The 54,631-nt window shown below is 33.1% G+C and overlaps 5 protein-coding genes across 7 annotated transcripts; 1 reads left to right on the forward strand and 4 right to left on the reverse strand.

Moving 5' to 3' along the window:
• Positions 1-4,949: 4,949 nt before the first annotated feature.
• Positions 4,950-10,326, forward strand: LOC125186899 (protein trichome birefringence-like 39). Its single transcript, XM_048083386.2, has 5 exons — positions 4,950-5,232; positions 5,318-5,489; positions 8,759-8,934; positions 9,206-9,364; positions 9,809-10,326. Exons 1-5 carry the CDS (start codon positions 4,961-4,963, stop codon positions 10,095-10,097), a joined length of 1,068 nt encoding a protein of 355 aa, XP_047939343.1. The 5' UTR covers positions 4,950-4,960; the 3' UTR covers positions 10,098-10,326.
• Positions 10,327-10,478: 152 nt separating this feature from the next.
• Positions 10,479-14,420, reverse strand: LOC125186898 (transcription factor GTE4). Its single transcript, XM_089058033.1, has 5 exons — positions 12,668-14,420; positions 12,453-12,498; positions 12,244-12,366; positions 12,040-12,110; positions 10,479-10,833 (listed from the first exon to the last, which is right to left on the reverse strand). Exons 1-4 carry the CDS (start codon positions 14,123-14,125, stop codon positions 12,049-12,051), a joined length of 1,689 nt encoding a protein of 562 aa, XP_088914159.1. The 5' UTR covers positions 14,126-14,420; the 3' UTR covers positions 10,479-10,833; positions 12,040-12,048.
• Positions 14,421-18,307: 3,887 nt separating this feature from the next.
• On the reverse strand, positions 18,308-24,890 carry LOC125188226 (protein DETOXIFICATION 40-like). The gene is made up of 6 exons (XM_048084988.2): positions 24,250-24,890; positions 22,748-22,804; positions 22,366-22,604; positions 20,605-20,723; positions 19,728-19,814; positions 18,308-18,406 (listed from the first exon to the last, which is right to left on the reverse strand). The coding sequence occupies exons 1-6, from the start codon at positions 24,873-24,875 to the stop codon at positions 18,341-18,343; spliced, it is 1,194 nt and encodes a 397-aa protein (XP_047940945.2). The 5' UTR covers positions 24,876-24,890; the 3' UTR covers positions 18,308-18,340.
• Positions 24,891-26,466: 1,576 nt separating this feature from the next.
• LOC125190284 (protein DETOXIFICATION 40-like) lies at positions 26,467-32,027 on the reverse strand. Of its 2 annotated transcripts, XR_007170883.2 has the most exons (8): positions 31,658-32,027; positions 30,807-31,438; positions 30,307-30,363; positions 29,904-30,142; positions 28,779-28,897; positions 28,256-28,342; positions 26,708-26,902; positions 26,467-26,606 (listed from the first exon to the last, which is right to left on the reverse strand). XR_007170883.2 is itself a non-coding variant. In XM_048087550.2 (7 exons), exons 1-7 carry the CDS (start codon positions 31,979-31,981, stop codon positions 26,837-26,839), a joined length of 1,524 nt encoding a protein of 507 aa, XP_047943507.1. In that variant the 5' UTR covers positions 31,982-32,027; the 3' UTR covers positions 26,467-26,836. The 2 variants fall into 2 exon arrangements, 1 of the variants encoding a protein (XP_047943507.1); XM_048087550.2 differs by having other exon boundaries at positions 26,467-26,902.
• A 10,315-nt stretch (positions 32,028-42,342) lies between these two features.
• On the reverse strand, positions 42,343-49,105 carry LOC125188345 (protein DETOXIFICATION 40-like). Of its 2 annotated transcripts, none has more exons than XM_048085131.2 (7): positions 48,783-49,105; positions 46,813-47,444; positions 46,295-46,351; positions 45,634-45,872; positions 44,339-44,457; positions 43,761-43,847; positions 42,343-42,559 (listed from the first exon to the last, which is right to left on the reverse strand). In XM_048085131.2, exons 1-7 carry the CDS (start codon positions 49,101-49,103, stop codon positions 42,494-42,496), a joined length of 1,521 nt encoding a protein of 506 aa, XP_047941088.1. In that variant the 5' UTR covers positions 49,104-49,105; the 3' UTR covers positions 42,343-42,493. The 2 variants fall into 2 exon arrangements, with proteins under 2 accessions (XP_047941088.1, XP_047941087.1); XM_048085130.2 differs by lacking the exon at positions 48,783-49,105 and adding an exon at positions 47,622-48,591.
• Between the last annotated feature and the right edge of the window lie 5,526 nt (positions 49,106-54,631).

The raw sequence follows: 54,631 nt of genomic DNA on the forward strand, positions 1-54,631 counted from the left end.
TATTATTAGATTCTCACCTAACTGATTCATCAAATAATAGAGTGGAAAGAAAATATTCCTAGAACTTATGGAGTCGAGTATAACAAAGAAGGTCGCCGATGGTATTAAAAGAGAGATGCAGTACGTGTGACAGGCCGTGGGCGTTACCAGCAAGTAGCAATGAATGAATGACGAAGAATAGAAAATGCAAATCACGAAATATCAATAGAGTACAATTAACTATAAAGAAGTCGTTTTCTGCATGAAGCATAAAGTGCTAATCAAGAATATCAATTAGGGTTCCGTAATTCAGAAAAAGAAAAAGAAAATATTATTAGGATTCTGTCAAAAAAGTGAAATAATGATAAATGTATACAATAATTATGGCTTCTAGTGTTCATAGATGAATGAAATAAATCTATATAGTCGCATTATGTTGACTATAAACTTATTTATAGTAAATATATATCAATCATTAAAATTTAATCAATGTACAAATTAATACTGCTATTCAATTATTCTAGTCTATAATAATTAAAACTCTTAAATTTTAAAAAATACTAATCTATATTTTGAAATATAACTATATTTAACTTCACTCTTGATATAAATCATGCTACAAAATCTCTATATATGCCCCGTTTGGCAAGTGGGCATTACTTGTGAAATCAATTCATTCGAATGTTTATTCCATCGACAAATATAAAATTAGGGTATTAATACTTAAATTTTACTAGTATTTAATAGAGGGTGGACCATTTTAGTTTTCTCAAAAGAAAAGTCCAAACAAGTCGCTTTAATTTATGGGGGAGAAAGCAATAATGGTTACGCAATGCAAGTTTGGGTGAAGATTTTTTGTATTTTAAGAATTTTCTTCAATTAATATATAGTCAATATTGCATATTCTTCCTTTCTAAAGGGGTTTTAGCTAATTTTGTGATGGTATTTGCCTTGGTTTTGTCCAACTTTGTTCGCCTAACTTTTTTTTTTTTTTTTATATAGTACGTAGTACTATAAATTATATACTCTCTCCGCGAATAGGAGTCCCATTTTTCCATTTTCATGAATAGAAGTCCCGGTTCACTTTTACCATAAATGGTAATAGAGTCTCACATTCCACTAACTCATTCCACTCACATTTCATTTAAAATTAATATATACAAGTGGACCCCTATTCCACTAACTTTTTTCCACTCCATTTTCTTAACATTTCTTAAAACTCATGCCATCAAGAAATGAGACTCCTAATGGCGAACAGAGGGAGTAATAACTAAGGGTACTAAGAATAAGAATGAAAAATAAAAAGAACTTATAAAATTCTTTTGACGTATATATAGTACTCAAACCAAATAAGACGAGCAAACAATTTTCTATAGTAAACGAATCAATTTAAAAGTCAAGAGCAAACAACAACACGGTAATTTACCAATAGTGCATAGTATTGAATGATAATCATGTGATAACTTTTGCCAGACGTTAGGTACATAGTTCCATATTTTATTTTATTGTTATTTAAAAAAAAAAAAGAATAAAGTATAATTTTTTTGGTAATAAAAAAATCTCAAATCATCCGGAAGTGGTGAGGTAGAGTACAAATATGCATACCTTTTATTATGTTAAAGTTTTCATGCATACTTATATAAGTAATAGTGAAATTCGAACCTAAACCTATTACGAATGTCTAATTAAGAACAAATTATTTACACTTATATAACTAATAGTGAATTTCGAACCCTAACCTATTATGAATGTCTACCCCCCACTAGTCACCACTAAACTTTATTGACATTGATATTACCTGCACTACATAATAAATGACATCACATACATAATTTATTAATTAATTGGTGGTAAACTGGTAGTTTAATTGCAATAGTTTGATAATCTGCAGTTAACAAATCAAGCTTGATTATAATTAAAATTAATCCATGCATGCATGTTAATAGCACATGGAAACATGGCTACATCCATCACATGATGTCGGCCATTTCCAATGCTTCGAATTCAAGGCTGCACTCATATTGTTTCTCTATCATCTTTCCATTCACATATTTCAGGTTTTTGATAAATTTCCACATAAATTAATTTCTTGTGATAGTTAATGTTAATTTCTTGTAGAAATTCTAGCTTAGGAGCATTTTATTTTCTTATTGAGTCTTAGGTCTATTAATATACTACATAATAGTATGTGAAATATTAATGAAATGCTACCTAATTAGATTTTATATTGATTTTTAAAATAAAAGAACTAATTTTAGAGAGTGCTTCTTGCTATTTTACCTTTATATATAAAAAATACAAGTAATTTGACAATCATTTCTGACGATGACAGTTTGAAAATTTAGAAATATTGATGGAGACGTAGGAATATAAAATTTGGAGAATTAATATGTAGAAGATTAAGACCTTCATGATGATTAATCAATAAATTATATATTTAAAAGTCGTTTGTCTGGGATATTTAACAAATAAAAGTCTGTAGTATAACATTTTATTTGAGAATTAATGGGTCCCTGAAATCTTGGGGCCAAAAATATCAGATTCACAAATGGAGTGGTTGAATTCTTGCAGTGTTATCTAAGCCCCAGTCAACAAAAGCGACAAAATAAGAAAAATCAAAAGAACAATAGTAATTTTAATTTCCTCAAAAAAAAAATATAGTAGTAAATTGAAGATTTTTGTTTCAATTCATGACTTATTAATTCTCCCCCTATCCCTTTTGTTATCAATGTGACTTCATTTGACTGAAATAAAATTCAAGGTTAATTGTTGAAGATTCAATTTTTATTTTAGATATATTGGTTGAATATTGTTGTACCCTATTTTTGGAATGATGAGTTGCAAAACTAGTATTCCCTATCTGTATAATAAGCCAAAGGAAAAAGTACTTTTTCTAAAGACTAAAGTTATAAATATGAGACATGAAAAAAATCCTGATCTCATGAAGATAAATTGCACAGCTATAAATTTTATCTCATGCCTTTTTAATCACAAAATTTTGACAAATTTATTTAATTGTGACAAAATGGCCTAAATTTTCGATATCAGAAAAAAATGTCCTAAGTCATATTTACAATTATTTTTAAAGATAGGAGATTTGGGAGGAGTATTTTAAAAGCCTAGACATTTCACAATTCGGCCAAAATAAGACTATATAATATAATTAATGAGACGAAAATAGTTCCATAAATACAAGCAGACAATCTGCAATAATACAAATAATTAACAATTTTAAGCAAAGAATTATGTTTTAATTTACTATTTTACGCTATATATTATAATATCATTATCATCATGTGACATTCATTAACTTTTATGTGATTTTTTTGTCTGTCATTATTCAATTTAATCTTCTGACAATGTGCCGATCCATTAAATATATAGTTTTTAATGGTACCAACAATTTCAAATATTTCATAAGATACACAGAATGATTTAACATATTGCATTAATTTGATCTGCTCATTCTTAAAAGCATAATGTCAGAAAAATATTTAAATTAATAAATGCAAGAAAAAGATTGAGTATGCGATTGACAAATCACATGAAATGCCATCTTAATGGCTTCATTTAGTTCAATTTTCTACTTTTTAATACTCGATAATTCATACATAATTATAAACTAGCTGGTGATTAGGAGATAGTAGCTATAGGCATACTCTAAAAAATTACTAGTATAGTAGTGATTAATAATAAATTAGCTGGTGAGCACTGTTGATATAAAAGTATACAAATTGATTAATATATATAAAAACCCAATTTATTATAAAAATTAAAAAGACTAAAAATACTAAGAACTTATAGAGTCAATTCCTTTTAATTTAATTTTGATTTGATACCTTTTACGTATAGCATATATTATTTACTACCAATCTACCATTAATTAACCAAGAAATAAATTGATTAAACGTATACATGACGTTGATAACATCACTTTTTTCTGTTAAAAAGTGATCTTTCATTAAATAAAACAAAGTTTGGAATCCTTTAATTGCTTGCACCTTTCCTAATTGTAGAAAAATGAAAGTGGCTATCTACCAAAAAATCTCAACTTTACATGAATCTGATTCTTACATTGTACTTCAACACACACTATATATTTTTAATTGACTATGATTATCATCTAAATAATAACATTTTATATTAATATTTTAAGCCAAGCTCAACATTTTTAAAGTAAGGCCAAAATTGTAAATTGAGTGAAAAATAATATAGGAATTATGCATGTCACTTTAATTCTATAAACAAGTGAGACCACACCAAAATTTTGATTAGGACAATCGACCTACTCTAAACAATAGGGATTATATTCTTATAGTTTGGTCCATCGCCATCAACTTGCAAACTTACAATTTTTTCTTTTTCGGCCTAAAACAACTTTAGAGATAATGTATTAATTAAAGTGATAAGTCTTAAAGAGAGGATAAATTATTTTAACATAATGTATGGTTAAATCGGAATCCTCTCATCAATCCGGAACAAGATCTGTTGTTTTCGTTTTTGATCCATAACTTCCTATAACATCCAGAACCAGAACCATCTCTCACGAAATTAACCGGATTTTTCTTTCTAGACGAGGATCGATAATTGTTCTTTATAAATATCCACGTGATGACGAATCTCAAACTATTAGATAAAAGTGAAAACGTCTTACCAACTAAATTACGATTCCTCATCAGCTAAGTTGGAGTAAATAGTAATCATACCAACTATCCACATGATGACTGGATCTTAAACTATTGGATAAAAGTGAAAACGTCTTACCAACTAAATTACGATTCCTCATCAGCTAAATTGGAGTAAATAGTAATCATACCAACTCTACCAGTTCGGTTCCGATTCAGAAATTTTGGAACTGTGATCGGCGGTTAACTAACGATTTTGACCCCACCCCCACCCACCCCCTATCCCCCCTACCCCCCTACCCCCGGTATAAGTAGCCTCCATTTCTCATTCAAATTTCCAAACTCCAATTGAAGAAATGGAGATGCTATTACTAGCACTCCTTTTCTTCTTCTCCTCTCTCTCCCAAAATCCCGCCGCCGCGGAGCTCAACACCACCCGCCGCGCCCTCGCCGGCGCCGCCGGCTGCAACATCTTCCGCGGCAAGTGGCTCTACGACCCCTCCTACCCGCTCTACGACTTCTCCAAATGCCCCTTCATCGACGACCAATTCAACTGCCTCAAATACAACCGCCCCGATCGGAGCTACCTCAAGTACCGGTGGCAGCCATCGTCATGCAACTTAGCCAGGTGAAATTCCGTGATTTTTGGCCGGCATTGTTGAGAGATCGGCGGCGATTTTGATTTTGGTTTGAAATTGGAACAAATTTTGCAGCTTTAATGGATTGAATTTTTTGGAGAGGATGAAGGGGAAGAAGATCATGTTTGTTGGCGACTCACTGAGTCTGAACATGTGGGAATCGCTGAGTTGTATGATTCACGCGTGGGTTCCCAACGCGAGGACTTCACTCGTTGAGCGCCAAGGACTGAGTCAACTCACTTTCCTGGTCAGTTTTTTCGGTTTATTTATCCAACCTTTTTTTTTTTTTTTTTTTTTTTTACTTTTTATCCGTGAAAAATAAAGTAAAAGTAACCGAAGCGAACAGTCAACACAAAGTAATAGTAATAAATAAATAAATTATTAATCTCGTCGCAATATTTTGGCGAACTTGTATAAGACCATGCGTCCATGCCCAATGGTGTGGTCGGGCATGCGCTTACACGTATGCACGTATTTGAGCACGGGTTTTTGAAAACTCAAAATTGTGGATATGTGAGTATTCAAAATGACATTTTTTTACATGATCTTATGACCATCAATCACTATGAGTAAATTGAATAGACATAGGTGGACTTGTTTTTCATTTTACCAAAAATAAACCAACATGGATTAGATACCTATGAATGACTTACAATTTCCTAAATAGAGTATCATCATTTTCATATTCCAATAGAGACTACACCAAATAATATCCAAATATTCATGTGGTTTTATCCTATAAGACAAATATATAATAAAGTACTTACAAAGTATTGTTGTAGCCAACTTTAGATTTAGAATAGAAAAAGGAAAAAGAAAAAAGATTCCAAACTTTAGAATATTATATATATAACTTGATGTTTGAAAAAATAACACAATATTCCAGCTTCCCCTTTTATGATCAAATAGAGGCAAATTACATTTGAAGTCATTTTACACTAAAGCAAATGTAATTTGTTTCTATTTGTCATATACACTCTACTATATTGAGACGATGAGTATTACTTAGTTCAAACAGTATATAAAGATATTACAAAAGGGTAGATTAAAAATCCATCATAAAAGCATTAAAATATGATTGGTTATATATGTTTGACTTTTCATGTCAAAATCAACAAATATACCAAATTGTGTCATCATGAAATTTTTGCATAATTGCGCGTATATGTATCAATCAAGATAACGTAATTTGAATAACAACTGAAAATCAAAATGAAGACTTTATGTGATGAGCTGATGATTATTTTTGAAAAAATTGACAGCCAATAATTGATTTTACCGAACTCCACTTTGTCCAAATCTTTTTAGTTTTTTATAAATAAAGTTCAATATGATTATTAGTAAGAGAGAACCAAATGAATCCTTACACGAGACTTTTTACAAAATTTAATGAATCCAATTAATGCTCAAAATACTATTTAATTGATCTATTAGAATAATTTATTAAAATCTAAAATCTTATTTTTATCGTAAAACTAAAAGTCATCCCCCTCATTAATATTTTGTAACAATTTCAATACAATAAATAGTGGAGTACAATTATTGCGACTGAGTAAGTACATTTAATTAAATTCAATTTTTTAACTTCTGCTTCGATGTTTTTGAGTCGACATTAATGCTGATGTTACTTCTGTTTATTCGAATACAACCCTTCATTTATGACTAAAAAATATAAGAGATTCTGAATATGGTTAGTTTAAAATTCAAATATATTCCCTTTTGAAAATAAAATTTGATAAGAGTTCTATAGTATTGGTGGAGGGGGTCTTTATTTTATTCATTAACATGTAATTTCACTTTGATTAGCAATTTGTAGAGGTTGTGCAATATTTTTGTAGGGATATAATGTTACTATTGAAATAATATACTAGTAGTATTGTATTACACACTATAGTCGTTTTCTAAAATCGAAGCTTTATGTTTGAGTTAGACCCGATATTTTTTTCACTATTATTTATAGAAATAATATTTTTAAGATTATAGCTAATTGAGGTCCAAGCCTAACTATCAACTATCAATCATTAATTCGGAAGCTTGAAATAGAAATTTTGACGACATAAGTTGAAATTACATACTACTCCCTCCGTCCACAAAAAATAGACCACTTTCATTTTTTGCACTCGTTTTGAAAAAATGATAATAAATACTTAAAGTGGAGAGAAAGTAAAGTACGATAGAAAATAATGTAGACAAGCTCAAAACGAGTGCAGAAAATGAAAGTAGTCTATTTTTCTATCGTACTTTACTTTCTCTCCACTTTAAGTATTTATTATCATTTTTCCAAAACGAGTGCAGAAAATGAAAGTAGTCTATTTTTCGTGGACGGAGGGAGTAGTTCTTAATTAAATCTTTTATTATTGTCAAGTGTCAACATAGTTCCACCACACATGGGGGCAACTTGACAATATTGGAATCACCAATGTTCCTAGACATAAGTAAAAGGACTCATATTGAACAAAACAAAAACTAGGATGGGCTATGGCGGATTTAGGTGTGGTAATAAGAGAGGTCACTCTAGCTAATTCGAGCTTCAGAGTTGATGCCGATTCTACGATACATCAATAGTGCCTTTGAAGGGTTGTCAAAGCCTCTAAGTAACTAAGTTCCGAAGTCTAGTAACGACCTTTTCACTGTATTCGATCCCACGAGTTCTATTTTCTGGATCCGCCATCCATTAGCTGATGCAAGTTTAGTAATCCCTTATCCTTCCCACGTAAGTGCTTAGGAGTTTATTAGAGTGTTATTTTTTTAACTCATCAATTAATAATTAGACTCTATTAAGCTATAGATATACTAACACTAACTATTCATTAATCATCTTATTAGTTCATATCTAAAATTCAATTAAGCCCAAAATTAGTGGTCCAGCTCCAGCGTATAGCGTGGTCCATGTGTAGACTTTTTTATTCAAATTTCTTTTCGTTTCTACTTAATTTTATCTTATGTGCAATTAAATAGTACTTGTACGATAAAGGTTAGTTTAATGAATATAATTTGAACCACATATTTTGTCCTATCAAATTGTCCTTTAGAAGAGTTGGATATCAATTGCCCAAATTATTTTTCTTAACGACTTTTAGTAAAATCAACTTTAAGCAAATAATAGTGATAAATGTACATAAATTATGTGTCATATATTTGAATTTTTAAGTACTTTATAAACAAATCGGTTCATTGAATATGTGCATAATTATTTACAAATTAACTGAAAATCATGTATGAAATTATTACAATCAAATATTTTTATTGTTATTTAAAAAAAGTACAATAAAGACAATTTAATAAAAAATAATAAGTTAAATAAATAAATAATATAATTGATTAAAATAAAATAAATTAGGTTCCATTTAAAATCTATACGCATTATATACGAACAATTTATGTACTTTTATCGTTATTCTTTATTCTTGCCAATTATGATGAATTTTCAAATTGCCACATCAATTATTTATTTATTTATTTTGGAAATATAGAAAAATGGTTTTTAAAATAATATTGCATGGGAAACATATTCAGGATTATGGGGTAAAATTGCTATTGTACCGCACCCAATACCTAGTTGACATGGAGACCCAAAACGTGGGTCGGGTCTTGAAGCTTGACTCGATCCGCAGCGGCGACGCATGGCTAGGAATGGACGTTCTGATCTTCAACACGTGGCATTGGTGGACCCACACCGGAAGTTCTCAGCCGTACGTTCTCTCTTTATTGCTTGTGAATTTTTTTTGATTCGATTTAAAGATAGTACTAATAATTACTTAATTTATGAAATTTAATCAAATTCTGATTCGCTTCGTAAGGTTTAAACAAAATTTTGTTTTTTCATAATTGCACCATCATATAAAAAACTATGTTTCAATTAATTTAATTTAAATTTTTTTCATAATTGTACCATCATATAAAAAACTATGTTTCAATTAATTTAATTTAATTTGATTTGATTTGATTTGTATGATTATATAGATGGGATTACATAGAGGAAGGAGGGAAATTATACAAGGATACGAATCGGCTGATAGCATACTACAAAGGGTTGACTACTTGGGCAAGATGGATCAATCGAAACATAGATCCTTCCAAAACCAAAGTCTTTTTTCAAGGAATTTCTCCCACACATTATGAGTAAGAACTTTCTTATTTTTTCACTCTAATTTATTATTCACTCGGTCTCACTTATGAATTAATAAGTACATGTATAAAAATTGGTAGTGGAATATAAGTCACAGTATTACAATGAAATGACATATTTTAGAAATAGAGACATACTGACAGGTTTGACTATAAATCGATATATTTTCCGGTTCAATTCATACAAGAAAATCCAATGAAAAAATTGATTAATCTTGAACCGGAAAACCAACTAGTTTGAACCAGCCACTTGATTGGTTTTTGTCCTCTAAGTATCGTATTTTGACCCGACTAGTGGTTAAACTGATCCGATAGATTGAACCACAAGCCCGTTTAAAACATCAGTCGGGATAAAATGAGCATATTTTAGAATTGTGTAACATCTTTTAATGTATTCACGACTGATCGAAATCTAATCTTTGACCAAAAATATCACAGGGGAAAAGATTGGAATGAGCCAACAAAATCATGTAAAAGTGAGACACAACCATACTTTCAATTGAAGTATCCAGCAAATACACCACCAGCTGCAGTTGTAGTGAACAAAGTATTGAGCAGAATCAAGAAACCTGTTTATTTGCTTGATATCACACTTCTCTCTCAATATAGAAAAGATGCACACCCCAATGTGTATAGCCTCCACAATGGCTTGGACTGCAGCCATTGGTGTCTCCCCGGCCTCCCCGACACATGGAACCAGCTCCTCTACACGGCCCTCATTGGCTGAGGGCTGTGGCCGATGTTTTCGTATCGTGTTTTAGTGTCGTGAGAGTAATTTTATTTCATTGGTTTTGTATTTTGTTGATAGAGGAGAGGAAATTCATTTTCTTTCTTTCTAATTTTATAGCATAGATTTGATGTGAAAGTAATTTAATAAGAATGGTGGTGGTAGTTTGAATGTAAACTAGTTCATTGTTTTGCCTCAACTGGTGAAATGAAAGGTTACAAATTTATCACTCTGTTTTTATGACTAGTTCCTGAATAGAGGACGACGAACCACAACTCAGCTGATAAACAAAACATAGGTTTGCGTCTCTTGGCAAAAACACAAGAAATAGAGGATCCAAAAACTACTAGACATGACATAGATACGAAGAAGATTCGGGCAAGAGAAACTAACCGGCACCATTGGAACTTATCACAGACATCTGCAAATAACGTACACGAACAACGTCTGGTTCGTACACAACTTACACTAGAGGACGGTGGTGCTTTCATGTAATTACAGATCAAGAGTTCATATCATACAAACAGCTACCTGTCAGCAACGTACCTCTACGAGACGAAGATGATTACCACACACATCTACTTAGACAAATCTACAGTTATCACCCACTACAGGTATTTACAAATTGAGCAAATGACCAAGAATTCCTTGTGGATCCACAAATGAACAGTCAACGGGTGCATCTATCATTCAAGTACACTACTAGCCTTAATGTCAGCACGAGATTCACCAATATCTGCAAATAGACGTGGCAAAATCCATCAAACACCTTGTGACCAGTAAGCAAATCTAGGTTGAGAATAAACTAATTCAGAAAACCAAGATACTTCTAGTCTTGCCTCCCGAGTAAGAAAAAGAAAATGTTAATGAGCCAAATGAATCTGTCAAGGAGACATTTGAAATGCATTTACTGATATTTCTCTATTCTTAATTGTTCGACTAAAGACTATTTTAGCTGGCACCACAATATGCATCTATATAATCAGGGATTGCTACTTCATGTCGCATTCGTAACTAATTCTATGAGGGTACTTTTTATTCTACACAGAAAAGGTAAAGACAATAACAATCATGATTACCAATTCTAACCAATATAGCTTGATGGCACATCCATTTAAACCTTCTTATCTCTACTGCCCTAATCTTTTGTTGAAATTCATTTAAACATTATAAACAATTTATTTCAATTTTAGAGGTCATTTATGATTTTGTATTCATATGCATTCCGCCATACATCCAGCCAGCTCAATTCTCTTAGAAACTTCTAGAATCGGCCAACGTGTTACTTTATCATCTACAGCCATCTAATCTTCAAAAGATAAAGAAACTGTAATGCTGATTTTGTAAATATATAGAACTACTTAGGAAATGCAAATTTTTGGATCTCCAAACAAGGTGTGAACCAGTTTAATATGCGAATAAAAGTCAAGATGACATGTGGAGGGAATGCTAACACTTCCATTAAGACATACTATTATTCTATACTAGGTATTCATATTTGCTTCTAGATTCCTATAAAATACAGTAAATAACAGGCTACGGACTACAGAAAATGCGTGTAAATCGTGCTTGAAATGGCATATCATTTAATGTGCAAGATCAGCAAAAATTTTATACATCTGTTAAAAAGAACTTTGCCGAAGAGGGGTGTGTGATAATAAAGCCTGCAAGATTTTCTACCTATGCTCACATGTAAAAGATATTTGTTTGTTTTAGGAATGTTTTACAAGCATATAAATACTTTCCACCCAAGAGCCCTTCATTTTGAATCATACAAAGATCCCAATCTTCTAAAAATTATATTTATTCATGTTTTATCTGAATAAATAGATGTGAGTACACAGATAAGAAGGCATCAAAGAAAAGGGTTGCTATCTTATAGGGCAAACCACAATCCGCAAAGGCAAGAATGTTGAACGCTTATAATGGAACATTGTAGTACCTCAAGGACTCAATTCTTAGGTGAGTTTTCGCCATCAGAGCCATCTGCTGAAGAACTTTCTCCGTCTGAATCTATAAAAATATAATCTTAATAAGAGAACGTGTTTGAGGAATCTATCCAAGAAATATGCATTAAATGCATAATGCATTACAACAGGGAAATGAGCTGTATACGAAACAACAAAAGATAACTGTCAATTACTACCACTTGAAGAAGATCCCGAGTCAGAGCTAGAGCTTTTTTGGCTGGCTCCTTGATTCTTATCACTACGCTCCACCTCTGGCTCTTCTACTTCAACTGGAGGTGAGGCGTTTTTCTCTTCATCCGCTGAAGATTAGGAGTAGACAATTGAATTCAGGTATAAATAATTTTGAAGCGTTCAAAACTTCTATTTTACTCAATGAAACCTTTACCTGTTTTACTTGCTTGTGGGATTTCCGTTACAACAGAGGTAGCAACCTGCCAAGAAAAACACCAAGTCGCAATGCATTAATCAAAATCTGAGGTTCTAAGGCCTAAGCTAAAAATAACCTAAGGCCTAAGGCCTAAGGTTCTAAGGTTCTAAGGCCTAAGCTAAAAATAACCGAGATATTAAATTAAGCTAAAAATAACCGAGATATTAAATTACCTTCTCATTGGGGTTCTGCTCTTGACTAGCAATTAAATTGCTGACAATTTCTGCCTTTCTTTTGTTCTTGCTCAAATTCTTCTTATAATTTGTTATGAACCTATCAAGCTCCCAAAGGGTTTCCGTATCAACACTGTCGATGTCAACCTCAATCTCATCATCTTCCTGAGAAACAGACGGATTCCTCTTCTTAATGATCTGAACAACATTTTCAAGCTTCTCAGAAGGCAACTCCTGCAAGTTTACGCTAAGTTTTTGTTTTTCATCATATGTCATCTCCCTTTTATTCGCATCCTTTGCCTTTGGCTTCTTTGGTGCATGAACCTTTCCCGACTGTGCACTACTTGGTTTCTTTCTTTTTGGATCACTTGAGCCCATTGCAGGTCTATCTAAAGGTCTTTTCGTATCAGGCCGTTCCCTAGACTTCTGAGAAGCCTTCCGAGATGTAGGCGTTGGTGGCCCCACATCATAATCGGCAGCTAGCTTCATCCCACGTTTATACTCAGCCTCTATGAGAGCCCATTTATCCTCAAATATTTTGCACAGCTGTTCGGCCATCACATAAACATCTTGCCCCTTTGGGTTATATGTCATAGCATTTTGAAACGTACGCACGACATCCTCAGCAAACTCCATCGGGGACTTGTACCAGTTCTGATTTAACCTGCCTTTCACAGTACCGAGGTCCATAGGGTTTCGAATAATTTCAAAATAGTCATGCAAACCAAGAGCAACTGCATCAACTGGCTTGTTAAACACCCAACCATGCTTGTGCTTCATCAACCTTTCTAAGAGCGCATTACAGCTCTTCAAAATATGACTGGGGAAATTCTCCATCCCCACCCCACTTCCTCCACCTCCTCCACCCTTCTTCCCGTTCGACTTCAACTTCTTGTTACTTTCACCTAGCGGAATCTTGTCCTTTGCAAGCAAAAAATCCGCATTTCTATACAATTTATTCGCCTTTGGAGTCCTTTTCTCCTTCTCCACAACATCATTCCCCGGCTTGCTATTCTCATTCACCAACACACTCAACGGATTCAACGGCTTCACCATCCGAGGCGTCCCCACCTTATCCCCATCTCTACCATCAAACCCTTTCCCTCCATTCTCCATCCCCTCATTCGACTCAATCCTCCCTATCAAGCTCCGCACCATATCCCTCTCGCTCTCCAGCTTCCTCCTCAGCTCCAAAGCATCACGTTTCGACTTCTTCGACAGACTTATCCTTACCTTATCCTGCCTCAGAGGCCCTCCCACATCACCACCAGAATTATGCATCCTTTTCACAGAATTCAACCCATCCGAAACCATATCCTGAGATTTCAGCTGCTGATCCATCAACAAATTAGTACAGCTGTGACTGTTTTCAAGCCCCTTGAACGACGGCCTCCTACTGTAAACCTTACGCTCCCTCAACTTATCCTCCTCAGATCCCTCATTCCCACCCCCCAACATTGCACCAAAGCTCAACCAATTGATCGCAGAGACACACACAGATCACACACCAGCTCAATTTCTCGAAATTTCAACGCGAAATCAAACCCTAGCCAATCCACATAATCATGGAGAAACTGAGAAACACACTAAATCAGCTCGGATTGTTCAATTAACACACAATTTCTTCCGATTCTGCTACAATTAGCCACCGCCGTATACAAACGTAAGTTAATTAGGGTTTCGAACATACCTTTTCGAAGATTTTTTTCCCCTCTTTGCAGGTCTGCCTTTACTCTACATAGATTTTCCCTTATCTCTGCAGAAAGAAGGGAGGTGAGCGAGTGATCGGAAGCCCACGCGGATGGATAGAGCGTGGAGATCACGGGCCTTTCAACGGCTCCGATTGCATTGTTTTAGTTGGGAATTGAAGATGGACGGCTGGGATTGATACTGGGTTGTTTATTGAATAGAGCCTTGACCACCCGGGATAAGATGGTCCCACGCTCGGTGGTGGCGCGTGGGGATTCCGCAGATTCGGGGTCAGGAATTAGAGTTGTGTCATTGCGTTGACTAGAAGAATATTTGCCTTTTGGTGAATTAGATTCCATTTTTGGATTTTAAGATTTTATTGATCAAATAATTTAATTTAATCTAGTTTGAATGATTTCACTTATTATAGAAAACTTTGCTCACATTCTGATTATCTAATTCTGTCATTGTTTATCATTTGAAATTAGGTTAGTTACTAAGAGTACTGATAAATGTAAATAAATTAATTTCTTATAAAATACAATAAGAGCCACTTAATAAGGAACGTTATTATTGTTAATAAAAGTTGTTTAAAATTGCGGTACAATACGATTTATCAGATTTGTTTAAAGTACGTTGTGATCAAATCAATAAATGAAATTCTGTCAAAATCAAAGCAAATCTCAGTTATTGGATCTTGTGATGTAACTGTAAGATTAATGTCACATGTCATATAATAATGTAGATTGTGTAGTCTAATAATGTAACGTGTTTTAGTCTAATGTGTAGATTGTGTAGTCTAATAATGTAGTTCGGCTAATAATATACGCTTGTAGTGTAATAATGTAGCTCGGATATTATTATTATCACAATTATCCAATCTAAAGATTCAAGTGCTGATATTTGCTTTGATTTTTGACGGGATTTCACTTATTGACCATAGTGGACCCCTGTGTTTACCTTTATCAATTAGTTAACCATCCTCTAATCACATGATTCACATCAATCTAATCTATTGCATTTACCAAATCAAAGTATCATGCTGTGCTTTTATTTCTGTATATATATATGTCATAGATGGTATTCCATTTTCATCCACCACAACAAATTAAAAAGCTCATACACAAGTGAATTTATCAAGCAATTATAGAATCTATAAATATAAACTTCACGAAAGCGTGGCTTTCATTCGAACATTTTCCTAAAATTATTCATGAAAAATACCATAAAACACAATACCCTCTACCATATCTATTTAAACAACTTAACAACTAAAGGCACACATTAACCAAGTCCAATTTTTGTACAAGTGTATCACATGATAGTCAATATCGACTCATAAAACAAACACTATTCATAATAAAGGATCCGGTGTATAACTCATAGGCGATAAAGAGTAGTGATGATGAGGATCGGGGCCGCCAGGGACGGCTCTATCTTCATGAACCGTGCCAAGTGATCTCTTTCGGTAGTAATGCTTGAACTCAGCAGCGGTGAACCCCATTTTCCGCCCAAAATGTTCGCTATTGAGCTTGGCTCGAGTCACAACCGCCCCGTATGAAGTAAAAAAGAGGAATAAGAAGAAGAAGTAAAAGATTATAAATCTTGAACAACCCATTGACTAATTTGGAAATGGAGGAAGATGAAGCTAAGAGAAATGAATTTAAATGAAGATGCATGGATGATGGCTCTATTTGTTGCATGGTATTTATAGGATAGAATAGTAGGAAAATAGGGACATTGCAAAGTGGATAGAACGTGATTTTGTTCTATAATATCCTTTTGTTTTAGTTTGTTTCTATACGTTTGAATTTATTATTTTGATAATAGAATATTTTTTCTTCGGATAATTGTCTATACTTACATCAATTTGACCCGACCAATTGTTTGTTAGTTCTATGTTTCTTGTATAAGATCGTCATGAAAGGATAAGTTCCACCGCATAAAATGGAGATTTACACAAAATCAAAAGCATGATTAGCCTAACACTAACATAATGGTGTGATAACAAAGTGATATATACAGCGAAATACTCTCTCCGTCCGTTAAATATTGTCCAATTTTATCATTTTAGTCCATCCGTAAAATGTTGTCCACTTTGTTTCTTTTTTCTTTTTTTTTTTTTCCTAATTTTGGTAAATGGACCACTCTTTCGACTAACTTATTTACACTCACATTCTATTATAAAACTAATACATAATTGTAGGTCCTACATTCCACCAACTATTTTCACTCATTTTTTCTTCATATTTCTTAAAACTCGTGTCGAGTCAAACATGGACAATATTTTGCGAACGGAGGGAGTAGCAGATTCAAATATGATAGGAGGATGGATAGGCCCATGAAAGTCGGAAATTAAGTTTATTAAATTCGGCATTTTGAACTGCTGCCACCCACAACACCACAATTAGCTTCACCCTTTAATTCATAACACTATATATAAATGTCCTATTGTTCATAGTTTTGTGGATTGATTATATTTAATTCCAAGATACAAGTATGTATTTGGAATCAGGAGCGGATCTAGCTTATAGTGACATGAGGCAAATATGTTAGGGAGATTTTGAATATTGAACAAAAATGGATAATTCGAAAGTCGTGATAAACCACTTTCAGATCAAATCAATTTCGGTGGTTCTACCAAAATATTTGATCGGATATAATTCAGAGAAATCAGAACTTCTATATGTTGATGTTCGAGAAGTATATAGAACCAAAAGAATCGATCAGATTTTGAAGAAGATGAACTGATGCATCTGTTGGAGGAAAAACCGAAAATAACTAATTTTCAAAAGGTTTCCGAAATTGCAAATTAGTCCTTTGACTTTCAGAAATTACATTTTCGGATGAATTAATCACACAGCAACTTCGTTGGAAATAAAAAATTTCCAAGCTGACTCGACCCCAGCCAGGGGCTCTGCCCCTTGGACCCCGCTACCCGGGGCCGCTGCCCCCGGACCCCGTCCATCATAATGAATTCCAATAAGCGTGCACTCCACACTTCCATACTTATATGATGTATCATTATGATAATACTGATCAATCAAGTTTACCCAATTGCACTAAAATATCCAACAAAATGCTCCTCCTCATACATTCATTTCCTTATATATACATAGATTTCTGATTATATACTTCAACCACACTAAATGCCTCTTCTCAAATACATAAATTTTTCCTATATATTACTACTTCTGTCCCTAAAAATTTGATACATATTACCATTTCGGTCCGTCCCTGAAAATTTGATACACTTCACTTTTACCATTTTTGGTAGTGGACCCCATATTCCACTAACTCATTCCTACTCACATTTTATTATAAAACTAATACTTTAAAAGTAGGACCCACATTCCACCAACTTTTTCAACTCACTTTCCATTACATTTCTTAAAACTCGTGTCGGGTCAAAGTGTAGCAAATTTTGGGGGACGGAGGTAGTATATTTTTACCCCACCTTCGATAAAATTGTGGCTACACCCCTGTTTGGAATTCAACTAGTACATCATTACTTTACATCCTCCTCAAAGTGGAAACATGGATCAACTTATTGTTCCCACTATGTAGTTGAAATTGAGAATGGTTGTTACTCATCATGTCGGTTTTTTGTGCTTGATTTCCTTTGCTTACGAGATGTTGTTTTTCAACAAGGTTGCGGCTTAGGGAGGCCCCCTTTTTATGTTGTTGTGCTGTCGTAGTAGCTTTATTTTGTGTTGTGTTTGGTATTTGTCTATGTGCTATATATCTAATTCTTTCTAATGCATTATATTATTGGTCAAGCTTTTACTTTTTTATTTTTATAAACGTAGAAGCTTATGGTTCAAACCTCAAAAATAAAAGTAAACAAAACTTGATGTTTAGAAATTAATACTCTATAAACAAATGGTAGATAACATAAATAATAAATTCCTAAAAGGCAAATTGACATGCCAATTTAAATACTCCTACAAAATAAATATCCCATATACTATCTCATATATCTAATCATTCAATTGAAAATCTCTCCTGCTTATTATTCCATTTATCTATTCGATCTCTCGCGTTTTCCACCTGAGAATTTCCAGAAATTCAACACAAAATTGACAATTAGTTTAACCAACCTAACTAAGATCCATGAACAATCAATCAAACTATGCACCACATTATAGCATAAAGTTACAAGTACATAGTCATATAAATAATACATATATAAATAGTCTAAATACTATTCAAATGCATTTACATGTAGTATTTATCGTCACCCACTAATTCTGATTAAATATTATGATTATTGATTTATTTCTGTCCATTATTCTCATCGAAAATTATTTAGAGACAAAAATGAACAACAATTTTACTGTTCTATTTAATATTTATCAATTGTTTAAATCTGTAGTAAGATTTTTTTTTGCATATTTTTTTGAGGCAATCAGGCAATTATAATGTACTACTCCATTTTTTAAACTCAAAAGTTTCGCCTCAACTATGAGGAAACAGATTGAGCACCGGTCTAGCATCGCTCGTAACTCGCTATAGCAATAAGTTGGAAACCAGAGAAGAGCTTCAAATTATTTCGCTAAATAAAGCTACACCACTCATTTATGGACGACCAATAAAGTTCCTTGGTGCATGGTAACATATGATTATATTTATTTCATATTTCTCATACAAAACTTTCTAGTAATTTATACCCTAAGTAAACAAACCTAATTAAAAGGTACTCCTAATGCACTAGTATATTGTTTGTCACATATACATTCACAATTTAGAAATAGAAAATGACTCTCACATTCTATTATTATTCCGATATATATCCATTTATTACAAGTCTATTAGTAATATAGTAGTAGTAGTAGTAGCTTTTTATTAAAAGTCTAGCTCAAATTATTACCCCCCACCCCCCCTAAAATAGTGATATCCAATCAAAGGCAATTCCATGTTATATGTAAAGGTGTCATTCATTTAAGAAAACCAGAAATTAAATTTGTTAAATAAAAATATTAAATTTGTTAAACATACTCCTTTTTCAATAGTAGAAGCAAACGACAATAGAAATTATTTTTGCTTCATTGATTTGATGGAAAAAAAGGTTCAATCGAAATCAAACCTCACCAACTTGGAAAATTATACTAGTACTATTTTTTCAGAAGTAATTTCACAATAATTATCTCATATATAATCAATCTTTCTTAACAAGAATTTACCGAAAGATCATATATGACTCTTGCTATCATCAACAAAATCGAGGTATAAGTTTTTCAAATCAAAATTAGGAATAAGATTATATACTCAAGATTGATTTATATGTGTAAACTGTGACCTATATTTGATTATTATCGAGGATTTCTTATATAAAGAAAATAAAAAAAATGCACTAATGTAAATTAATTACCTCCTTATTCCAATCGGTACGAGCAGTCACCCAAATCAAAATTAATGTCTGCATGAGCGTGCCTATTAGCATCCCAGACCATAGCCCCTGCAATTTAAATTTTTAATATTCACAAATTCAAAAACGAAACTCATGGGTCAAACATGTTAAGAAAAGTAGTCGATCGGCGTCGAAAGCAAGAGGCACTGTGGGCAATGGTTGAAAGACATGAGCGAGTTAGGTACTACTATATTTTATGAATTTTATTCAAAAATATTTTTTTAGTTATTCAGATAATTGATAAAAAATTTTGCATAACAATTTTTATAAATTTTGAATAATTTTAAATTTTACTAAAAAATGAAAAAATAAGTTTGGGAGGGACTCAATGCCCTTAACACTTGAAGTACCATTATTTCATATAAATGTAGTTAAAGTAGATATATAAATATTTTCCCTCAAAGATTTTCATTGCTCCTTATTTTTTTTTTATACAGAATAAATGCTCAAGCTGAAGGCGCAGCGAGCAAAACAGTCGTTAATAAACAAACGAACAAAGAAAAAAAAACATACTCAAAAAACTATGCAACCCCCCACCTACCGGCCACTAAATCAAAAAAGCCATCAAGCTAAGCAAAGAATAACCACAAGCCAGCAGCAACCCGACCATGAGCCATCCCTCAACAAAAGCCTCACTACTAGCTCAACCAAGAACAAGACACCAACAACAGAAAAACATTGCTACTTCATATATCCCACGAGATATTGAACAGTTTCATCTTAACCACCATGAGACAATGTGCTCTCCACTCAACATATAAATTTTGATATCTCGGGATATGAACATATAAACTTATATTTAAAAGCATTAAAAGTTAAATTACTAGTGATTAATTACCTTGACACCAAAGTTAAAAGTGAAGCCAAGAACTATTCCGACAGGGACACCGACAATATAGTAACAACCCACGTTTACATATGCAACAAATGCTTGCCATCCACATCCAACAGCTACCCCTTAATAAATGAACACAACTATATATGTTAATATTCGAACATCAAATTCAAACGCTATAGAGTAAAAATATAACGTGCAACAATGTACTTATATAAGAACAGTTTACAAAATAGAAACAACAACAAAAAAAATCAATGAAATCAACATATAAACAATAACAAATATTATATGTTTAAACCCACTATAAAGAAAGAAAAAAAATTAAAATAAACAATTAGACCTTTGGTTAAGTTGAGAGTTTTCATATGGAGGACGAAGAAAAAAAAAGCATTAATTGATGTTATATTATCTTTAATATAGAAATACTTCCTCCGTCTCAAGCTACCTGCTCTATATTCTATTTTTGGGTTATCTCGAGCTATTTGCTCTATTTTAATTTTTTTGGCAAAAATTTTATCCTCCTATTTCTTGATTCTTTCTTTTATCTCTTTTACTTTATTCTCGTTCTTATTTTATTCTATCCTTCTGTAACCTTTTAAACATGAATATATCAACTATCTTGAAACAGAAAGCAATTCGGATAATTGATAATGGATCTTGCAATATCAACTAGAAAAGTGTATAAACAATAACAAATATTATATTCAAAACTACTGAAAAACACTGGAAATAAAATAATAGCAACTAGACCCTTGTTAAATTGAGATTCCACCTTTTAAAAAAAATTATGAAGGTTAATATGTTACATGAGATTTTTTTTTATCCTTGTAATAGAATAAATTTCGAATTTGAATTATTGATTGAATATTCGATTCGGACATACATGAACTTGAAATAATGAATTCTGTGTTCTGGTTGTCACACATGTTGATTAAATAATAGTACACTGATGACTGATTACTGAAATTATATTTTTATCAATGCCACACAATGGGTTTTAGTCTATACTGTATTAAAGTATGATACTGGATTGAAAGCGAGATTTTATAATAAAAAAGTGTAGTCATTTAAATTAAAAATACAATAGTTCCTCACGCACACACGACACATTTATATATAAAAACAAATTTAGAATCTAAGATTTAATGAAGCAAGATCACATATCCCAGTGTCAATCATTGAGATCTCTTCATAAAGATTCCATTTTCATGAAATGTGAAAGTGAAACCTAGGGTTCTATATAGAGAAATCTTTTACTCAATTATTGAAATATAATTGCAAGCATTAGCCATATATAGGAAAAAGTAAACTGATATCGAAAAATATTTCAAAAAATATTACACATAAATATAATAATTTTTTCAACTTTAAATAAATGAAGAACATACTATTAAATTGAGTTTCGAATTTTTAAAAATAAGTACTCCCCCCATTCTGCCTTAATAGAAACGTTTCATTTTTTGCACTCGTTTTAGAAATATAATACTCTATCCGTTCCCTAAAAATAAGAACATTTGAAATGACACGAGTTTTAATGCAAAATTGGTAAAGTAAGAGAGATAAATAGAAAAGTGTGTTAGTAGAAAATGGGTCTCACTTCATTAGAGAGAAAGAAATTTCCTTAAAAGGAAAGTTTCTATTTTTAGGGGACGGATGGAGTAATAAATACTTAAAGTTGTAAAAAAATAAAATAAGATAGAAAATAATGAAGAGAAGTCAAATGTTCATAGTATTTTCAGGGACGAAGAGAGTAATATTTACCGGATAAAACAGGCTGGATTCCATCAAGCACGATGGCGCCTGCGAGGAAGGGTATAAGGTCCACGATGGCGTTGGACACAACTTCGCCAGAGGTGAACGCGTAGCTGATTTTGTGGCGGAGGAAGATAGTGACGACGGCAAATAACGTCGCCACGAGTAGTGAGGTTCCGGTCGCCACCACCACGCTAAAAGCCGCGGATCTTGGGTGTCCGGCGCCAAGTTCATTGCTAACCCTCACACTATTATACAAAAGCAAACATAATAAATATAGAGAAATAAGGTAGTACTACAAACATTAATTGCAATTTAACATATAAACATAAAAAACAAAAAAAGTAATATGATTATTTGAAAAATACATATAAATAATACTCATACCCACCATACTGCGGCGTTGAATCCAACTGACACCATGAAGACCAATCCAAGAAGCGTCCCACTGCATTTAATCATTTATAACCACAACAAAATTATAATACTGAACTCAAATGAAATATATTTCTTTTTCCATTAGATATATATCATACTTGTTGGCAATTGAAACCAAAAGATATAACACATGACTATCCTAAATCGGTGTCAAGAGAAAACTGAAACTAGTATATAAGTCTCATGGGTCCTCCTCCTATCACCAATTGGTTTTAGGATGGAACCCATGAATTTCTATCATGGTATCAGAGCGGGTCGCCGACTGTGGGTCAAATTTAACTGACCTAGCAGTATATCTGGGCTGAAACCAAAAAAATGACTGATCCAGCAGTATATCTGGACTTAAAAATTTGGGCCAAGTGGTCCAACCGATCGAAAAAAAATTGGGCCGATTGTCCAACCGATTAGAAAAAAAGTCCAACCCCTCCAAGGTTCACCTTGAAGGATTTGAGGGAGGGTGTTGGCAATTGAAACTAAAAAAATATAACATATGACTATCCCACATCGGTGTCAAGAGAAAACTGAAACTAGTATATAAGTCTCATGGGCCCTCCTCCTATCACCAATTGGTTTTAGGATGGAACCCATGGATTTCTATCAATACTAATAAATAAATAAATAAAATTTATTTTTAGACAAATATAACATTACTCGGATGTGCGTATAGTAGGTGTCAATCTGGTCAGCCCGACAGGTTTCGGGCTAATTGGGTTGTATTTTTATCGTATTCTATATATTCAACCTTAACCTAAACGTTTGATTTCGGGCTAGCTCAACGAGCTGATCAGGTTGATACGATACAATTAACATGTGATCAATTCAATACAAACTAGTCAAATTGCTACCGATAAATAATAACACGTGATCAATCAATACAAAAATTAGTCATATTTAGAAGATACTATAAAACATTCAATTATGACGCATGTACTTAAATTCAAACGTGATTAAATACTAATTTAAGATTAATATAAATAAAATAAAACATTAACATATCACAACAATTTTGAAGCACATTTTAGAAATTAAAATATATTTTATAGTGAATATGATTTTTTTAATTTTATTTATCTATTACTCATATGTATAAAAATCTAAAGTATATATATATTTAATCCTATAAAATTGAAGGCTACATTTTTGTTCCAATTTATATCATAAACTGCTGAACTAAGTGTCAAACATTGAACAATAATCAATAGTCGCGCCTAAGTTTAATCCATCAAATTTCGTGTCAATCCTATTCCTGCTGCGAGCTAATTGAATGCAGGCTAATCAGGTTGTAATTTTATAGAGCTAGAAATCTCTAGCGATCCCACAGATTGCAGCTGCACTAATACCTCTATACTGCACTAATACCTCTATACGCATATCCATGGCATAATTGGCTAGTTTAAAAACAAAATTTAATAGAGTTTTTCGGCCGTATCACGTCAGAATAAAAAAAAACATTACCATATAGCAAAAGAAGCCAATGCGATTTCCGGGTCGGGAAGCAAGCCGGCGATGAGCACAATCACCTGAAAATACCACGTCTCAAGGCAGAGCATGATCGCGGACGAGGCCGACAGCTTGAAAAACCCCCACAGCCCGGAAAACGCGGCCGGGCTGAACCCGGTCCACATCCTCCGGCACCTCTCCGACCTCACAATGTACACGAACTGCGCCCCCGCGATCACCCACCACGACAGGCTCAGCACCAGCCCCGCCCCCAGCAGGCCCCACCGGAACACGTAAAGCGCCGCCCACGTCAGCACAATGTGCGCTGCCAGCGCCGCCGCCGATATGTACGCGCTCGGGCCCACGATGCTCTGCGCCTGCAGGAACTTCTGCATCGCGAAGTTGGCCGCGTACGCGAAGATCTGCGGGATCAGCCCGTACACGAACATCGCCGCCGCCGCCGCCAGCTCCGGCGCCTGCCGGAGGAGGAGCAGGATGGGCTCCGAGAAGACGTAAACCGCCGTCAGTGGAATCCCAGTCAGCATCAGTAGAACCGTCGATCGCTGCATATATATCCCCAACATCTCGTACTGGTGGGCCCCGTACACCTGTCCGCACAGGGTCTCCACCGCACTCCCCATTCCCAACTGCAGTCAGAATTGCAGTTGAAAACAGTATCAGGTGTGCTTCAATGAATGAGACAGTAACAGTTTTTGACTTTTTGTCAACGGAGACTGTTTGTAAGTACTAATTGTTAAAAAAATTGAAGTTATATTTTTTTCGAAAAAAATAGTTCATTGTTAATTAAAATTACCATGAGGCCGTAGGCAAGTTGCTGGATGCCCTCGGTGCCGAGGGAGGCGGCGGCAAGCTCGATATTTCCGAGGTGGCCGCAGAATATTTGAGTGGACATTGAAGTAACGAAGTTTAGTAAATAGACTACGACGGTGGGGCCGGCTAGCCGGAAAAGGTACCTCATTTCGATTACGAGGGCTTTCTGATAGCGGCGCGAAGGGGGCAGAGTGGTGTTGGATAGAATTAGTTCGAGCTCCGAGCTAGGTTCTTTCATGGCTTGGTTGTGTAATGATCCCATATTTGTGAGGTGAATGAAGAGTAGATTGCAATTGTTTTTGTTGTTGGTCTTAGTTTCTTGTTATGTCTATATTTAGGAGAGTTTTGGAAATATTTATACAAAATGCTATTTTGGAGGGAAATATGAGTATTGATCAAATAGTTATAATAAATACTTATATTTATAATTTATAGGTATATTTTATCATTTATTGGTATTTTACAAATCAAATTTATTGTGTGATAGTATTGAAATTGTTGTTATGCACATCTATAAATATAATTATTTGTACAATACAATTGTTACTCTCATTTGTAACGATATTAATGACATTTTATTAATTCTATATATCACTATTGTTGTCTATAAAATGTTTTCCAAATTTAATAATATAAGTATATTATTATGATGAAACTTACTATTTATGTAAATAAATCATAACAATATATCTACAAAGAACAAATAAATTTAAGTATAATTCGCATTGTATATTCTCCTATCATTAGTATAGCTACATGCCATATCGAGAATGTAATGTGTATATATTCTTCTAATATTGAAAATGTATTTTCCATTTAGAGGCAGTAAAAAGGTCGTCAATCTGATTATTAGTTGTTTAGATTTTTCTCAAATTAAATAACTACTATAAGTTCATTTGATTTTGGTTTCGAAAATATGAGCTGGAATATGTAAGAGTACTGTCAATGCAGGCTATTAAGAATTTTCTAAATAATACTCGTATTAGGAATTTTAATACGTTAATTACATGATTGCATGTTTACTTCATCCTCAAAGTGGAAACATGGATCAACTTATTATTCCCACTATGTTGTTGAATTGAGAATATAGTTGTTACTCACCATGCCGATTTTTGTGCTTGATTTCCTTTGCTTAGGAGATGTTTTTCGACAAGGTTGCGGCTTGGGGAGGCCCCCCTTTCTATGTTGTTGTGTCGTCGTAGGCGTTTTCTTTTTGTTGCGTTCTACTATTTATTATATGGGTGTTTATGTCGAATTCTTTCTCATATTTGTTGATCCTATTTATTACTCCATCTCGGTGTTTATGGGTCACGCCATATTCGAGAGAAAAGAAGTTTTAAAATTAAAAAGTACATACCTTAGTGGAACAGACTAAAAATAAAAAGAAAGTACTCCATACTCTCGTAGAACAGAAGGAATATTATTTTATTATTCAAACCTCACATGAATAAGTAAATAGAATTTAATGTCTACAACTCGAAACATGTGGTACACAACATAAAAAATTATTTCCTCAGGACAAATTGACGGGCAGGGATCCCCTGTTGTGCCAAGAGATATACACACAATAATTATTTTATAATAAAATAAATTAATATTTTAATAATAAAATTTAATAATATAATAATTGATCGAGTCTAACCGCAGGAGTACCATCAACCACAGGAGTACCATCAACCACAGCAGGAGATCCAAATCCCAAATTGACGAGCAGGGGATCCAAATCCCAAATTGACGTGCCAATTTCAATATTCCACAGAATATATATCAATCATTCAACTGAAAATTTCTCCTTCGTAGTATTCCATTTATCTATTCGATCGCTAGCTTTCTCCACCTGAAAATTTCAAGAAAATCAACACAAAATGTCACATTATAGCTAGTCATATAAAGTTATAAGCACATATTCATGAAAATATAATGAATTAATACTCTAATTAATGTTCTAATACATTACATACTTATCATCTCCCACTAATTCTGATTAAAGATTTTAATTATTGATTTATTTCTCTCCATTCTTCACCAAAATAATTTGGAGGCAAAAATTGAACAACAATTTTATTGTTCTATTTAAATATTTATCAATTGTACTGAAATTTAAACAACAATTTTATTGTTCTAAAATATTGTGTCGTCACTCTAAGTATAATATCTACCTTGAAAAGGGAGAGTATTATAAACACTCAAATAATTATTCCCCAAAAATAATACTCCCTCCGTCCGTAATGTTGTCCGGTTTTGTTAATTTGGTCCATCCGCAAAATATTGTCCACTTTGGTTTTTTTTTCCTTCCATTTTTGGTAAATAGATCCTACTTTCCACTACCTCATTACACTCACATTTTATTATAAAACTAATAAATAAATGTGGGACCTACATTCCACTAACTTTTTCTATTCATTTTTTTTCGTATTTCTTAAAACCCATGCTGAGTGAAACTTGGACACTATCTTGCGGAGGAAGGGAGTAGTGATTTCCAATCGAAGGCAATTTCATGTTAAATAGTAAAGGTGTCATTCATTTAACGAAATCATTAGAAAAAGGTAAATCTACAATGAGATATTATTCTGCTTCATTGATTTGATTGAAAAAAAGGTTCAATCGATATCGCGCCCCACTTTATGAGTGCGACAAATAAGCTGTATTTATATGAAAGAATAGGACAATAATTAAACTCACCAACTTGGGAAAAAATATTTTGTGGGAAAGTAATCTCGAAATTACTTCTCCATTCACGAAAATTCGTCCCGGTTTAACCGGGCACAGGTTTTAAGAAATGTAATGGAAAGTAAGGTGAAAAATTTAGTGGATTGTGGATCCTACTTTTATATATTAGTTTTATAATAAAATGTGAGTAGGAATTAGTTAGTGGAATACGAGATCCACTACCAAAAATGGTGAAAATGAATGGGACAAATTTTGGCGGACGGACAAAAATGAAAAAATGGGACAAATTTTGGTGGACGGAGGGAGTATATTATAATCAATCTTTTTCAACAAGAATTTTGATTTATGACTCTTGCAGCATCAACAAATTAGAGGAAATTTTTTTAATAATCTAAATTAGGAATAAGAGAAATTACTCAAGATTAATTTGTTTGTGCAAACCGTGACAAATACTAGATTATTATTGAGGATTTCATTTTAAAAAGAATTTGGAACAATGCAATGATATAAAATTAATTACCTCCTTATCCCAATCGGTACGAACAGTCACCCAAATCAAAATCAATGTCTGTATGAGCATGCCTCCTAGCATCCCTGACCATATTCCCTGCAAAATCAATTATTTTTTAATATTATCGGATCCAGAAAACGAATATCGTAGATCAAACGTAACGAGAAAACTCCCTGAACACTTTAAGCAACTAATGGGACAGACAAAAAACAAAAATAATCTCAATCTGAAGGGTTATGTCGGAGTAACCGCAACTCCAAAGACCGAATTCAATGGATTTTTCGATGAGATGGGTCGACCCCCACCCCACGTGTAATATTAGCTTATAATTATCTTTTATTCACGCGGTTTCATCAACTCTGTTACTCTAAGACACTGCCGAAATTAAATCCATTTTTTCATACAATCCTCCATTTGAAGCATGCACTCTAATAAATTAAAAAGTAAAATTCAGAAACCTTAATATAACTATAGAATTTTATACTAATAAACTTAAATATTAAAGTGCATAAAAAGTAGAATAATTAATTACCTTGGTACCAAGGTTGAAAGTGAAGCCAAGAACTGCTCCCACAGGGATACCCACAAAATAGAAACAACCCACATTCACATATGCCACAAATGCTTGCCATCCACACCCAACAGCTACCCCTTCATAAATGAGCATAACTATATATGTCAGTAGAATAAAATATGATTGATTCAAAAATAAAACGTGTTACAAATAGCTGTACAAGAGCAGTTTAAAATAGAAAAAAAAAAAAAAAAAAAAAAACAACGAAATCAAGATATAAACAATAAAAAAATATTATACTCAAAATCACTATAAAAAATACTAACAAAAATAAGATAAACAATTGGGTTTATTTTTATTTTATCACTATAATTCATTAAATTTTATATAAAAGTGGTTGTGGTATCATATATCAATGCATGTCGAATATTTGAATTATTGATTGATTACTCTATTTAGGCATACATGATTTGAAATCAGTGAATTGTATGTCTGGCTGTCACATATGTTTATCACTAATTAAGTTCCACACTCAACACACGACACGTCTAACAAATTAAGATTTAATGAAGTAAGATAACACATCCCAGTCTCAATTATTGAGATCACTACATAGATTCCATTTTCATGAATGTGAAATCTAGGGTTCAATAGATAGATATTTTTAACTCAATTATTGAAAAATAATTGCCAGCATTAGCCATATATAGAGTGAAAAAGAACTGAGAAATATTATGATGCATATTGTTAGTTTTTGCACATTTATTTCATTCTAATATATCAAAAAAATTATCTACATTATTAGTCTAATAAAGTTACATTAATACTATGATTTATTAATTTTTTATAACTTCAAATAAATGAAGAACAGATAAAAGTTACATTAACACTAATTATTCAATAATATTTTTAAGTTTTAAAATCAAACTAAAATATAAAACTAAAAAAATATTAAATTCATACTTAAAATGCTCATATAAAATAGGTTGCATAACATTTTTCTCTATGTATATAGCCATCTTATAATATATATCGATTGACACTAAAATTCATCTATAGAAATCACTAAGCTAGCGAGTTGTGATCAAAGTTGAACTATGTTTCAATGCATGACCCAAACTAAGATGATTTTTAAATATTTACCGGTTAAAACAGGCTGGATTCCATTGAGTATGATGGCGCCAGCGAGGACTGGCGTAAGGTCTGCGACAGCGTTGGACACAACTTCGCCAGGGGTGAATAAATAGCTGATTTTGTAGCGGAGTGAAGTAGTGACAATGGCAAATGCCACCGCCACCAGTAGTGATGTTCCGGTCGCCACCACCACGCTAAAAGCCGCGGATCTTGGGTGCCCGGCACCGAGTTCATTGCTAACCCTTACACTATTATACAAAAGTAAACATAATCAAGAATATAAACAAATAGCTATAGAGAAACATAGTAGCAATATATACAACGCATTTTAACAAATTAACATTGAAAAAAACCAATATGGAGTAATTATTTTAAAAGATACTACTAATAAAAAATGCAATCTCATACAAACCTTACTGCGGCGTTGAACCCTACTGACACCATGAAAATCCATCCCATAAGCGTCAAACTGCATTTAATAAATATAACAAAATTATGAATCTAAACAAATAGTATAATATGCTAGTATCTTTTTTTTCATTGGATATATACTATATCATACTAATAAATAACTAATTAAATAAAAGTTATCTTTAGACATTTACTAAGATTACTTTGATTTGACCTTATGCATATCTATATATGCATTAATTTTTGTCATCATCAAAAAAGAGACATAAATCTGTCTGATTGCTACACAAATCGAATAATCAACATAAAATTAAATGAAATTATCTCAAAAGTAGAAGATATACCAAAATTCCAATAATTAATTATCCTTTGTCCAAATATTTTTTCAACACAAAGATTAGTATTCTCACAATTCAAAATCAACATGATTATCCTTAAAAGTAGTTGGGCAAATTTAATGAAGTTTTTCGGCCTATCACATCAGGATACTAAAAACATTACCAAATAGCCAGAGAGTCCAATGCGATTTCGGGGTCGGGAAGCAGGCCGGCGATGAGCACCATCACCTGAAAATACCACGTCTCAAGGCAGAGCATGACGGCCGACGCGGCCGACAGCTTAAAGAAATCCCACAGCCCGGTGAACGCGGCCGGGCTGAACCCGGTCCACGTCATCCGGCACCTCTCCGACCTCACGATGTACACGAACTGCGCCCCTGCGATCACCCACCACGAGAAGCTCAGCACCAGCGACGCGCCCAGCAGGCCCCACCCGAACACGAAAAGCGCCACCCACGTCAGCACGACTTGCAACACCAGCGCCGCCGCCGATATGCACGCGCTCGGGGTCACGATGCTCTGCGCCTGCAGGAACTTCTGTATCGCGAAGTTGGCTGCATACGCGAAGATCTGTGGGATCAGCCCGTACACGAACAGCGCAGCCGCCGAGGCCAGCTGCGGCGACTGCCCCAGGAAGACCAGGATCGGCTCCGAGAACACGTAAACCACCGTCAGTGGAATCCCCGTCAGCATCAGTAAAACCGTCGATCTCTGCATATATATACCCAGCATCCCGTACTGGTGGGCCCCGTACGCCTGCCCGCACAGCGTCTCCACCGCGCTCCCCATTCCCAGCTGTATTCATAATTAATATCGTCAGGTAAGCTTCAACGAATCAGACTGTACTTACTAGTAGTAGTAACAGTTTTTATGGTCAAACAGACTGTGCCTGCACAAACAGACTGTGTCTGCATAAAGCAGACAGACACAGTCTGTTTGGTATGCAACATAAAATAAATAAAATAATTAGTGGAACACGAGCATATGAAATAGTGTCACGTCAATAAAAATTACCATGAGGCCGTAGGAGAGGAGCTGGATGCCCCCGTTGGCAAGGGAGGAGGCGGCGAGTTCGATATTTCCAAGGTGGCCGCAGAATATTTGAGCGGACACGGAAGTAATGTTGTTTAGCAAATAGACTATGACGGCGGGGCCGGCCAGCCGGAAAAGGTACGTCATCTCGATTGCGAGGGCTTTTAGATAGCGGCGCAAAGGGGGTAGGGTGGGATCGGATAGAATTCGTTCGAGCTCCGAGCTGGCTTCCGTCTCCGCCGCTGGCGGCGGCGTCTTGGAGTGGAGAAGAGGTTCCTTCATGGATTGGTTTTGTAAGGAATCCATAATTTGTGAGGTGTGTCACAAAATTGGTGAAGGGGTATATATAGATGAGGTGGCCATGGAGTTAGTGGCTTCCATCATTCCATGGATTATTGTTTTGGTATAGTTAAAGCTAGTATTAAAGTTTGATGTGTATGAGACACTATTATGTAGGTAAATCGTTATGCTTGAAAATGAGTATATTTTTTGTCTTTTTCTTTAAATTTAATTTTTGATGATTTATTAAAAATATAGGAGTATTTTAATATATCCCTTAGTCCTCCTTTAGGTGTTTCGGTTTGTCATTTTAGTCAATCCGCGATTATGAGTTCCGATTCACTTTTAAAATGGATGATAGGTAGACCCTGCATACCAATCACATTTTATTATAAAATTAATTACGCATTGTCATCTTTTACCACCTACTTTCGTTTTCAAAATCTGTGTCGAACCCAATAGGACTCATAATGCCGGACATAGGGAGTATATAATAAACTGAAAAAAATGATTATTATAAATAATGTGGCCCTAATGTGTTTGCTTGTGTTTAAATTATTATAGTACATGGATAAATTATTATTTATTAAAGTATGTTTTCTATTTTCACGACCCCAATAGTTTCTCTTTGCTCTTTCTAAAATTATTAATTCACATTTTCAATTTTCTGTAATTAGATTTCAGAGTATATGATGAAATAAGATATTCTAAATCTTGACTTATCTTGTAAAAAATGAAAATTTTGATTATTTTCTAAAATAAATATTCAAATATATAGTTAATCGAATAAACATTAACTTTAATATGTTACTAATTATGTAAATATAACATATGGAGTATAATATTAGTAAATTCAATTTTAAATTATGCTCTTTTGTCTCGAAGAAACCATTATTTGAGTCTGATTAAAGATGTCAAGAAAGATTACTGAAACAAAATGATAAGATTTTTCAAATTGTTTAAACTGTGTCTGGCCAGCATACACAGGTGAAGGGATCCTCTACTATGTTAAAAAAAACACAGCAGGCCTTGCAGTGCTCAAAACGTAGCAAAACCATAATGAAAAGCAGCTTCAAATCCTTTTGTTCCTTTCTCATTTGATATGTACGGTCCATCTGTCCTTGAAAATTTATCACTTATTTTAATTTTGGTCCGTCCCTGAAAATTTGTCGCCTTTCATTTTTATCATTTTTTATATAATGGACCCCAAATTTTACTAATCCATTCACATTTTATTATAAAACCAATATATAAAAGTAGGACTCATATGCCACTAACTTTTTCAACTCACTTTCTATTACATTTCTTAAACCCATATCGGGTCAAAAATGGTGACAAATTACTAGGGACGAAGAGAATATATATTTTATTATTAAATTGTTTTTTTATTTAGACCATTCCATCTTTCAAAGTTAAGTCGAATGATAAATGTAGTTGGTAAGCTACAAAACATTAAAATTCTACAAATCATCAAGTCTAATCAATCATAAATTCCGTTACACGATAGCCAAGGATGTCTAAATTGGCTTCATATATTCCTTTGTCCATTATCAAGTTTACAATGAACGGTACGAAATTTAATGGAAAAAAAATTCAAATAGAAAAATATAGATAAAAAAATGGTTGCATTATTTTTAGTGGCAGATAAAGATCCCCCACATATAAAGAAAACACACAAAGAATAGAGACTTTATATAGAGTGATTAACGTCTCTAGAGAGTCCAAAATAAAATTAAAAAAATAAAAATTAGCAATCTCTCCATTTTAAGAGATTTAAATATAAAATTTTAAAAATGGTATTTATTGTGTTAAGTAGAAAAAGAATATAAAGTAGAAGAGAATGAAAATGAGAATAAAGTAAAAAGAACAAATTATTTATTTTATGCTTAAAATAAAAATTGATCATTTCTGGTGGGATAACAAAGAAAGGAATATCACGAATCACTTGGCGTGGGAAGAAGAGATTATTATACTTTAATTATATAGTTAGCATAAATCAAAATCGTGTTTTTCCTAAGGTGAAAATGTGGTTTTAAAGGTTCTAAAACTAGATCATATACATTTATATAGATAGATCATAGATGGCAAATTAATTAACACACTATATTAAATGATAGTGATAAAATGCAAACTTATATATTGTACAAACTCAAAACTCCTCAATACAGCTTCAACACAGTTTCAATATAATATCAACACAATGTAAAATTTAAAGATTTTAATGTCAACACAGTATCAACACAATATCAACACAACATCAATCATTGACTACCGTTGAAATTCTGTTGACATTTTCTTGTTGATGCTTTTTTGTGATCTGTTGACATTTTTCAATGGTCCAGATCGTAGTTTTGAGTTTGTACAATATTTAGAGTTTTCATTTGATCACATCCCTTATATTAAATGTACCTTGATAATTGTATATACATGTACACCACATGCATTTGTAGCCTCGCTCCTTCATATATTTTTTTTTGATACGAAATAAATGCTCAAGAAAGCGCAACAAGCAAAATAGTCGTTAATAAATAAACGAACAAAGCAAAAATATGCAAATCCCCCCATTTACCGGCCACTAAATCAAAAAAGCCATCAAGCTAAGCAAAGAATAACTACAAGCCAACAACAACCCGACCACGAGCTACCCTTCAACAGAAGCCACACCACCAGCTCAATCAAGAACAAGACACCAACAACAGAAAAGCATTGCTACTTCATATATCCCACGAGATATTGAATAGTTTCATCCCAACCACCATTAGACAATGTGCTCTCCACACAACATATAAATTTTGATATCTCAGGGATATAAACATTTATATAAACTTATTAATATTTAAAAGCATTAAAAGTTGAACTACTAATTAATTACCTTGACACCAAAGTTAAAAGTGAAGCCTAAGAACTACTCCGATGGGGACACCAACAAGGTTAACAAACCACATTTACATATGCAACAAATGCTTGCCATCCACATCCCACAGCTACCCTTTATTAAATGAACACAACTATATATGTTAATGTGTTTAATTGGATTTAGAAAATATGGATGTAAGTATCAAAATAAAGAGAGAAAAAAGATGAATATTTTAATAAGAATGAGAAAAAAGTGGTAGTGTATTAATCGAAGAGATAAAGTTTCAAAAAAAATGAATGTATCATCTTAAATGAGACTAATTAAGTGGGACGGAAGGAGTAATATTTAATAGCATTAAAAGTTAAATTACTAATTAATTACCTTGACATCGTGGCTAAAAGTGAAGCCAATAACTACTCCGGCGGGGACACCGACAAGGTAGTAACAACCACGTTTACATATGCAACAAATGCTAGCCATTCACATCCAACAGCTACCCCTTAATAAATGAAAACAACTATACAGTGTATGTTACTATTCGTACATCAAAATTAAAAACGCTAATAGAGTAAAAATATAACGTGCAACATTGTACTTATATAACAGTTTGTACTTATATAACAGTTTATAAAATAGAAACAACAAAAACAACAAAAAAATCAATGAAATCAACATATAAAAAGTAACAAATATTATATATTAAAACCCACTATAAAGAAAAAAGAATTAAAATAAACTAAACAATTAGATCTTTTGTTAAGGTGAGAGTTTTCCTTTGAATTTTGTGAAAGTTAATAAAAATGTATTGTTAGCGTCAGAAGATAGAGGTGTGCGGGCAATGGATGACAGATGGAGGACGAGAAAAAAAGATACTAATTGACGCTATATTATCTTTAATATAGAAATATTTCGTAATAATTTTATCCTCCTATTTCTTGATTCTTTCTTTTATCTCTTTTACTTTATTCTCGTTCTTATTTTATTCTTTCTTTCTTGAACCTTTTAAACATGAATATATCAACTATCTTGAAATAGAAGGCAATTCAGATAATTGATAATGGCTTTAGCAATATCAACTAGAAAAGTGTATAAACAATAACAAATATTATATTGAAAACTTGAAACAACCCGACTTTTCGTGCATGTATTTTGGAGAATAAAAAAAAATTATTTGACGAAGAGACGATTTGAGTTATTTTGATCGTGTTAAGTTGGATTCTTTTATCTTAAGAGAAGGACTTGGAGCTTTATGGAATTAAAGTTCAAGGAACTTCAAATTTGGTGAGCTATAATTGTTGAAAGTTGTGGTAGAAGAGGAATGCCAAGTAAGCAAATAAAGTACTCCCTCCGTCCCCATAAAAGATGTCACACTTTTCTTTTTAGTTTGTCCGACAAAAGATGTCACATTTTCATTTTTAGAAAAAGTTCTCTCTCACATTAATATAAAAATTATATTTTCTCTCTCCGTCTAACACACAAAACAAAACCTCCTAAACTCCTGTGTCATCCCACAAGTGTGACATCTTTTGTGGGACGGAGGGAAATCTAAACACTCATATATATATATGTATACACTCCCTCCGTCCCTCATTAAGAGTCACACTTTTCCATTTCGGTCCGTCCCCAATTAAGAGTCACACTTCATTTTTACCATAAATAGTAAGTAGGTCTCACATTCCACTAACTCAATTCACTCACATTTTATTATAAAACCAATATAAAAAAAATGGGTCTCACATTCCACTAACTTTTTCAATCAACTTTTCTTTACATTTCTTAAAACCCGTGTCCGGTCAAAGAGTGACTCCTAATAGAGGACGGATGGAGTATATACGAAAAGTGATTTACTACTCTAAAAGCCTTAGTCTAGGAATTTGACTCTAGCTAAAAGTGGTAATGGAAAAAGGAAAGCTTGAGCATGAGTCATCTTCTCTTCCTTTGTCGATTTTAAGACAACCACGAGATATCAAGTTCCACCTTGCCAAGATGTACCAAATTGGTTAGATTCCTCCATCCAAAGAGTCCTTTTTCAAAATAGAGGTAGTGATCAAGCTGTACTATGCAAGCTGCCAGAGACAGCTTTTATTTCTACCCAAGGACCACACAAAATAGAAATGAGACAAAGGACCAATAGATGGTGAGCTAGATTTTTCCCCACAAGATCGAGATTTATGAGTCAGCCAAGGATTTCCTTTCCCCAATCTTACACCAATTTAGGCACAGAAGCTTTAAGCTCAAATTCAAAAGAGGAAGAATCTTTATCCCAAATTAGCCACATTTACAAAATGCCAAGGAATTTGGCTATAAATACTAGCCCACCACCATCTCCCTCCGCCTTATTTCGAACATCATGCTAGGCTCAAGAACATAGAAACCTCATGACAGTAGCAACTCTTAGAGCTTTAGCACATAAATGAAACAAGAATAAGAGAAAGGGAGCGAGAAGCGCTCTCCAGCGACGGTGCAGAGAGTAGGACGAGAAGAAGGAGGAGTTGACTCCTTTACAGCTTGTTGATTTGAGCAAATGGATTTTTGGGGAAGATGGAGTTGAGGAAAAGTGAAATGAGAGTGATTTGGGGGAGAAGGACCGATGGTGGAGCCGTAGGGCTAGGAAAAAATACTGACAAAATGATATATCGCTCGAATCGTATTGAAAAATATCAAAAAATTATCGAATTTTCGGTATATCGTAATTTTCGATACGATGCGATACCGTATCGTAAGTTTTCGATACGATAACGATATTAATTTCCTTATATCGCGATATATCGTTTTATAGCGAATATACGATATATATAGTACATATCGAAATATATATAAATTCAATACATATTTAAGTTTAAAAAATTATAAAAATATGTAAATATTGTTCAAACTTTATGGTGTTTTTTTTTAGACTTGGTTGTGTTGTATTTTGATTATGGAGATAAGAACACTATTTATTTTATTGTGTTGAAGTTTTATTAATTTTTGTGTTATTTTTCATTTTTGAAATTATATTTTTCGATATACAGGCATTCGATACGATAACGATATTTCGATATATCGTATCGATCTTTGATATATCATTCTTAACTATATATCGAAATATCGATACGATAATAATATTGATATTATCCATATTGAAAGTTGGATATATAGAACCTTTTCATACGATAACGATATGAAATTCTTTCATATCGATATTTTCAATACGATACACGATACTACGTTTACGATATGATATATCGTATCGACTCACGTAAGGGTGGAGGTAGTACTATTTGGACTAATTCTTAAATTTTGTATTTTGGGCTAAGGAATTAATTCAAATTGGGCCTAAAGAAGTTACAAAGGAAGATAGGCTGCCAGATTATTAGAATTAAATAAAGAATGACCTGATTTTGGACAGGAGGGCCGACTTATTTAACCGAAGATTGGGCCGGATGGAATTAATTCATGAGGACCGGAGTTGCAAATTAGTTTGGTTTCGAGCCGGAATTCTAATTAAGTTCTTGGGTTATGATTAATTAGAGGCATGCATTCTAATTAAAGTATAAGAATTTCTTGAGTCTTATTAGTATGCTGTTTGCTTTCAAAAGGCTATCTCTGCGACTGCGAGTAAAGAAAAACCAAGTTAAGGAGTTTTAAGTGAACGAGGTGAGCTTTCGAACTAAAGTATTTTAGTGAGCTTTCAGTTTACAGTATGTTTACAATTTTTACGAGAAGTATTTTACGTGGGCTTTCTGTTAAAATTTCAGCTTTTATGAAAAGTATTTGGTGCGCTTTCTATTTAAGACATGCGAGCTTTCTATTTAATGTGCAGTTTTATGAAAAGTGCTATTTGCATAAAGTGAAAGTGATGTGATTTATAGTATGATGTTATGTGTTACTTAACGAGTGCTCATGATGAACAGTTAGCTTTTGTTGATATTTGTGTTCGGCTTTGATTGATAAAAATGAGTTTTGGTCCAAATATGTTACGAGAAAAATGAAGTCGTGAAAGTTATGTGTTCGGCTTTTGATAAAAGAAAAATGAGTTTATGTTTCAAAAAAGTTTATGAGAAAAATAAAGTTACAAAGGTTATGTTAAGTCATGTTTTGTTTTGAACAAATGCCTATCTGTACTAGACCAGGAGTTTCTGTTTTAGTTGAATTCGGGTTTATAAGTGGAACGAGCCCATACATTCCGGTTCACCAGAAGTTAGTTGAATTTGGGTTTGTAAGTGGGATGAGTCCATACATTCCAGTTCACCAAGAGTTAGTTCGGATACGGCATATGTTCTAGGAAAATAGATCGACGGATCGCTTTTGACAAAGGAAAAGAAAAATGCTTTTAGTGCTCTCGGATCTTTTAAGTAAAACCCCGAGTTCACTTAGGAATGGCTTGACATAAACCAGTTTTTATGAAAATAAATATTTCGGCATGTGTCCACTGAGTACACCAAGTACTTAGCCTTGCATATGTTTTAAAAATGTGCAAGTTGAGCAGTGATGACGGCGGCCAGTGTTGGGCACAGACGATGAAGATCCTTTGATAAAATAGTACTTGGATGCGTCGTGTCTCCATACACGATGTCATCTGCTCTTGACTCTTCCGCTGCAATACAAAAGTCGAGAATATGTTCTCTTGTATCATGCACTCTGAATTATACATTCCAAGTTATTTCAGTTCAAGTTCTGTTGTGCAACAATTTTTCGTCTTTTTACCCCGCTTCTTTCATCCTCCCCTAGTCGCGATCAACCGGACTTTCTATCCTTAGAAAGTGCTGTCGTGACAAAACTACTACTTAAAAAAAAAACAGCGGAAATAAAATCATATGTTAAATTGAGATTCCACCTTTTAAAAAAATTTATGAAGGTTAATATGTTACATGCGATTTTTTTTTTATCCTTGTAATAGAACAAATTTGGTTTTAACTTAAAAGTACAACATATCTAATAAATTTCGAATTTGAATTATTGATTGAATACTCGATTCGGAATAATGAATTATATGTTCTGGTTGTCACACATGTTGATTAAATAGTACACTGATTACTGAAATTATATTTTTATCAATGCCACACAATGGGTTTTAGACTTTTAGTCTTTTATACTGTATTAAAGTATGATACTGGATTGAAAGCGAGATTTTATAATAAAAAAGTGTAGTCATTTAAATTAAAAATACAATAGTTCCTCGCGCACACCCGACATATTTACATATAAAAACAAATTTAGAATCTAAGATTCTCTTCATAAGATTCCATTTTCATGAAATGTGAAAGTGAAACCTAGGGTTCTATATATAGATATCTTTTACTCAATTATTGAAATATAATTGCCCGCATTAGCCATATATAGGAGAAAGAGAACTGATATCGAAAAATATTTCAAAAAATATTACACATAAGTATGATTTATTAATTTTTTTATAACTTTAAATAAATGAAGAACATATTCAATTGAGTTTTGATTTTTTAAAAATAAGTACTCCCCCTATTCCGCCTCAACAGACACATTTCATTTTCTGCACTTGTTTTGGAAAAATAATACTCCCTCCGTCCCCTAAAAATAGGAACATTTGAAACGTACGCGTGTTTTAAAATATATTTTATAGTGAATATAAATTTTTTAATTTTAATTATCTACTACTCATATTTATTAAAATCTAAAGTATATGTATATTTAATATTATAAAATTGAAGGCTTTATTTTTGTTTAGATTTATATCATAAACTGTTGAACTAAGTGTCAAACATACGGAACAATAAACAATAGTTGCACTTAAGTTTAATCCGTCAGATTTCGTGTCAGTCCTATTCATGCTGCAAGCTAATTGAGTGCAGGTTAATCTGATCGGCCTAGAAATTTCTAGCGAGCCCACATATTGCGAGCTGCACTAATATCTCTATATGCATTGGCTAGTTAAAAAACAGAATTTAATAGAGTTTTTCGGCCATATCACACCAGGATAAAAAAAACACTACTACCATATAGCTAAAGAGGCCAATGCGATTTCCAGGGCGGGAAGCAAGCCGGCGATGAGCACTATCACCTGAAAATACCACGTCTCAGGGCAGAGCATCGCAGACGCGCGAGGCCCCGTATGCCTGCCCGCACAGGGTCTCCACCGCGCTCCCCATTTCCAACTAGAGTCAAAGTTGCAGTCGAAAATCATATCAGCTATGCTTCAATAAATGAGACAGTAACCGATTTTGTGGTCAAACAGTTTTGTCAACAGAGACTATTTGTTAGTACTAATAAGTAAAAGTTATATTTTTTGAGAAAAAAATAGTTTATTGTAAATTAAAATTACCATGAGGCCGTAGGCGAGTTGCTGGATGCCCTCGGTGCTGAGGGAGGTGGTGGCGAGCTCGACATTTCCGAGGTGGCTTGCAGAATATTTGAGTGGACATTGAAGTAACGAAGCTTAGTAAATAGACTATGAGTCTGTGACGGTGGGGCCGGCCAGCCGGAAAAGGTACTTCATCTCGATTACGAGGGCTTTCTGATAGCGGCGCGAAGGGGGCAGAGTGGTGTTGGATAGAATTAGTTCGAGCTCCGAGCTAGGTTCTTTCATGGCTTGGTTGTGTAATGATCCCATATTTGTGAGGTGAATGAAGAGTAGATTGCAAATGTTTTTGTTGTTGTTCTTAGTTTCTTAGGAGATGTTATGTCTAAAGTTTAGGAGAGTTTTGGAAATATTTATACAAAATGCCATTTTGGAGGGAAATATGACGATTGATCAAATAGTTATAATAAATACTTATCTTTATATTTATTGGTATTTTATGAATCAAATTTATATGTAAGACTAATAATAAAGTGAGATTAACTTGGTGGTGTTCGGTTGGATAGGTGTATTTGGTAACTTGGTTTAATTGTTGTCTCTATGTTTCATGCTTTTCCGTTTTTACTATATGTGGTCATTACATCCTTGGTTGGATGAAGATGTGTGTGTATTTTCCATTTATTTATATTTTTTTTTGTCTTAGTTAACAACATGACTTCTTCTATGGTGATTTTCTATGGAACATTTGCTTTTACCTATTCTACACTGCTTAATTATATACTGTGACTCTGCTCCTCGTTAAATTGGTAACAATATATATATGTCCTATTGTTCAAAATTTTGTGGGTTGATTTTCTTGAATCCAAGATACAAGTGTGTAATTGGAATTACTTTACATCATCCTCAAAGTGGAAACATGGATCAACTTATTATTCCCACCATGTTGTTGAAATTGAGAATAGTTGTTACTCACCATGTTGGTTTTTTGTGCTTGATTTCCTTTGCTTATTAGGAGATGTTTTTCGACAACGTTGCGGCTTGGGGAGGCCCCCCTTTTATGTTGTTGTGCCGTCGTAGGAGTTTTCTTTTTTGTTGCATTCGATTATTTAATGTGGTGTTGATGTCGAACTCTTTCTCGTATTTGCTACTCCTATTTATTATATCAATGTTTATGGGTCACGCCATAATCGAGATAAAAGAATTTTCAAATTAGAAAATACATACTTCTGTAGAACAGACTAAAAATAAAGAAAAAAATGTATACTCTTGCAGGACTGAAGGAATATTAATGTATAGTTCAAACCTCATATAAATAAGTAAACAAATTTAATGTCTACAAATCTAAACATGTGGTACATAACATAAAAAATTAATTCCTCATGACAAATTGACGTGCCAATTTCAATATTCCACAAAATATGTGTAATCATTCAACTGAAAATCTCTCCTTCGTATTATTCCATTTATCTATTCGATCGCTAGCTTTCTCCACCTGAAAATTTCAAGAAATTCAACACAAATTGACAATTAGTTTAACCAACCCTAACTAAGATACCATAAACAATCAATAAAACTATGCATGCAAATTATAGCTAGTCATATAAAGTTATATAAGTACATATTCATGAATATAATAATGATTAATATTCTAATTGATGTTCAAATGCATTACATACTTATCATCTCCCACTAATTGTGATTAGAGATTATGATTATTGATTTATTTCTCTCCATTCTTCTCACCAAAATAATTTAGAGGCAAAAATTGAACAACAATTTTACTTTTTTATTTAAATATTTATCAATTGTAAAAAACAATTGAACAACAATTATACTGCTTCTAAAATCTTGTGTCGTCACTCAAGTGTGATATCTATCTTGAAAAAGAGGGAGTATTATATAGTTTTATACTGGGGTGGTGGTTAAAAGTCACGCTCAAATAATAATTCTCCAAAAATAATACTCCCTCCGTCCTAGAATAATTGTCACTCTTTTTCATATCGGTTCATCCCATAATAATTGTGTCACTTCATTTTTACTATAAATGGTAAGTAGATCTCACATTCTACTAACTCACTTCACTCATATTTTATTATAAAGCTAATATAAAAAAGTAGGTCTCACATTCTACTAAATTTTTCAACCAAATCTTTTTTACATTTCTTAAAATTCATATTCTGAATGAAAATTATTATAGGATGGAGGTAATTTGGCATTCATCTAATGAAACCATCAAATAATTCAATACGACAAATCTATAAACCGGAAGTGACGTTGAGCTTTAAACATTTCTTTTTCATTAGGTAAAAACAAACGACAATGAGAAATATTTTTGCTATAATGATTTGATTGAAAATATATAGGTTCAATCGATATCGAACCCCACTTTATGACTACGACAAATAATTATAATTAAGTTGATGTATTTATGTGAACAACAATAATGAAACTAACCAACTTGGAAAACTATTTGTGAAAAGTTATTCAAAATTATCTCTAAATCAATATTTTTCAACAAGAATTTTTTATTTAGGACCCTTGCATCCTTCACAAATTTGAAGGAAACTGTTTAAAAATCAAAATTAGGACTAAGCGAAAATACTCAAGATTAATTTATTTGTGTAAACCATGACAAATATTTGATTATTATTGAAAATTTCTTTTAATAAAGAAATTGGAACAATGCAAATTACCTCTTTATCCCAATCGGTACGAGCAGTCACCCAAATCAATATCAATGTCTGCATTAGTGTGCCTCCTAGCATCCCTGACCATATTCCCTGCAAAATCAAAATTTTAGAATTATCGGATCCAGAAAACGAATATCGTGGATCAAACATATTGACAAAATGCGTCGCTGACATTAGAAGGTAGAGGCGTTGACATGGGCGTACACAGAAAAAAAATACTATATGAGCTATGTAATCTAAATTTTATTTTAAAATATATTTTTTAGGTAAATTAAATAACGATAGTGGTTTTTGTACAGCAATTCATATATAATTCAAAACTTTATAAACTAATATTTTTTAAATAAGCTTGGTAGGGCCTCGAACTCCATACACACTTCAAGCACTGCAAATCTCAAAGTACGAATTTAATGAAGTTTTTTGATGAGATGGGCTGACCCATACTTGGTTTTATCAACTATGTTACTTTACTACACTTCCGAATTTAAATCAAATTTATCTAGAAATCTTTATATAAGTATATAATTTTCTAACAATAAACTTAAATATTAAAAAGCATAAAAAGTAGAATAATTAATTACCTTAGCACCAAGGTTGAAAGTGAAGCCAAGAACTGCTCCGATAGGGATACCAACAAAATAGTAACAACCCACATTTACATATGCAACAAATGCTTGCCATCCACATCCAACAGCTACCCCTTCAAAAATATATGAACACAACCATATATGTTAATATTTGTACATTAAAATATGCTTGAATAAAAAATTAAACGTGCTACAAATAGTTGTACAATAGCAGTTTAAATTAGAAACAAAAAAAAACAACGAAATCAAGATATAAACAATAAAAAAACATTAATTATACACAAAATCACTATAAAAAATTAACAAAAATAAGATAAACAATTGGGTTAATTTTTTTTTATAATAGATTAAGTTTTATACATACAAAAGTGGTTGTGGTATCATATCTCAATACATGTCGAATATTTCAATTTATTGATTGATTACTCTATTTAGGCATACATGATCTTGAATCAGTGAGTTAGATCTATGTTATGGCTGTCACTCATGTTTATTAATTAAATAAACATGAGCTATTTATATTCCTCGACAAATATTACTTGTTGAGCTATTTATTACAAAGTTGATGACTCTGAAATTCTGGACTCTATATAAATGTAAATGAAAGCGACAAATTTTTAAATTAATAAAAAGTAGTATGTGTTAGGTGATGAAGATTATATATTTTTTAATTAACACTAGAGCAGTTCCACACTCAATCACTCACACACGACACATATATATAATAAAGTAACAAATTCAGTATCTAAGATTTAATGAAGTAAGATAACACATCCCAGTGTCAATTATTGAGATCTCTACATAGATTCCATTTTCATGAATGTGAAATCTAGGGTTCTATATATAGAAAATTTTAACTCAATTATTGAAAAAATAATTGCCAGCATTAGCCATATATAGAGAGAAAGAGAACTGAGAAATATTATGATGCATATTGTAAGTTTTTACACAATTATTTTCATTCTAATGTCTCAAAAATATTATATTTGTTATTAGTTTGATAAAATTACATATATATGATTTATTAATTTTTATAACTTCAAATAAATATGAACAGATAAAATTGAGCTTCGATTTTTATATAAGTATTTCACTAATACTAGTTTTAAGGTTTTAAAAGTATGAAAGCAAAATAATATTATTAACATAGATTAATAAATTTAGGAAATTCTTAATAATAATGCTCATATAAAACAGGTTGCATAACATTTTTCTCTATGTATATAGCCATCTTATAAATATATTTCAATGCATGACCATGACTAAGATGATTTAAGAGTAGTATTTACCAGATAAAACAGGCTGGATTCCGTTGAGCACGATGGCGCCAGCGAGGATTGGCGTAAGGTCTGCGACAGCGTTGGACACAACTTCGCCCGAGGTGAATGCATAGCTGATTTTGTGGCGAAGGAAAAAAGTGACAATGGCAAATACCACCGCCACTAGTAGTGATGTTCCGGTCGCCACCACCACGCTAAAAGCCGCGGATCTTGGGTGCCCGGCACCGAGTTCATTGCTAACCCTCACACTATTATACAAAAGTAAACACAATAAAGAATATAAATAAATATTTATAGAGAAACATAGTAGAAATACAACGCATTTTGACAAATTAATTGTTAGTATGCCTTGAATCAGTATAGTTTCCACTAGCCGAACGGCAGTCTCAAGTCTCAACATGTTTCTGCTTTAGGTCTTAATTTTGGGCCTAGCCCGTCGGCTGTGTGCTTATTTATATAGAAGTAGGGCGTCTGTACTGTGAATACAATCTGTTCTTCGTTTCCGCCAGTGGACGTAGCCAATGCAATGTTGGTGAACCACGTAAATTCCGTGTCTCTTTACCTTTCTGTTTATCTCGATTACACAATTGCTCTATTCTTTCACAACATTAACATTGAAAAAAACCAATATAATTATTTGTACCAATAAAAAATGCAATCTCATACGAACCTTACTGCGGCGTTGAACCCTACTGACACCATGAAAACCCATCCAAGAAGCGTCCCACTACATTTAATAATTATAACCATAACAAAATTAAAAATACTGAATATATACAAATATTATATGCTGGAATTATTTTTTCATTGGATATATATCATACTAATAAATAAATAAATAAATAAAAGTTATTTTTAGACATTTACTAAGAATCTAAGATTACTCTGATTTGAACTTATGCATATCTATGGAGCGGTTTTGTCATCATCATCATAAAAGAGACATATGCCTGTCTGATTGCTATAGCCGACACAAAATTAAATCAAACTATCTAAAAAGTAGTAGAAGATATACGAAAATTCCAATGATTAATTTTCCTTTGTCCAAAATATTATTTTAACACAAAAATTGGTATTCTAACAATTAAAATTCAACATGATTATCCTTCAAAAGTAGTTGGCCAATTTAAAAAATCAAATTTAATAAAGTTTTTCGGCCCTACCGCGACAGGATACTAAAAACATTACCAAATAGCCAGAGAGTCCAATGCGATTTCGGGGTCGGGAAGCAGGCCGGCGACGAGCACCAGCACCTGAAAATACCACGTCTCAAGGCAGAGCATGACGGCCGACGCGGCCGACAGCTTAAAAAAATCCCACAGCCCGGTGAACGCGGCCGGGCTGAACCCGGTCCACGTCATCCGGCACCTGTCCGACCTCACGATGTACACGAACTGCGCCCCCGCGATCACCCACCACGAGAAGCTCAGCACCAGCGACGCCCCCAGCAGGCCCCACCCGAACACGAAGAGCGCCGCCCACGTCAGCACGACGTGCACCACCAGCGCCGCCGCCGATATGTACGCGCTCGGGTTCACGATGCTCTGCGCCTGCAGGAACTTCTGTATCGCGAAGTTGGCCGCGTACGCGAAGATCTGCGGGATCAGCCCGTACACGAACAGCGAAGCCGCCGAGGCCAGCTCGGGAGCCTGCCCCAGGAAGAGCAGGATCGGCTCCGATAACACGTAAACCACCGTTAACGGAATCCCAGTCAGCATCAGTAAAACCGTCGATCTCTGCATATATATCCCCAGCATCCCGTACTGGTGGGCCCCGTACGCCTGCCCGCACAGCGTCTCCACCGCGCTCCCCATTCCCAACTGTATTTAACAATATTATCAGGTAAGCTTCAATGAATGAGACTGTACTTACTAGTAACAGTTTTTATGGCCAAACAGTCTGTGCCTGCATAAGCAGTTACAGTCTGTTTGGTATACAACATAAAATAAATAGCGTAACGCGCACATATGAAATAGTGTCACGTCAATTAAAATTACCATCAGGCCGTAGCAGAGGAGCTGGATGCCCTCGTTGCCGAGGGAAACGGCGGCGAGCTCGATATTACCGAGGTGGCCGCAGAATATTTGAGTGGACATTGAAGTAATGTTGTTTAGCAAATAGACTATGACGGCGGGGCCGGCCAGCCGGAAAAGGTACCTCATCTCGATTATGAGGGCTTTTTGATAGCGGCGCGAAGGGGGCAGGGTGGGGTCGGATAGAATTCGTTCGAGCTCTGAGCTGGCTTCCGTCTCCACCGCTGGCGGAGACGGCGGCGGCGTCTTGGAGTGGAGAAGAGGTTCGTTCATGGATTGGTTTTGTAAGGAGCCCATATTTGTGAATTGTGAGGTATGTCACAAAATTGGTGTGAAGGGGTATATATAGATGACGTGGCTACCAAGGATTATTGTTTTGATATATTTAAAGCTAGTAGTATTATAGTTGATGTGTATGAGGCACTATTATGTAGTCAAGGTCAAACGTGATGCTTGAAAATAATTTTTTTTTTTGTTTTTTCATCAAATTTAATTTTTGATTATTTATTAAAAATATAGGAGTATTTTATCCGCTATTAGTTACTCCTATTTCGATTTACAATTTTAGTCAATCTGCGATTATGAGTTCCGGTTCACTTTTACTTTGAATGGTAGTTAGATCATACATCCCACCCACATATAAAACTAATGGAATATACAAATGGGTAGGACGTTCCGCTATCTTATTTCATCCACTTTCTTTTTAAAATTCGTGTCGAACTCAAATAGAACTCTTAATGCCGTACGTAAAGAGTATATAATAAACTGAAATAGTGAGGCCCATTGACATCAATGTTCTGTGTTTGCTTGTGTTTAAATTATTATACATAAAAAAATATTATTGATAAAGTATGTTTTATATTCTCAGGACCCCAATAGTTTTTATTTGCTTTTTTTAAAATGATTAATTCACATATTCTATTCTCTGTAATTAGATTTTAGAGTATATGAGGAAATAAGATACTCTAAATCTTAACTTATCTTCTAAAAAATGAAAATTAATATATAATTGATCGAATAAACATTAACGTTAATAATGTTGATTATGTAACGCGCACATATATATATGAGAAATTATATTTCTCGAGGAAAAAAAATAGTGTTAATTGGGTCAATTAAAATTACCATGAGGCCGTAGGCGAGGAGCTGGACGCCCTCGTTGCCGAGAGAGGCGGCGGCGAGCTCGATATTTCCGATGTGGCCGCATAATACTTGAGTGGACGTCCAAGTAACGAAGTTTAGTAAATAGACTATGATACCCGGGCCGGCCAGGCCGAAAAGGTACCTCATCTCGATTACGAGGGCTTTTTGGTAGCGGAGCAAAGGGGGCGAGGTGGCGTCCGATAGAATTCGTTCGAGCTCCGAGCTGGCTTCCGTCTTGGAGTGGAGAAGAGGTTCGTTCATGGCTTGCTTTTGTAAGGATCCCATATTTTTGGAGTATGTCATAAAATTGGTGAAGGGATATATATAGATGACTTGGCTAAAGTGCTAGTGGCTGCAATGAATTAGTGTATTATAGTCAAGGTCAAATGATAAGAATATTTTGTTTTTTTCATAGAAATTAAATTTTTCGATGTTATAGTCATGGTCAAATGTTATGTGGACCTTTGCTTTATACTACAAAGACAGAGCCATTATGGGGCGTGGACCATAGGCCTTAACAAATTTTAAAGATATTAAATATTTATTTCAGCTTCTATGAGTCTATGACCTTCATATTTCATAGTCCTATTTAATTTTGTGTTTTCTTCATATATTTTATTTTTTCACACTCTTTGACATCAATGTTACTCTATTCATAATAAAGTACTCTATTCCTAATAGAGTAAAGGTCAATATTGATCTTATACATATAATCAGATTAGCCCAAAATATTCGTTTTTAAAAAAATGGATCCATAATTAATACATGAAAATGTCGCTGAAGTAGTCCTTTTTTTTATAGTTTCGTCAAAAAAACTAACGGTCAACGCTAATTGCAAAGTGGCATGACCGTTAATTTTTTAACGAAACAGTCAAAAAAGGACCACTTCGACAAGAATTTATTTATTATAGACATGTTTTTCAAAAAATTTAATGTTTAGAATCAAAATTAACGTTTACTATTCCTAATATATACGGAGTATTTTCCATTGTCACCATCTGATCCCAATGTTTTAACGTAAATTAATTTTTAGTTTTACATTTTCTATTTGCTACAAATTACGAGTAGACTTTATAGAATATGGTGAAATAAGATATTTACTTTATCTTAACTTATCTTGTGAGCCGAAAATTTAGATTGTTTAGAAAATAAATATTATTTAATCGATTAAATATATATTGGCTTTAATAATGTTATAATACATGTAAAATTAACATATAATATTAGTAAATTAAATTTATACATTATGATATTATAAGTATTACTCATTTTTCACATGCACTAGTACTTAAAACACAACCATATTGCGTTTGTTATAACACTGAATTTCAACAAATTCAAATTTCCAAAATATATTATTCAAGATTGTACTTTGAAATATTCCAAGTATGATTAAGACACGATTAACATGGAATAGAGAGTAAGCAATTATTATATGAACCTACCCGGCTACACGATATCAAATTGGGCATAGATTCTTTGAGACATTCTTGTCATGCCAACTCATAAAGAAAGCAATGACAACAAGAGATCTTGGAAAGTTTAATTGGAAGAATATTACAAGTAATCCACGTCTCTTTGTTGTTCTATACATTTTAAACTCTAATGTCCTAAAAAATAGTATTACTTCGCGTCCACAAGAGAGTAACCATTTTGAATAATCCATCAATATTAATCGATATCTATTTATGATAATTCTATCTCTCTCTTTAAAACTTCAACAACTTCAACAACTTTTTCTATGTGTATTTTATTTTTTTCTTTATCAATTTTGCATTAAAATTCATACAATTCACAACTAAAACTATTTTTTATGGATAGGTCTATGTAGTAGTAGTAGTTTTTTTTTACTATTTCGGCCAGTCTCTCAAAATTAGTCCACTTATATTTTTTAAAACTTTTTCACTACACGTTATACTATTAACGATATATATGAGTCTTACTAGCCATTAATTAGTAGTAATACTTCTTTTTTCCGCTCTCATACTTTGTCACTTTTGTACTAAAAATACGTTTTCCTCAAAATCTCTATTTCAGAGGATAGATGGATTATATTGTAGTGCATGCCAAGGATAATCATAAAAGGCTTCATTATATTTAATTAGTTCAAATAATTAAGTTGGTAGTATTTTCTTTGGTGAAAATAGTGTCAAGTGATCTACCGTTTATAATCAATAAGCATGGGGTAAATGGCAGATCGAGATGGGATCAGATTTCAACTTACTGCAACTGGCTTAGTTCGAAAATTTCATTAAATTCGGATTTCATTAAATTGCAACTATCTTATATATGGTGCAACAACTTCATCCCTTGCAAGCGATGATTGATGCACTATTACTGCAATCCAACATTGACGACGATCTTTTTTACTATGCCCAACTCCAAAACACCTAAATATAGTATTTACTCCATAATATTTTATTGGATAATATAGAAACCGGAAATCCACGTCTCTTTGTTTATTCCATACACAATAATCATTGACCAGCTGCCAAACTACAAGAGGTTAAAATTCCACAAATCATCAATTCCAATCAATCATAAATTAAATTACACGATACCCAAGGATGTCAAAATTGGCTTCGTATATTCCTTTGTCCACTATCAAGTTTTTACAATGAACGGTACGAAATTTAATGGACAAAAAATTAAAATGGAAAGATAAAACAATGGTTGCATTATTTTTAGTGGCAGACAAAGATCCCCACATAGAAAGAACACCCACAAAGAATATAGACTACATATAGAGTGAATAACGTTTGTAGAGAGTCCAAAATAAGAAATAAAAAGTAAAAAAAAAAAAAAAAAACTAGTAATCTCTCCGTTTTAAAGTGATTAATTTCTTTTAAGTAAAATTTTTTTAAAGTGGTATTTATTGTGTTAAGTAGAAACAGATTAAAGTAAAAAAAGAATAAATTAGTTATTTTTTTGCTAAAAATAAAAATTCATCACTTATAGTGGGATAACAAAGAAAGGAATATCACGAATCACTTGGCGTGGGAAGAAAAGATTATTATACTTTAACTATATACTAGTTCGCATAAATTAAAATCGTATTTTTTTCTATGGTGAACATGTGTATAGATAGATCATATATGGCAAATTAATTAACACGTGACGGAGTATATTAAATGTAGTTTGATAATTGTATATACATGTACACCACATGCATGTGCAGTCTTGCACGGTCTCTCTAGTCTATTCTTGTCCGCAGAGACATAGCGCAGTTGGCAACGGAGGGACAGATCTTGCTGCAGTGATGTCTCAAAATGAAACTATAATAAAAAATTATATGTCAATGTACGAGTGGAAATTGAACATTTTGGTACTCGCCGAACCCCCTTTTTGGTATATTTAAATATAATACAAGCTTAAATTCTGCAATTTTTATTAATAAATTAAATATAAAATAAAAACATTAAGATTGAAGTTAAGAGAAAAAAATGTGAAACTTCCTAAAGTTTAACCTTTATGAATAAATTAGAAAAAATATACTAATAAGCTTAAAGTCGAAAGAAGGATTGTAATTTTTTTAAATGACAAATATATAAAACTATATTGATCAAATGACAGTTGAAAGCATTCCCTTGCATTTGTGTGTGTTGGCATAGTTGTATAATGGTTAAAGTAATGTATGAACCCAAATGTTTTGGGTTTAAGTCCATCGTGACATATCACATATATCCTTTAATTTTTTTATTTATTTATTAATAAAAATTTAAAAAAAAGTTGAAAATACATAAGTATATTGCTATTCGACTTATATTGAAGTAACGATTAAAGCTCGATTATAATGTCACTAGAAATGGATTCATAAGTCATACTATTCATTCAATTATGGATATATCAAATTCAGCATAATAATCCTTCAAAACATATCATTATTACATAGCAACTGTGATTTTTCATACTCTCATCTTTGGAGGAGAAGAGGGTACTGGACTGCCATTATGGAGAGGATTGGGCCCACTAGGCACGCTTCTAAATGACGAACCTACATCAATTCGGGGCACTTCATGTAAGTTTTGTGTCTCACATATGTGACATGTGATAGAATCCTAAATAGAATTGGAATTTAGTATAATACATATATTTGGTATAAGACACATTTTCCCTAATTAAGTAGCTATCAATTAATTATTGTATTAATTAGAATGGAAATAGAAAGGGACTAGCAATAATATATATGAATACATATTCCCTAAATTAACGTCATAATTAGTCATTAAGTATTGACTATTATTATTAAGGAAATATATATAATGCATATTTACCAATTAATTAGCGATTCAAGTACAGAATCATATGGTTTGGATTTCAAAGAATTAATTCCATTAGATGTGATTCAATTAGTCGGCTATATTGGTAAAAAGATATTGCTCCCGTTAATCATTTTAAAATAGCCACTTTGATGGAAAGGGCTTTTAGGGTTTCATAATTAGGGTTTGTCCTCTCTCTGCCTATATATACAAGTGTTGTGATCCCATCAAATTACACACATTAAGAGAACACATAAACGAGGGAAAGAGAGAGAAACAAATCCTTGGAGTTGGAGCTGCGCTACTACGCCAAAGAAAGTCCGAGGAAGTTCTCTCCGTCTTCCCCAATCGCTTCCGCCATGGATCATAAAGGTAAGTTTTCGATCCATTATGTTTATGGTTAATACGTGAAATACATGATGTTTGAAGATCTTGCTTTATTTATATTCAATTATGTATTCTTGAATATATGATGATAAATAATGTCCAACACTTCATGACTCGAATGATCACTTAGAAGTTTAGGTGCATTGGGAGAACTATTATGGAGCGGATTGGGTCCAGTGGGCACAACATTAAACGATGAACGTACATTGTTCTGGGGCAAGATTTCATCGTCAAACCCTAGTTTATGAAAAAGTGCCTTGCTATCCAAAGAACGTGAAGAGAATATCAATGGAGTTGCAGAAAATAGAATCAAGCATGAAAATGGTAATTTAGCTGAAATCGAAGAAGCCATTGAACCAAGAAGTGAAAGCAATCGAAAAAAAGAATGCAAATGTTTTTCTTGTTGCTATTCATTTCATAGGAGAGGCTATATTTATAGTATTGTAAACTTAATATCAAAAATGGCTATAGAAATTGTTGTAATAATTTGAATTCCTTATTGTTTTTTTCAGTATATATGGTTAATTAGCGTTGCAATTAGTTGTTAATTCTTTACAAATAGATATACACGTATGTCATTCATTTTGGTATTAATATATAATACCAGAATGCTTTGTGCAATGCATCATCTATAAATTCAAAAATAAAAAATATAGTACTATATATTAAAAATTGTATTGCAACATTACATGTAGCTTAGACAGGATCTCCTGTTTGGATTTTCTATATATGATCGAAATTAATAATGAAATCCAATCATATCCTAAACACCTTCCATAAATACAATTTTTGTTATCATAGATCCACCCTCGTTTAAATTGGGCATAAATTTAAATTCTTTTAGACATTGATTGTCGTGCCAACTCGTATAGATAGAAATGACAACATTGGATCTGGTTGATTAAGTTTAATTAAAAGAATATTATTGTTGGTTGTTGATGAATAGACAAGTGAAAAAAAATCTAAAAGAGAATAACCATAAATGTTGATGGGGTAAAATGAATCTTAATACAAAAATGCAGAACCAATCATACACAGGCCATATTTAGGTCATTGCTAGTGTATTTTTAAGTCATTATAGTAAGTATGACCTAAAATGATCTTAACATAATCTCAAATCCAAAATTTATAATGTGACGTAAAACTGCTTTATAATGACCCTTCGTGCTTTTGATTAATTATTGA

The sequence above is a fragment of the Salvia hispanica genome, chromosome 5, assembly GCF_029641045.1.
Source record: "Salvia hispanica isolate PSC_SH4W2 chromosome 5, Shi_PSC_v1, whole genome shotgun sequence".
Taxonomy (NCBI): Eukaryota; Viridiplantae; Streptophyta; class Magnoliopsida; order Lamiales; family Lamiaceae; genus Salvia; species Salvia hispanica.

What these genes read in the sequence shown, in the direction of transcription:
- LOC125186899 (XM_048083386.2), top strand. Translation starts at nt 4,961, where the DNA reads ATGGAGATGCTATTACTAGCACTCCTTTTCTTCTTCTCCTCTCTCTCC. An exon ending in CACACCGGAAGTTCTCAGCC is followed by an intron (nt 8,935 to 9,205) that starts GTACGTTCTCTC and finishes ATGATTATATAG; the next exon opens with ATGGGATTACATAGAGGAAG. An exon ending in ATTTCTCCCACACATTATGA is followed by an intron (nt 9,365 to 9,808) that starts GTAAGAACTTTC and finishes AAAATATCACAG; the next exon opens with GGGAAAAGATTGGAATGAGC.
- LOC125188226 (XM_048084988.2), bottom strand. Translation starts at nt 24,875, where the DNA reads ATGGGGAGTGCGGTGGAGACCCTGTGCGGACAGGTGTACGGGGCCCAC. An exon ending in GGATTCAACGCCGCAGTATG is followed by an intron (nt 22,605 to 22,747) that starts GTGGGTATGAGT and finishes TTTGTATAATAG; the next exon opens with TGTGAGGGTTAGCAATGAAC. An exon ending in AATCCAGCCTGTTTTATCCG is followed by an intron (nt 20,724 to 22,365) that starts GTAAATATTACT and finishes TCATTTATTAAG; the next exon opens with GGGTAGCTGTTGGATGTGGA.
- LOC125190284 (XM_048087550.2), bottom strand. Translation starts at nt 31,981, where the DNA reads ATGGATTCCTTACAAAACCAATCCATGAAGGAACCTCTTCTCCACTCC. An exon ending in TCCTCTCCTACGGCCTCATG is followed by an intron (nt 31,439 to 31,657) that starts GTAATTTTTATT and finishes TTATGAATACAG; the next exon opens with CTGGGAATGGGGAGCGCGGT. An exon ending in GTACCGATTGGGATAAGGAG is followed by an intron (nt 26,903 to 28,255) that starts GTAATTAATTTT and finishes TGAAATTTTCAG; the next exon opens with GTGGAGAAAGCTAGCGATCG.
- LOC125188345 (XM_048085130.2), bottom strand. Translation starts at nt 47,954, where the DNA reads ATGGGCTCCTTACAAAACCAATCCATGAACGAACCTCTTCTCCACTCC. An exon ending in TTGGACTCTCTGGCTATTTG is followed by an intron (nt 46,352 to 46,812) that starts GTAATGTTTTTA and finishes TATTAAATGTAG; the next exon opens with TGGGACGCTTCTTGGATGGG. An exon ending in GTACCGATTGGGATAAAGAG is followed by an intron (nt 42,560 to 43,760) that starts GTAATTTGCATT and finishes TGAAATTTTCAG; the next exon opens with GTGGAGAAAGCTAGCGATCG.
- LOC125186898 (XM_089058033.1), bottom strand. Translation starts at nt 14,125, where the DNA reads ATGTTGGGGGGTGGGAATGAGGGATCTGAGGAGGATAAGTTGAGGGAG. An exon ending in AGCAGAACCCCAATGAGAAG is followed by an intron (nt 12,499 to 12,667) that starts GTAATTTAATAT and finishes TTTTCTTGGCAG; the next exon opens with GTTGCTACCTCTGTTGTAAC. An exon ending in CTCGGGATCTTCTTCAAGTG is followed by an intron (nt 12,111 to 12,243) that starts GTAGTAATTGAC and finishes ATATTTTTATAG; the next exon opens with ATTCAGACGGAGAAAGTTCT.